This window comes from Chenopodium album, chromosome 7, assembly GCF_948465745.1.
Source record: "Chenopodium album chromosome 7, dcCheAlbu1.1, whole genome shotgun sequence".
Taxonomy (NCBI): Eukaryota; Viridiplantae; Streptophyta; class Magnoliopsida; order Caryophyllales; family Amaranthaceae; genus Chenopodium; species Chenopodium album.
In genome coordinates, this window is record NC_137840.1 from 50,517,895 (window position 1) to 50,575,710 (window position 57,816).

General features: G+C 36.1%; 3 protein-coding genes across 6 annotated transcripts; 2 read left to right on the top strand and 1 right to left on the bottom strand.

The window, feature by feature from the left end:
* Nucleotides 1-15,215: 15,215 nt before the first annotated feature.
* On the top strand, nt 15,216-33,442 carry LOC145639042 (ARF guanine-nucleotide exchange factor GNOM-like). Its single transcript, XM_081690146.1, has 3 exons — nt 15,216-15,434; nt 16,335-17,122; nt 29,373-33,442. The coding sequence occupies exons 2-3, from the start codon at nt 16,391-16,393 to the stop codon at nt 32,970-32,972; spliced, it is 4,332 nt and encodes a 1,443-aa protein (XP_081546272.1). The 5' UTR covers nt 15,216-15,434; nt 16,335-16,390; the 3' UTR covers nt 32,973-33,442.
* A 2,500-nt stretch (nt 33,443-35,942) lies between these two features.
* LOC145639043 (uncharacterized) lies at nt 35,943-50,767 on the top strand. 4 transcript variants are annotated; one of them, XM_081690147.1, is made up of 17 exons: nt 35,943-36,337; nt 36,629-36,792; nt 38,081-38,453; nt 38,546-38,771; nt 38,841-39,074; nt 39,155-39,270; nt 40,253-40,351; nt 40,465-40,552; nt 43,871-44,097; nt 45,185-45,369; nt 45,533-45,732; nt 46,594-46,926; nt 47,012-47,113; nt 48,243-48,540; nt 48,777-48,925; nt 49,028-49,312; nt 49,944-50,767. In XM_081690147.1, exons 3-17 carry the CDS (start codon nt 38,155-38,157, stop codon nt 50,157-50,159), a joined length of 3,057 nt encoding a protein of 1,018 aa, XP_081546273.1. In that variant the 5' UTR covers nt 35,943-36,337; nt 36,629-36,792; nt 38,081-38,154; the 3' UTR covers nt 50,160-50,767. The 4 variants fall into 4 exon arrangements, with proteins under 4 accessions (XP_081546273.1, XP_081546275.1, XP_081546274.1 ...); XM_081690149.1 differs by having other exon boundaries at nt 38,081-38,168; XM_081690148.1 differs by lacking the exons at nt 35,943-36,337; nt 36,629-36,792 and having other exon boundaries at nt 37,973-38,453.
* Nucleotides 50,600-52,089, bottom strand: LOC145640282 (uncharacterized). The gene is made up of 4 exons (XM_081691582.1): nt 51,773-52,089; nt 51,419-51,598; nt 50,870-51,025; nt 50,600-50,773 (listed from the first exon to the last, which is right to left on the bottom strand). Exons 1-4 carry the CDS (start codon nt 51,983-51,985, stop codon nt 50,600-50,602), a joined length of 723 nt encoding a protein of 240 aa, XP_081547708.1. The 5' UTR covers nt 51,986-52,089.
* Nucleotides 52,090-57,816: the final 5,727 nt, after the last annotated feature.

Below are 57,816 nucleotides of genomic sequence, written 5' to 3' on the forward strand. Positions count from 1 at the left end.
GAGACAATACCTACTGGTATTTGGACAGTGGCTGCTCAAGACACATGTCAGGGGATAGGAAACAGTTTCTCTCACTTACAGCTCATGAAGGGGGAAAGGTGACTTTTGGTGATAACAGCAAAGGTACCATTCTTGGAATTGGTAAGGTTGGTAAGTCACTTTCCCATGCTATTAGTGATGTATATTATGTTGATGGTTTACAACATAATCTCTTGAGTATTTCACAATTATGTGATAAAGGTAATAAAGTTGAGTTCAAAGACAACCTTTGTCACATAGTGAATTTGCAAACAAATGAACTTGTCTGCCAGGGATTCAGACATGAAAACGTTTACATTACTTATTTAAACCAAATCCCTGAGAACAAGTCCATCTGTTTGAGTGCTGTTTCTGATAGGGACCAGTGGCTTTGGCATAAAAGGATGGGACATGTCAGCTTTAGACTTCTTAACAAACTCAGGTCTCAAGAATTGGTGATAGGCCTGCCTGACATCAAGTTTGAAGCAGATAGAGTTTGTGAAGAATGTGCTAAAGGGAAACAGGTCAAATCCTTTTTTAAGCCAAAGAAAACTATCAGTACCAGCAGACCTCTAGAACTTATTCATATTGATTTATGTGGACCCATGAGAGTCCAAAGTAGAAATGGTTCTAGATATGTGTGTGTCATTGTTGATGATTATTCCAGATACACATGGGCTCTATTTCTGTCTTCTAAAGATGAAACTTTTGATGAGTTCATTGTGTTAGTAAAGCAGGTTCAGAACAAGATCAATCATCAACTGGCTGCCATAAGATCTGATCATGGATCAGAGTTTGATAACTCTAGCTTCATAGAGTTCTGCAGGGAACATGGAGTTTCTCACAATTTCTCTGCCCCAAGAACTCCTCAACAAAATGGAGTAGTTGAGAGGAAGAACAGGACTTTGGAAGAAATGGCAAGAACAATGCTCATTGAGAGTTGTCTCCCCAAGTCCTTTTGGGCAGAAGCTGTAAATACAGCTTGTCACATGTTAAATAGGTTGATGTTAAGGCCTCAAATGAAGAAGACTCCATATGAACTACTTAGAGGAAGGAAACCAAACATAGCATACTTCAGAACCTTTGGTTGTAAGTGTTATGTGCATAATAATGGTAAGAACAGCTTGGATAAATTTGATCCAAGAAGTGATGAAGCTGTTTTCCTTGGTTATTCTTCTCACAGTAAGGCATATAAAGTATTCAATAAGAAAACTTTGTGTGTTGAAGAAAGTGTTCATGTAGTCTTTGATGAATTTAATATGTGTTGTGAGAATGTGCAGGTTGATGACTTAGATGAGATAGGACTTTTGTATTTTACAGGAGAATCAACTGCTGTTTCCTTCGAAGAACCAGGTTCACCTACTGGTTCACCAGATGCTGCTGGTGAAGGACTTGGTCACAATGAAGGAGATCCTCAACAAGTAGATACTCATGAGGATGGAGATGAAGGCCCCCAAGTAAATGGAGAAAGCAACACCTCAGGGGGAACAGAAAACTTTCAGGACAAGTTTTTCACCCAGGTAAGGGAGGTAGGGGGAACATCTCAGCATACTGGTCCATCTGTGCAAAACCAATTCGATGGCACAAATGAACCAGGGATGCATGATGGTTCTGATGGATTAAATGAGAATGCACCTAGATCTAGCATTTTTAAATATAAATCTTCTCATCCTACTGAACAAATTCTGAGTGATATCAGTAGAGGCATTCAGACTAGGAGAGCTGTTTATGAAAACTTTTGTGCATTTTTCTCATTTTTATCTAATATAGAACCAACTGACTACAAGATGGCTTTAAAAGATCCTGATTGGGTTTTGGCTATGCAAGATGAATTAAATCAATTTGAAAGAAATAAAGTGTGGCATCTTGAGCCAAGACCTGAGAACAGGTCAGTCATAGGTACCAGGTGGGTCTTCAGAAACAAATTGGATGATCTGGGTACTATAGTCAGAAACAAAGCTAGACTGGTCGTGCAAGGTTATAATCAGCAAGAAGGCATTGATTATGATGAAACCTTTGCCCCAGTAGCTAGACTTGAGGCAATAAGGATCTTGATTGCCTTTGCTGCTCATAAGAACATTAAGCTCTTTCAAATGGATGTTAAGACAGCATTTCTTAATGGTTATTTGAAAGAAGAAGTATATGTTGAGCAGCCCCCTGGCTTTGCTGATAGTCAATTCCCAAATCATGTATATAAGCTGGACAAGGCACTCTATGGTCTTAAACAAGCTCCTAGAGCTTGGTATGAAAGGTTGTCCAACTTTCTGATGGAACATGACTATAGAAGGGGAACGGTTGATAAGACCCTCTTTATCAAAACCAGGAATTTTGATTTGATTGTAGTACAGATATATGTAGATGATATAATATTTGGTTCTACTAATCAAATTTTGTGTAGTGAGTTTGCAGATCTGATGCAAAGTGAATTTGAGATGAGCATGATGGGAGAACTAGGATTCTTCCTAGGATTGCAGATCAAGCAAACAGTTGATGGGATCATGATACATCAACAGAAGTATCTAAAGGAACTAATCAAGAAGTATGGATTGCAAGACAGTAAATCATATGCAACTCCAATACCTACAAATGCAAAGCTAGACAGTGATGATAAAGGAGAGAGTGTGGAAGCTACACTGTTTAGAGGTATGATTGGTTCTCTTCTCTACTTGACAGCTAGTAGGCCAGATATAGTGTTTTCTGTGGGATTGTGTGCACGTTTTCAAAGCAATCCCAAAGAATCTCACCTAAAGGCTGTCAAGAGAATACTTAGATACTTAGTAGGAACAGATGATCTGTACTTGTGGTACCCCAAAGGTGGTTCAATTGAACTATTAGGATACACAGATGCAGATTATGCTGGATTCCTAGTAGACAGAAAGAGCACATCTGGTATGGCACATTTCTTAGGTCCCTGCTTGATTTCATGGGGATCAAAGAAACAAAATTCTGTTGCTTTATCCACAGCAGAATCTGAATACATAGCTGCTGCAGCTTGCTGCTCCCAGCTGTTGTGGATAAGGAACCAGTTGAAAGATTTTGGTATTTTCTATGAAAATGTACCTATTTTATGTGATAATACAAGTGCTATTAACATTTCTAAGAATCCTGTGCAGCATTCCAGGACAAAGCATATTGAGATAAGACATCATTTCCTAAGAGATAATGTTGAGAAAGGTCTTGTAGAGCTGAGTTTTTGCAACAGTGAAGAACAAATTGCAGATATCTTCACTAAGCCATTGGGTAAAGAGTCTTTCTGCAAGTTTAGAGTCATGTTAGGTCTGACTAGGTCAAACTAAGAGACCTCTCTCAGCTGTTTTCCCCAATGATTGGCTAATTAAGTATTCTTTAAATGTGTGCGTGCATCATACCTTTGCAATCTGTCTATTATCTCAATGTTAATTGCTTATCTCTATGTGAGCAATATTGTAGCTAATCACTTTCAGGATTGAAGGTCATATTGAACAGATAAGCAACTGTTTCAGTAACCCTACCAGTAGAGGAAACAGCAGCAAATACGAACGGATTAATTTTGAAATTAATTAAACCGTGAGAAAATATTTTTTATATTCTTATTTGATTTTAAAATCTTCCAAATATGGCAGTTATTTTCCTCTGACGGCAATTTGATCTGACAGTTGCAATTATGGGCAGTTGTTCATTTATGGAAGTTATTTCTAAATTAAAATAACTTCCAAATATCTTCTGATCCTCTGATTTTATTTCTGATTGTCTCTATAATTTCTCTTGCTATATATTTGCTTCCCCTTCCTTGCTCCGTGATTATTCATCATTCATCAAAAATTCTCAACTTCTCTCTCTACACAAGATCAATTCTTCGAAGCTTAGACTAGCAACAATGGTGAGAAAGGCTGGAACTGGAAGGAAAGGAGGAAGGAAAGGAGGTTCCAAAGGAAGTTTGGCTAGTTCCCCCTCTTCAAAATCTCAAGAAACAATCAAGGATGTTCTTATGAACGTCTCTGAGCAGACTCCTTCACAAGCAACACCAGAAATCAACCCCTCTGAAACTGAACCCATCAAGGCCGTTCCCTTGAGACAAACTCCTTCAAAAGAGAATGTCTTGAAGGAAAAACCTGTTTCACCATCAAAGACTAAAACTTTAACCCCATCTCCACAAAAATCCAAATCCAAAAAGGCCCCAAAAGAAAAATCCATCGAAACCCTCACTCAAATAACTGAAACCGTTTCTTCAAACCCCAAATCACCATCTGAGGGGGAACCTGTTAAAAAGATTGCCAAGAAACTTGAAAAACAATTAGAGAAAGTGGCTGATGAAGGATTGGATGAGGAGAAGGAGGACAAGAAGATGGAGGAGGATCTAGATGTAGTGGTGACCAAGGTGGTTGCTGGTACCACTACTGGTTCTGTAAGGAAAAGGCAGACTAGGGCTGCTTCAAAGGTCATTAAGGGCACAGAAGAGAAGGAGACTACACCATCTGAGCCTAAGAGAGGAGAGAAAAGGAAAGCAACATCATCTGTTTCCCGTATCTCCAAGGCTGCTAAAGGTAAACAACCTGTTAACCCCAGTACTGGTGCAACTTCTTTAAGTTCTAGGACTGTGTTATCTGGTTGTGGTGTTGAGAATGAATATTTTGATATTCCTGCTTTGAGTCAAGTTAAGGAACTTCTTGAGTTCCAAGGATGGATGTCTCTGTTTAATGATTTAAATGATGCTTTTGTTGGTCCTGTTCGTAAGTTCTTTGTTAATCTGAAGCAAAACATTGATATGTCTGTGGTATCAACTGTTTCTGGTAGTGTTGTACATGTTTCTGAGTCTGTTTTATCTGAGTTGCTGGGTATACCTAGAGATGGTTTTGGTAGATATAGCAGTGATGGGTGGCCCCTAATGGGAGGAGTAACACCTGAGGTGATTACTCAGTTTTTGTTTGGAAAGAAGGAAGAAGCTGGTTCCCCTAGTGACTTTAGGGAGGCAATTATGTTGGTTCTGCACTCCATGTGTTTGAAGGTCTTTTTGCCCAAGGGTCAAGGCAGAGGTACTGTTAGGATCATGGACATGGTCCTGATCTATCTGATCATGAAAAAGGTTAAGGTTAATCTGCCAGCTCTAATGATGGAGCACATGCTGTACTGCCATGCTTCATCCCACAACTCCCTGCCCTACGGTTCCTTTATCTGCAAAATCATCAAGGAGCAGAATCCCAAGTTTTCTTTTTCTGGTGAGGTGGTGAGTCTTCAGTTGTTCTCCAAGAAAATACTCACTCAGAAGAAGATTGACTACTCTGGAAAGAGGGACTTTTGTAGGTCAAGAAAGTAGCCCAAGGGATGAAGGGAACCAGGAGGAAATCACTCCTGAGGATGTGGCAATGCTTCTTGCCAAGTTGGAAAGGCAGGATGAGAGGATAATAAAGTTGGCTGCCAGTCTAGTGCAGGCTGAAGAAGAAAGGAGGCTTGATAAGCTTATGAACAACAGGAAATTCCTCACTATTTGCAGGGTGATTGATCACCTGTTGCCCCCAGAGTCTGGGATGAAGTTTGACCCCGCACACTGTAGGATCATTGAGACGGATGATGAGGAATCCTCCAGTGAGAAGGGTCCTGATGCTGAAGAAGGAGAAGGCTCTGAGGAAGAAGAAAATGAATCTGATGAGGAAGAAGAAGAAGAGAAAGAGGAAACAGAAGAAAAGGAGAAGAAGGAAGAAGAAAAGACAGATGAGGAAGGGTCTGACTTCGAGGAGGAGATCAACCCAGAGGGTGAAGAAGAGGATGAAGATGATGATGAATGATCACTTCAGTCTCCCCCTCCTCTTCCATTAACTGCCATAATATTTGCTGTTCCCCCACACTGCTAGACTGTTTTTAATGCAGTGTGGTTTCTATTATGTTTCTAACCTTCTGGTGTGTAATCCTGGACAGTTTTAAGCTTTTTCAGTTTTATGTGATTGAATAACCTGTTTGTGCTAACCTGCAGCATTGAGATTGATCAGTGGTTGAAACTACTGATTTTTGGCTTACTTGCGATATTTTGGTGTGCAATTCTATTTTTTGAATGCTTTTTAATGATGCCAAAAGGGGGAAAAGCAGGTTGAAGTTTCTGAAAAGGCCTTGTTAGACAATTAGATTGAGTCTTTTATTTCCTTGAGTCAGATAATCACAAAAACAAGTTAAAATAGAGGGAACAATTAGATTAACTAACTGTTTCAGTGTCTTTTTTTACAAAAATCCAAAAACAAGTTGTTTCTTTTAAATAAAGATGGCTATCCTGGTCAGTCATCAGTGTCATAAGTCTTTTACACAAGATATCCCTTGTGTAGAAAGTCTAGTAGAAAGTCTTGTCTTCTTAAGTGTAGATTAGAACTTTCTTTACTTTGCTGTTTCTCACTAACGTGCAGGTGCAGGAAACTTCAAAGTGTTTGTCATCATCAAAAAGGGGGAATTTGTTGAGTCACTTAAGGTTTTGAGTGATGACAAACAGCTGACTAGCTGGTTCTTGTTGGTTTTATATTATATCAACTGACATTTTGAACAGGAACAACTATCCCAAGTACTTGAGGCAATATGAAGTCCTTTTGAATCAAAGCATTCAAGAAATCTGTATCAGAATGTTCTATCAAGGAAGGCCGTCAAGACTTGAAGATTATGAAGTCTCTTAGATTAGGATAGTTGATCTTTGTAGTCTTTATAATGTTAAGTGTGCATGGATGTTTGTACGTGAGCTATTTGTATCCCTTACTTAGAGTATTTAGTGTTGTAGAGATCAGGAAAAGTTGACCTGATCCCTAGGACATTAACAGGTCAGGAAACAGCTGCTTCGTAGCTTGTTTCATGAACCTGGACATTAGTTCAGTAAATATTTTCTGGAATATATATTTCCTATCCTTAGAGAATATTTACTAAACTAATTGATTCAGTTTATGCAAAGTTGGAGATGAATTATTTCGCATATAACTTAGAATATATTATTCTACCCATTTATGGAAAGTAGAATAATATCTTAGAATATCTCTTATTTACAAAATAAAAGATATTCTATTTACCTAAGTTATGATCTGAAAAGATCACGAAAGATTTCATCTCCCAACCTTATAAAAGCATAAACTCGATCAGAATTTCGAGTGAGCTTTTCTGAAAAAAATTCTCTATCTTTGAAAGCTCGAAATACACTCTAAGGGAAATAGTTAGTTCATCTCTTACAAACTATTTATGCACACAGTAAGAATTGTTTTGTAATTATCTCTTGTAAGCTTTGAGTGGAAGCATTTAGAGGGAAACAAAGGGTTTGTATTGAATCACTAAGAGGTTAGTGATTGGGTAGCATTTACGAGTGTGAGTGCAAGTGCTTGTGAGTTCAAGTGCTAAGTGACACCTAGAGTTAGGTGTGAGGATCACGAGTGTGATCATTTGTAATTGCTTTTGTTTTTCAGAGTTGATTAATAAAAGTAATTAGGGTAGTGGAGGACGTAGGCTCAGAGTTGAGCTGAACCTCGTTAAATCTTTGTGTTGATTATTTATTGTATTTTCTGTTTCCGCTGCAGGACCAGTTCATCACCTGGTCCCCCTACATAAATAGAAGAAAATCCAATAATTCCTAACACTGCCCTGTACTCAATTCAAACCCCCCCTTCTTGAGTACCAGCTGCACTTTCAAAGGGGGTGGAGGAGGCTTAGGGAGGGCCTAATAGGGTTCTCTGGCAAGGGAGAGGGGGCTAGGGTCGCCGGTGGGTGGGGAGGAGGGATTTTTTAGAGGGTTGGAGGGATTGTTGGGGGGGTTTAGAGGTGGTGCAATGGGTGGTTTAGAGGTGGGGTGGATGCCGAGGTGGGGGTAGGCTGCCGGAGATGGTGGGGATGGGGTAAGGGGGCTGCCGGAGGTGTGTGGTGTTAGGGTTTATTTAATTAATCATGCCTTACAAAATAACTAATTACAAATTAGCCGGATAATGATATCATTAATAGAATAAATCACCTAATTAGGGGCCGATTAGGGAAAAGGGTAGGAATCTATAGAATTCATCAGTTTTAAGGTAGTAATTAACAAATTTTTTTTTTAGGGTAGTAATTCACAAAGACCCTTTTTTTGAGGTAGTAATTAACAATTTTTCCTTACTTTTTTTACTGTTCATCCATAGCCTTTAGAATTCAGTCAAAGTAAAACACAATTTTTATGTCCATAATATACCCAAAAATGACCGTGTGCAACTCAAAGAAACCCTTGTAAACCAAATATCAAATCAAATTTTATATAAACTCTAAGATCCTAAAGGTTGCACAGTTAACAATTTAGCAAAATTAACAACAACCATACTTTGCAACAATATAAACACTATGATCGATGTCTCAAATAATACAAACAAAGAGTCCATGATGTAAGTCCAATTTAGTACAATTTGTCTGCTATCCATACATAACATCTATTTAAAAGTTTAATGTCAAGTATAGTATATCAACATTGAATACAATGATGTGTTAATACAATGGAGATCTATTATGGACAAAATACTGCAAATATTTTCAATCTAAACCAGAAATTCATTAAAAAAAAATGCCTCAAATGGAAGGCTTCTTACCTATTACTATTTCACTCTTCCTTTTTTTTTTTCTCTACTGCATTTGTTTTGATAATGGAACACCAAACCAGCCCTGCCTTTTATACACATAACCATCACAGCCAAATCAGAAAGTATATGGTTTAGTGGCATGCGCATGCACCTGAAAAACCTTTGAATAATAACATACCCTGCAAGATTCACCTTAATATCCAAGTAGCAAGCCTTTATCCATCAGACAATCAGCTGCATATCAATTGCATATCAATTGGAACTCCCAATGATAGACTATTATTTAGTAAAGCAAATGGAACATCATATTTGACACAAAGTAACTTTACTTAAGTGATCAAGCTCCCCTACATATGTAATTTCCAACCCAAATACAATATCAAAACCAGCCAAATATAAGACAAAATAAACTTGAAATGATTTAAATTAAAAGATTAGCAACAAACAAATCAATAATTTAGCAATATAATCATAAATAAAATAGAATCCCTATCAATTATAACAAAAAGAAACCACAATGTGTAATACAATCTCTAAATTACAAGCATAACAACCTACAAATCATTCTGTAATTACAACAAATTACATAAGCTACATAATTTTGATCATGTCAGCACAATAAATTTGTTGGAAGCCATGGAAAAAATTAATTTGAATGCTAGAGATTACAAGCATAGCAGCCTACAAATCATTCCATGACTAAAATACAATTACATAGCTGCATAATTTTAATTATGTTCAGCACGATAATTCTATTGGAAGCCATGAACATAGATTAATTTTGAAGCTAAAAATGATTCTATTGGAAGCCATGAACATAGATTAATTTTGAAGGTAGAAATGATATGTTGAGGTGTCCATCAATGGGCATGCTTAAGCTTCACTCCCCAAGCTGAGGTGTCCATGTGCAAAACCTGCCAGCAGAGCAGTAAGGATGTAAACAAAATTTTTCTTTTTCTTTTTCTTTTTTTTTTTAAAAGAAAAGCAAAAAGACAGAAAAGGGCAAAGTATGAGCAAAACTAAGGGGAAAAATTGGGGTCACACTATACATAAGGAAATAGCAAAAAGTAGAAATTTTCATACCCAATTTCACTTTTAAGGGTTATAGATAACATAAATTTGTGTGCAAGAATGTAACATAAGTGAGAATTATCTAGATGGTTAAACAATGACTTTTTTTCTTGGAGCTGGTTGAGTGTCGAACCTCTTCATCCACATAATTTTTTTTTTAATAATTAAGTTGGTGTATTATATAGTGTTATTATTGGTTACATGGGTGACGCGGCATATTGAAGGAGAATTGAGTTGATTACATGGCATATTAAGAAATTGAGTATATGACGTGGTGCAACGAGGAGTCTAAGTGACACATAGACGTTTTTAGAAATGCCTTTTAATATATTAGTATAGATTTTTGTTTTTATCCACATGGCGACATTGTAATTTTGACTGATTCTCTACCATAACATTTTGTTAAATAAAATATTAGTTTAGGGCATTCATAAGGTTTTTATTTATTTATTTATTTATAAATTCCGACTTCAAGTTTGATCTTTAAGTTTGTAATCACCCCCAAAACTTTAAACGATTTTTTTTTAAACAAACGGAGCAATAAGATTAATTAATGGTCAAAAAGTTCGACAGTACATACAGATTAATCTCACAAGGACAGTGATTAACCCAAACTTGCTCCACACCAAGAGAAATTAATTTAGCTAGGTGATGTGCAACATAGTTGTCGTCCTTTTTTTTTTTACATGAGTCCACTTAACATGATCAAAACAGGAGGTAAGAGAAAAGATATCTTCCAAGATGGAGTCAAGCTCTATCAAATAGATAGAGGCCTTCGACAGCTTTGTTATAATGGTGAGATTATCCGATTCAAAAATCACGTTTTTGTAGCTTAACCTTCGAACCAGCCTAGCAACCATGAGCAAAGCTTTCCCTTCTGCCACAATTGGATTCCAATAACTACGGACCCTCCTAGCAGCTGAAAAGAGTACCGCACCATTGGAACCTCTAGCCACAACCCCATAAGAAGCCCTGTAGGACTTTATAGGTATTATAAGCGGAATTTCATGAATCATATTTCATAAGCACCTAAACCAAGAACACATGCATAACACACAAGAATCACATAATTATACCTTTGAAGCGTGATCTCCACATTGCTATTCGATCGACAAATTAGGGAGAGAATAGAGCCCCAAGCGTCACTCCTCTACTTAGTCCACGAGATTTGAACGAGCGGTCCACCAATACTAGATTGGTTGAGTGAAGGAGGAAAACCCCAATCACCACCTTTGAGGACAACCGGACATCACCACGAGCACACCACTGGGTCGTGAAGGAGGAGAGAGAGCCATGAGTGAAAGAAAGAGTTTGAGAGGCTTGGTTTCGTGTTTGCTAATTAGGGTTTCAACTTAATAGTAAAATTGTTCTGTAGAAAAACCTAGGCACCTAGTCTACTTATAATCATATTATAATTAGACTAGGTTACAAAGCCCAAAACCCTCCAAACCTACTCTTATGGTTGGCCACCTAGAGTGACAATCTAGGCCTTTTGTGTGACCTTATAGGATCCGTCCAATTGAGGTTTGGCCTATTTTACTAGCCCAAAGATCGTTAATACCTCTAGCTATGATATAACGACGAGCCAAATGGACGAACTTAATTATCTCCATAATTTAATCCTTTTATATATCTAGTTATTGCACTGACGAAGACATCAATCCTTCAAACCCAGCCTTCAACACTTAGAGAAGAGTCCCAAACTAATTTTTTACGCAACATATATCGAAATATGCAAATCCAGCCTTTTTTTTGCATGAAAATCGAGGGATTTAAGTTTTTTTTTTTTTTGTTGATTTTGACTTCAAATTGATCCTTAAGGGCTTCAACATCCCTTAAAATTTTAATCGAGCAATTTTAATAGCAGTAATAGCACCCAGATCAAAGAAATCAAAACAAAATTTATGACGATAGAGATTAACTTACAAGTATAATGGTATCATCAATATACATAATACCTAAACAGACGTACACCAGGAATGACACGTGTCATTTTCTGGTGCTATTTTTTCCCTCCAAAATCCTCTCCCATGTTTTTCATTTTTTAGCCAATGACATTAATTACCTACTATAAGTTAAATACAAAATATTCACCAAATCATATAATATATTTGTGATTATATTGATTCATATACTTTCCGATTCTGTAATTTATATTTTTCATTCCATGTAATTTTAGACTACATATTTAATGTAATACAATATTAAATAAATATAGTACAGTGTCCAAATTTTTACTATACAAACCTAACGTAAAATTAAATTAATTTAGATAAAAAAAATATACATCTAAATGTTAAAAAAAATATTTTCCAAGGAAAATTTATGCTAAATTAATAATAATAATAACAATAATAATAATAATAATAATAATAATAATAATAATAATAATAATAATAATAATAATAATAATTAAAGATTTTTGTGAATACGATAGGTAAAACATGTACTTTGTATTAGATTGTAGCTAGTGAAGTGGAAGATATGACAAGAAATTTTAGTTTTTTCTCTAAGAGAGAAAGATGAATAAGTCAACTTCTCTTACTTAGTTATGTGGAGCAATATTCATTTAATTTTCAATTAAAAAAATGAATTAATACAAAATATACAAATAACTTAAAATACTATTCAAATTACGTTCCTTTATTTTTATATCGACCATTAGTAAATTAGCCCTTTAATACTAATTGAATTATATTTGTTTTTTTTTTGTTCCTTACGAATTAGTAATTTAATTTATAAATCGTGCATTACACGGACACTATGCTAATGAAAAATAAAAAATAACTAGGGTGCCAAATGAAAAACCCAAAGCAATACCAAAGAAAAAAAAAATCCAATTTGAAAATTTATAGTACTAGTATCTAATAAAAAAAAAAGGGAAATTCTCTGTGGTAATCACTAACTTTTATTTTTTCTCAATGGTAAACTCTGAAATTTTTTATTATCAATGGTAATCACAAATTAATATTACAAAACAAATGATAACATTAATGATATTAAAACATCATTAAACGATTAATTAGGGTTAACCTTGGTTAAGTAATAATAGATTTACATTAGTACCCTTTAAATTATTTTTAAAAAAAATACAAAAACAAAAAAATCCAAACCCCTCCCCACCACCAGCCACCTACCAACCCCCTCCTCGAGCCGCCCAGCTTGATCCCTCACTTACCACCACACCCACACCACCAGCTTCGTCAATTGACCCAAACAACGGCGTCGGACCACCGCAACTAACCACCTCCAAATCCACTCCACCAAATCACCTCGCCACCTCCGCAACCAACCACCTCCAAATCCACTCCACCAAATCACCTCCAAATTCACTCCACTAAATCACCTCGCCACCATGATTACAACCACCATTCAGCAGCACCTCTGCCCTCGCATCTCCCTCGCTCCATCTACTATGCTCAGCTCCTACCATGGTTAGCAGCAAACAGCAGCTAACCGCTGCAATCACCTCGTCACCATGATTACAACCACCTTCATCCGCCAAATTAATCACCAGCGCCTCCAATTCGTCCCACAACAGCCTCCGTCGCACTCAGTTTGCAGCCGCAAGCTTCAATTTCAAAGCAAAATCAAATGTCTTAATCGAACGACTGTGTAATGTTGATGATGATGCTCGTTTGTGATCGATGCTGGGTTTTGATGATGCTCATTTGTTTGTGATGATGGGTTTTGATGATGAGGAGCAGTAAGGAAAATTTAGGGAAGAGACGAGGGTCTGATTTATTTTTGGGGGATTTTTGGGGTCGATTTTCGTTAATTTTGAGTATGGATTTAAGTTGTTTTCTAGGGAGATGGGTGACAGGGTAAAGTCGTATTCCCTAATCAAAAATAATTCCTAAATCCTCTAACTAAAGTAGATAGGGAAGTAGGGTCGATCTCCACAGGGAAACAAGTCTTTTTAATTCTAATTGATTAATATAATCTAAATTATCTAAGTAACCAATATTTTAAATATGATTTCTATACTACGAAGGGTGAATTTAGAGAGAAAAGAATCAATAATAAAGAAACCTAGGGTCACAGGTTCACCAATAATTAATATTCCGGGATAGAATGAAGTAATTAATAATTAACAATGCATAGATAATATGATTAACAGGCTCTCGCAATTTATTAACCAACATACATCTAACAGGCTCTCGCAATTTATTAGATCTAAGTTCCTATTAAAAATAGCCTTTAATATTAAATCAACATCTGCTCGATTCATCAATTCAATATTGCTAAACATTCACAATCAAATTCCATCTGCTCGATTCATAATCTAATTGCAAAGAATTAAAACAATTCAATAGGAAATTATCATGCAATATCAACAATCAATAATAACAAACTATCCCTTCATATTAATCATGGATCCCCATAAACCCTAGAATTAAACTACTCACTAATCATCATAACTAATCCAATTAAATAAACAATTAAAAACATAAACAAGAAAACAATTAAAATAGCTGAAATTAGAAAGGGAAGAAATTGTACCAAAACAAATCTGGAATTAATGAAGGAATTAAGTACAAGAGTTTAGAGAGAATTCTAGAGAGAGAGAAATACTAAGTAGAGAGAGAAAGTCTAAGAGAAAGAAGTGATTAATTATCCGTACAAAACGAATATAAATATCTCTCCTAAAACACGAATTAAACAAAGCTTAATCAGGTCCTAACAAAACACGCGCCCGATCGGGCGAAGGGGGCGCCCGATCGGGCCCGCCTTTTTTCCTATGCCTATCCTTCAGTGCTGCGCCCGATCGAGCCTACGCTCACCCGATCGGGCCCGCATCTCCTTGGCAGCTGGCATGCGCGCAGCTCGCCCGATCGGGCGTAAGCTGGCCCGATCGGGCCCGGCTTCATCTTGGAGGTTTGGACTTTGATTTGGGCTAGATTTCTCGGCCCAATCCATATTTCCTCTCGGGTCTCGAATACATGGTCCAATTGCCTCGGGCTCCAAAAATGGTCGTGCTCCTCCAATGCTCGTAGTCGCCTCATAAAAATCCCAGGAAAATGCTCCAAAGGTGAAATTCCCTGCAAAACTTAACCAAAACTACGAAAACACTAGAAAACACATATTAGTAATAAAAGTGGCCCCAAAGGGCCAAAAACACTACTAATTATGACCAAGGGACGGGGGTAAAATACTGTATAAAATGGACACATCAATGGGGTAACGGATACAGGGAAGGGTGGTGAGGCAACACCGGGGAAGGGAGGTGAGGCAGCGGCGGTCGGCGGGGGTGTTTGGCAGCAGCGTAAGTGGTTGGAAAGGGAGTACGTAGCAGCGGGGAGAAAGGAAGAAGAAGGGGGGTTGAGGGTAATTAAATGGGGGTAGTTGTGTCTTTTTGCACTTTAATTGCTAAACTATGGTTAAAGAATTAACAAATTATTTAACAAAGTTACCATTAGTTTAATTATATTACTTTGTGATTACCATTGATAATAAAAAATTTCAAAGTTTACCATTGAGAAAAAAATAAAAGTTAGTGATTACTAGAGAGAATTTCCCAAAAAAAATAAAAAAATCTAAAATGTCTTTCTAATTTCACACTTATTAAATCACTCATTTCAAAACTCCGTATGAATCAAAGCTCTGCAAATATTCTCTTTCTTTGATCTTACTCACAACTCACTCCTACAAACTCCACAATTCCCACCTCGACCCCTGTGCAGCTCCTCTGAATCTGACTGCCATTCTCTTCTACGCCCGTCGCAACTTACTAACCAACGGATCCAAGGTTGCTCTTAGCCGTCATTCATTTCGGAGTTTTCAACACTAGCACCCGTGTTCGTGATGTATAATGTATGTCAATTTTTTAAACCTAAATACTTTATTTCTCTCAATTTTAATTCTTCTACTTGTTTTGTTATTATTTGGAATTTTGGAGTAGTATAAAGGGTAAGGAAGGATAAAATGTTTTTGATTTTTTATTGAATTCAATAAATTATTACTTCCTGAATAATCGGCTACATTTTTTTTATATTAATTGTTATAAAATTATAGCCTGTTTTCTAAAAATAGTTTAGGATACTTGTTGATACTAGAGTAAATTCGTGCATATTATACTGTTGATCAAATGTGAAAGTTATGGAAAGTGGGTTTTTATTTTATGTTAAATCTTGTAAAAGAAAGTTATGAAGGATTGTGGTTTGGAGTTGAGAACTTATTTCTTAAATATGTTCTTCGTTTCAAACTAGTTGACACGTTTCTTTCATCCCGTTTGTCAATCAACCGTATATATTCTGATTAGCAATACATGTAAATAAGAGTTATAAAAAGTTGATATTTTGAAAATACACATTTAAATAGATCTTGTTTTTACTTGCATCGCTTTCTTCTACTAAATTTGATGATTTATTGGAATGTATAAATATGTGGGATTATGTTAGCTTTGTCTAAGTGGTACTTTCATTGATTCAACTTTTTAGAATAATTGTTGATAATTTTAGATATTAATGATTGAAATAATGGACTGTCAATCATAAAAACAGAAATGATACAAGTAAATAAAAACAGGGAAATGACTTCAACTACTTATAATGAAAATATACATTATGACAAATCCAAAAATAATTTGCATGATATAATTTATTTTTAAATGTTTTATTATAAATATATGGTTAGCTCGAAATTTTCTACTATAACAATCAAGCCCTTAGCTGCTAGTGATATGACTTGGCTGACGTGTGGTGCTAATTTCAGATATTAGTTGTTAATTGCTGAGACTCTGGGCTTGCAAAAGTAGTTTCGTAATAAATATGGGTCGTCTTAAGCTGCAATCTTTTGTGAAGACAATTGAAGAAGAACCTGAAGAGCCTGAAGTTACATCATCAAACAAAGCTGCTATATCATGTATGATCAACTCAGAGATTGGTGCTGTATTGGCAATCATGAGAAGAAATGTGAGATGGGGTGGTCGATATATGTCGGGGGATGACCAATTAGAACATTCTCTTATCCAGTCTATGAAAGCGTTACGAAAGCAAGTCTTTATGTGGCAGCAGCAGTGGCATAACATTAGTCCTATTTTGTACCTCCAGCCATTTTTAGATGTTATTCGGTCTGATGAAACTGGTGCCTCCATTACTAGTGTTGCCTTGTCATCTGTTTATAAGATTTTAGTACTTGATGTGCTTGATATAAACACTGAAAATATTGAAGATGCGATGCATTCTGTCGTTGATGCTGTCACCAGCTGCCGGTTTGAGGTGACTGATCCTGCATCAGAAGAGGTGGTACTGACAAAGATTCTTCAGGTTCTACTGGCTTGTATGGAAAGTAAAGCATCTGTTGTATTGAGTAATCAACATGTCTGCACTATAGTTAATACTTGTTTCCGGATTGTTCATCAAGCCACAACAAAAGGTGAATTGCTGTATAGAATGGCAGTGCACACAATGCGTGAACTTGTCAGGTGTATCTTCTCACATCTTCCTGAAGTTGAGGGCTTGGAGGATTTTGTGGCCAACAGAGTCTCAGTAAAATCAGAGGTATAGCCGTATAGCCCAACTTTTATTCACTATCTTGCTAACCTAATTGCTTTTTATAGGAAAGGGTTCTTTTTATTTAAACTCAAAAATATTACGAGTATTATTTTGTTGAACATAATGTGCATGTATTCATTTTCTATAAAATTGAATTTATTATCAACTCAGAAATCAAATATCCACATTCAAGTGAAAAATATGCCTATTCTTAAAAAGTTGCGCAACAATCCTTTTCTTTAAGAAACATAGGCCCTAAGATCTTTGTAATTGGACAATCTTGGTGCTACCCCATGTCATTAATGACATTTTTGTATTTTTGTGATTTTCACTTGTTTCTAATCTTTTTGTTTCAATGCTATGGTTCAAAATGTACAACAATGGTTTTTGAAAGCTTATGGATTAGTTTGTACAAAATTTTAGGAAAGGTCTAGTGGTCTACTAAATTTTACTGGAACAGAATTTAATCTGAACACTATTCTATAAGATAAAGATACGGATAGGTCTCACTAGAAGCTAGTAAAATGGGGTACACCATGCTCCACAAAATGACACAGGAAGCATTTTTCATTACTAATATACATTAAAAAAATGAAAAGTAAACCCAAAAGTACAATCATCTATTATAGGGAGCTGTTAAGTCTGTTAGACTAAAATTAGTAATTATGTTAGAAATTCTATAAATACAGAATTTGGCAGGAAAAAGCTGTAAGCTGTTAGTTCTATTCAGTTTTGTTGTAGTTCACAGTTAGCAATCTTTAATTCACATTTAAAAGGGTATCAATAGAAGTACAAAACTATTATCCCTTCCTCCGTCTATCTCCTTCCCTCCGTTAGTTGAGTTGCTCGAGATTATCAAATCTGATTTCAGTAGCTTAGATTGAAGCTTAGTCTACAAAGATATATATATGTGACAAGAGGAAAATGTAGGTCGTTATCTACTTCTCCCTAGAGCCAAACCTAATTTGTAAACACTCGACCAACCTAATACGAGTATAAGTCAAGGGTCGAACCCAAAGGAATGAGTAGGTGCAAGCTAATTCGAAGAATATAAATGGTTGTGGTTGGTAACTAAGGTATCAAGAAACTAGATAAATCGAGAAATTCAATATGATAAACACTAGGGATATAGGTTCCACATGCAAGCTCAATGATTATGCTAATTGATAGATCACTGAACCAATTCAAACATTACAAGGGACAAACAATAGTTGCAATCAAAAGAATCCAAAAGCTATCTCCTATAAGCCAAGCTAGGGTTCACTATGAATGGCTAACAAGGAAAATCACAATCAAATTCAATCAATTAAAGCAATTCTCAAATCAAGGGTTAATGTCATTGAAATTTGCAATACAATCTAGATTAATCTTATAGGTTGATCACTCCTAGTCTAATTAATCACATGCACAACTATGTCAACCAATTTAATTGCAACAATTCAATCAATCAATGATCATCAACTAGCAAAAATCATCAATCAAGTATGCTTCCCCTTCTCCCTAGCAACTAATCTACTCACTAATCATGGTGAAATTGAAAGACAAAACAAATTCAATCACAAAAATATTCATTTCAACTTTAATCAAGAAGGAATTCAATCATTTAACAATTTCTCAAACCTAAACCAAAATTCAAATCAAACATTCAAACATTAAAGGAAATTGCAATAAAAGTAAATTCAAAGGAAATTAATCTCACAAACTTTCATTGATATGAAGAAGAAATCCAAACTTGATTGAAGCAATGTTGTAATACAAATCAAAATCCAAGAATTTCTATCTCTACTTTCTCTCTAACTTCTCTCTAGTTTCTCTCTCTAAAAACTAAGCAAATGAAAAATTATCTAAAAGTTAGTTTTGAAAAGGAATTACAAGAGTATTTATAGACAAAGAAGAAAATCTGATAGGCCGCGCCCTCTCCAAGAATATCCCGCGGGCGCGGAAAAATGGGTACGGAACCCATAACTAACTTCGCGGGCAATCTGGGCAATACCCGCGCCCGCGAAGAAGACCCCCACGCCCGCGGAGAAGACCCCCGCGCTCGCGGATACTGTAGCCCGCGCCCGCGGAGAAGACCCCCGCGCCCGCGGCTAAAGGCGCGGTAAAAGCTCTGCTCCCTAGTGAAATCAGGGGCCCGCGGTCTCTCCAATAGGAGCGGTCTCTCCAAAACCTCCGCGCCCAAAGCTAGACTGCGAAGAGTTCCTGTAAAAAAAACTCCATTTTCTTGCACTTTTTCCGCGCTCGCGGCCTTTGGCAAAGGCTTCGTGCCCTCTCCAAGAAGCTTGCTTCTTCTTTGCTTAGCCCTTCTTGGCTCTTCTTGATCCCTTTGCAAAGCCAACTCCTTAAGCACCTACAAAAGTAAGCAAAGAGAGAAAATAGATGAGAAAAAGAGCCAAATAAAAGGGAAACACGAAGAAAGAAAGAAATAGAGAAACTAAAGGAGAAAAGACCAAAATAATAAAAGAACGCTATGAAAATAGGGTGAAAACATTCTAAAAGACTACCCCATGAGTGCCATAAATGACACTCATCAAATTCCCCCAAGCTAGACTTTTGTTCGTCCCGAGCAAAACAAAAGCTAAAAAGGAATAAGAAGGGCTTATTTAGAAAAGAAAAGGAAAAAGAGAGAAAAAGAATATACACTAAGACTCACTAACGTAGGAATCACGGTTGTTTTTAGCTACAACAAGCCCTTTAAACCCCAAAGTCACCTATGAGGACGAGTGAGGTCTCGTAAAGGTTTCCTAAGAGCTTAACCCATAACTCTTTGAAATAAAACGAGGTAAAATCATTTAAAAGAAAAGATGGTAAATAAAAAATTCAAACAAATAGCTCTTGATAAGGACCTTCACAAACGGTCAAGTGCAAGTGAATGAACACTTTTCTATATGATAGGGGTTTGCATGATTCAAGATATCCACGGTTGATTGAAACATAAGGTATGGTAAGCGTAGAGAACTAATGAGGCGCAATCCACTTTCATCCCAACCAATCTAACCGCGTTCTCCCAATGGCTTCAAATCTTCCCTTAGTAAGCGTCTCTATGGTTTCTCGAAGGAAAAGGAAAAGAATAAAAATTTGAGGGTTCTCGACATCTTGACCTTGCATCCCTTTTCCTTAGGCTTTAACTCATAATGCCTTCCCTCGGTATATGACTCAACCACTAGGTCGAAAGGACTTTCCCAAAGGTTGTAACGTAAGGGCAAAAGGTTAGGGGTAGGCCTAAAATTTAGAATTTTGTGGTACACCTAGGTTATGAAGCAAAGATTGGCCAAACCTCGACACCAAAACCAAGAAGTCACCAAACAAAAACAAACTAATACCCCCAAGCTTATTCAAAGCTATATCCACAAGCATATATACAAAAAGCGTAAACGCTTCTCCCCAAGCTAAAGGAAGCATTGTCCTCAATGCTTGAAAAGGGAAAAGAATCACATCAAAATATTTTTGAATTTTCTCATTTTCACTCTTTTTTTTTTTTTTTTTTTTTTTTTTTTTTTTTTTTTGTAATTTTCATTTTTTTCAAAGCAATTGTCCTCGCCTCTTTTAACTTTGAACGACTTTTTCAATTTTGCAATTATTATGTCCTTGCCTTTTTTTTTTTTAACTTTGGACGGCTTTTTCATTTATTCACTTGCCATTATTCACAATATATACAAAAGACAAGCTTGCTTACAAATAAAACCAATATCCAATCTTTTAGACCACAAACTCCAAAAACATGACCATTTGCTTCAAACATAAGGCTCAAAGTCCTAAAGATGTGGCTTGAAAAGAAGGGGAAAGGCTCAAATGGTTAGCAAGAAAGCAAATGTAAACCCAATGAACTAAAAAGAAAGAAGAAAATCCTAGAAATGAAAAATTACCACCCCGAAAAGGTGCCTTTGTCCTTCCTAGTTGGTTCGGTCTCGTGTTTGAGAATTATGAGTCAAGATTCAAGATTAGGTATGCCAAGGTCAAGGATCCATGCCGCATAATCAAAATATGATGAAGGCTTGAAAAAGAATATTCCTCACACGGTTGTAGCAAAAACTTACTAAAGATGTCAAACCCACCAAAGGAAGCAACTCCGTCTTACCACAAACCAAAAGAATTCGGCTTCAAGGCCCCAAAAGGTCTAAACCGCTACCTTAGCATACCCTATCCTAGAGTCAACCGTGAATACTCTCAAAGCATGCACACCGATAAAACATAGGAAAGCATACATTCAAAGGCAAAATTCCGAATTGTAGAATGTCCAAAGATAAGAGCTAAACAAGCAAAAAAAAAAGTATAGCCTCAAAAGTGCAAATTTTTTTTTATTTTTTTATTTTATTATTATTTTTTTTAATCAAAGAAAGAAAAGGAAACTTAGAGAGAAAAGCACAAGAATGAGAACAATCACAAGTAAAACCCAATCGTCAAACAAGCGGTCATTCGGCAACAACGCCAATGACCCCAAACACGCTGTGTTACAAGGCAAACATCCTCGAATGATCAAATCATCCTAAAACTAATCCTAATCTAAGCATCCAAGAAAAGTAAAGTAAAGAAGTAAAGGTAAAAAGATAAAATAAGAAGGGTCTCACCGAGCGTCCAAGCTATGCTATAATAACCAAGGTGAAAGAATAACCACCTTCATGATGCTCCAAAAACTATAGCACGAGCAAAACAAGGTGAGAAAGAGAGAAAGACTATATACAAAAATGAAATTGTTAGTAACTTCCAAACAAAAGCAAACAAGAGAAAACTTACTGGAAAACTATGTACAAAAACCTAGAAAAACCATCATCATTATCATTGTTAAAAATCCCAAAACATCATCATCAAAATCAAGACAACATAACAAACAACATACCAACTAGACTACCAAAAGCGAAGCAAGAAAACCCACCAAAACCTTTTCAAACATATCCCCATAAGTCCAAGGTGCCTCCCCTTAAACCTACCCTAAAACACCCTTTTCGACTCCCCCCCTCACAAAATAAGTGCATCTACAGCGATGCATACAAGCAAGGGAAGCTATAGGGGAGGTATAAAAAGGGGAAATAAACAACCCAAGGGGGACTAATGGCCACTAGGGCCGGCACCACCATCACCCGCATCCCCATCATAAGAGAAGCCCGATGAGGGGCCATAGGGATCCCAACCACTGGTATAACCGGGTTGCCACCCATAATGACCTTTGAAAAGGTCAAGTTGGGATGCGGTCAACTAGTCATATGGCTCGGGTTGAACGCAAAGCTCAGGGTGAGTGGGATGAACATAGGGGTAGTTGGGATCACCCCTATAGTCACTCCCTCCCGAAACCCGGTAGTCATATTGACCGGACTCGTCAGAGAAATCGCGCCTAAGCTCATCGGGGTTTGAGACCCCTTGCCAATAAGGGTACGTAGGGAGGTTGTCACCACCCCAAGATGGCACGGGCCCTAATTGGGCCGACACATACGGGTAGTTAACCGGAGGAGTGACCTCCCCCCTACGTGCACTAGCATCGTACAAGGCGCTACTTTGAAAAGCTAAGTTTTGGTTTCTGGCATACATACCTTGCATGCTTAATTGCATGCGCTCCATTTGCTCTCGCATGGCCGTCATCTCCCGAAGATAGGGATCTTGTTGGTAATCATGTTGTTGTCGTTGTTGTCTTCTTCCTCGTCATTGTTGATTGAATTGTTGTTGTTCTTGTTGTTCTTCTCCACCATCATTATCAGCATCACCATCTTCCTCATTCACATCCTCATCCTCCTCCATATCAACTATCACTTGCCCCCTATCCTTAGGGATAATCCAAACATTCCTAGCCTCTTGACTAATAGAAGTTGCGGCCGGGTTTAGAAGCAAGCAATAGTGCTCATTTCGCACTAACCAAGAATATACATTGGCGTTCCTCGTACTAGTGATGAAGCGTAATGTGTTGAGTTGCTTCAAATCTAGTAACACGTCTTCACTCCCTCCAACCGGAGTGCAAGACCTCGAGAACCCCTCATGTTTGAAATGAGTAACCAACCTCGTAACCAATCCTCCACAATGAATCTCTCCGGTTTTGGAGCCACTAATTATCGCCCTGCAACACTCCATAAAAATGTACCCAAAATTCACCCCAGGCCCAAAATCCGACTTGGTAGCCATCCAAAGAACCATAATCTCTTCCCTTGAAAGTTTCCCAAGGTCTTACTTGTTAAAAACGGCATAACCAAGAACCCTATGAAGAATCCTAAGGGCCGGGTGAATAATTTCACTAGCAAGTGAACTCTTGGAGTCAAACATTCTCTTATTAGCAATGGTTCTTCACCAAGCAACCTCATTATAAGTAGCCGGGTTGGAAAGGATTGGCTCAAAAATATTGGCATGAGGATTGAAACCAAGGGCTTCATTGAATTCGTGGAGGGTTAATGTACGCTTGATATTGAACAATCGGAAAGAGATGAGAAAATCAGTATCCCCCACCCTATTGTATTCAAATGTAGAGAAAAACTCAATGGTTGGTTCCAAATATGTTCTAGGAGAAGATTTAACAAACCCGTCCAAATGGAGGTTGTGGAGAAGGATGTCAAGATCGGAATTGATTCCTAACTTGACCGTGTCGGCATGGATTTGTTGAGTAGTTTTTGGTGTGAATTCCTTTGAGTTATTGGTGTTATTTGATTTGGTGATTATGGATTTGTTAAGAAAGAGAAAGAGTGGCAAGAAGCTTTCTCACCAATCTCCCGGTCAATCTTCTCAAGGCCAATACTCCCATGGCCAATCTTCCCATAGCCAACCTCCTCCCAACCCCACTCCTCAAGATAATACCCCACCTCCACCTCTACCCCCTCTCAAATTTTATAACCGGTCTAAACAAGCTCCAATATACAACAAAATAAAAACCCGAAAGTTTAGGCCAACCCGAAATTATCATCATTCCGACATGGTCAAGTTTGGAATCGATTCCGATCTTGACATCCTTCTCCGCAACCTCCATTTGGACGGGTTTGTTAAATCTTCTCCTAGAACATAGTTGGAACCAACCATTGAGTTTTTCTCTACATTTGAATACAATAGGGTGGGGGATACTAATTTTCTCATCTCTTTCCAATTGTTCAATGTCAAGCGTACATTAACCCTCCACGAATTCAATGAAGCCCTTGTTTTCAATCCTCATGCCGATATTTTTGAGCCAATCCTTTCCGACCCGGCTGCTTATAATGAGGTTGCTTGGTGGAGAACCATTGCTAATAAGAGTACGTTTGACTCCAAGAGTTCGCTTGCTAGTGAAATTATTCACCCGGCCCTTAGGATTCTTCATAGGGTTCTTGGTTATGCCGTTTTTAACAAGCAAGACCTTGGGAAACTTTCAAGGGAAGAGATTATGGTTCTTTGGATGGCTACCAAGTCAGATTTTGGGCCTAGGGTGAATTTTGGGTACATTTTTATGGAGTGTTGCAGGGCGATAATTAGTTGGTCCAAAACCGGAGAGATTCATTGTGGAGGATTGGTTACTCATTTCAAACAAGAGGGGTTCTTGAGGTCTTGCACTCCGGTTGGAGGGAGTGAAGACGTGTTACTAGATTTGAAGCAACTCAACACATTACGCTTCATCACTAGTACGAGGAACGCCAATGTATATTCTTGGTTAGTGCGAAATGAGCACTATTTCTTGCTTCCAAACCCGGCCGCAACTTCTATTAGTCGGGAGGCTAGGAATGTTTGGATTATCCCTAAGGATAGGGGGCAAGTGATAGTTGATATGGAGGAGGATGAGGATGGTGATGCTGATAATGGTGGTGGAGAAGAACAACAACAATTCAATCAACAATGACGAGGAAGAAGACAACAACATGATTACCAACAAGATCCCTATCTTCGGGAGATGACGGCCATGCGAGAGCAAATGGAGCGCATGTAATTAAGCATGCAAGATATGTATGCCGGAAACCAAAACTTACCTTTTCAAACTAGCGCCTTGTACGATGCTAGTGTACGTAGGGGGGAGGTCACTCCTCCGGTGTGTGTCGGTCCAATTAGGGCCCGTGCCATATTGGGGTGGTGACAACCTCCCTATGTACCCTTATTGGCAAGGGGTCTCAAACCCCGATGAGCTTAGGCGCGATTTCCCCGACGAGTCCGGTCATTATGACTACCGGGTTTCAGGAGGGAGTGACTATAGGGGTGTCCCAACTACCCCTATGTTCATCCCACTCACCCCGAGCTTTGCGTTCAACCCGAGCCATATGACCAGTTGACCGTATCCCAACTTGACCTTTTCAAAGGTCATTATGGGTGGCCACCCGGTATAACCGGTGGTTGGGATCCCTATGGCCCCCCATCGGGTTTCTCTTATGATGGGGATGCGGGTGATGGTGGTGTCGGCCCTAGTGGCCATTAGTCCCCCTTGGGTTGTTTATTTCCCCTTTTTGATACCTCCCCTATAGTTTCCCTTGCTTGTATGCATCGCGGTAGATGCACTTATTTTGTGAGGGGGGGAGTCGAAAAGGGTGTTTTAAGGGAAGGCACCTTGGACTTATGGGGATATGTTTGAAAAGGTTTTGGTGGGTTTTCTTGCTTTGCTTTTGGTAGTCTAGTTGGTATGTTGTTTGTTATGTTGTTTTGATTTAGATGATGATACTTTAGTAGTTGTTGGCTAGGAATTGGGTGAAACTTGTATGATTGATTAATTGTGATTAATTTGGGAATTGTATTGATTGATTGTTGAGATTAAAGTGATTAATGAAGGTTTGCATGTGTGTAATTCGATTAGGCCTTGGAGAATTATGCTAGATTGCATTGTAATTGTTAATGACACGAACAATTAATTTAGGAATTGCAATTATCGATTAGTTTTGATTGTGATTTTCTTACTTTGTTATTCATAGTGAACCCTAGCTTAACAATTAGGAGATAACTCTTTGATTCCAATTGATTGCTCTTATCATTAGTCTTCACAACCTTTTATTGGCATGATCTTCCCAAGTGTTGCAATTGACACTATTACTTGTTGATCCCTGTTCCTAGTGTTTTATTTCCTTGGTTATTTGTTTTGTTAGTTGTTAGTATTCTCTCTTACCTCCGTCTTCGACCTAACTGACCCTCCCAAATCGAAAGCATTTGAACATTACCGTTCCATTGGGTTCGACCCTTGACTTGCCTCTATACTCGTATTTAGGTTTGTTAAGTGTTTATAAATTTAGTTTGACCGAGGGAATATTAGATAATGACCTAGTTTTCCCCGGCAACGGCGCCATTTTGACAAGAGGAAAATGTAGGTCGTTATCTACTTCTCCCTAGAGCTAAACCTAATTTGTAAACACTCGACCAACCTAATAAGAGTATATGGTAAGTCAAGGGTCGAACCCAAAGGAATGAGTGGGTGCAAGTTATAGCCTACGTCAAGCTAATTCAAATAATATAAATGGTTGTCGTTAGTAACTAAGGTATCAAGAAACTAGATAAATCTAGAAATTCTATATGGTAAACACTAGGGATATAAGTTCCACATGCAAAGCTCAATAATTATGCTAATTGATAGATCACTCAACCGATTCAAACATTATTAGGGACAAACAATAGTTGCAATCAAAGGAATCCAAAAGCTATCTCCTATAAGCCAAGATAGGGTTCACTATGAATGACTAAGAAGGAAAATAACAATCAAATTCAACCAATTAAAGCAATTCTCAAATCAAGGGTTCATGTCATTGAAATTTGCAATGCAATCTAGATTAATCTTATAGGTTGATCACTCCTAGTCTAATTAATCACATGCACAACTATGTCAACAAATTTAATTGCAACAATTTAATCAATCAATGATCATCAACTAGCAAAAATCATCAATCAAGCATGCTTCCCCTTCTCACTAGCAACTAATCTACTCACTAATCATGGTGAAATTGAAAGACAAAACAAATTCAATCACAAATATATTCATTTCAACTTTAATCAAGAAGGAATTCAATCATTTAACAATTTCTCAAACCTAAACCAAAATTTAAATCAAACATTCAAGCATTAAAGGAAATTGCAATAAAAGTAAATTCAAAGGAAAGATATCTCACAAACTTTGATATGAAGAAGAAATCCAAACTTGATTGAAGCAATGTTGTAATACAAATCAAAATCCAAGAATTTCTATCTTTACTTTCTCTCTAACTTCTCTCTAGTTTCTCTCTCTAAAAACTAAGCAAATGAAAAATTATCTAAAAGTTAGTTTTGAAAAGGAATTACAAGAGTATTTATAGACAAAGAAGAAAATCTGATTGGCTGCGCCTTCTCCAAGAATATCCCGCTGGCGTAGAAAAATGGGTACGGAACCCATAACTAACTACGCGGGCAATCTGGGCAACACCCGCGCCCGCGGCTAAAGGCGCGGCAAAAGCTCTGCTCCCAAGTGAAATTAGGGGCCCGCGGTCTCTCCAAAACCTCCGCGCCCGCGGCCAGGGCGCGGAGAGTTCCTGCCAAAAATCTCCATTTTCTTGCACTTTTTCCGCGCCCGCGGCCTTTGGCAAAGGTTGTGTGCCCTCTCCAAAGAAGCTTGCTTCTTCTTTGCTTTGCCCTTTTTTGGCTCTTCTTGATCCCTTTGCAAAGCCAACTCCTTAAGCACCTACAAAAGTAAACAAAGAGAGATAATAGAAGAGAAAAAGAGCCAAATAAAAGGGAAACACGAAGAAAACCACATAAAGAAAAGTAAAACACGAAGAAAGAAAGAAATAGAGAAACTAAAGGAGAAAAGACCAAAATAATAAAAGAAAGCTATGAAAATAGGGTGAAAACATCCTAGAAGACTACCCTATGAGTGCCATAAATGACACTCATCAATATGTATATATGTATGTGTATATATATATATATATATATATATATATATATATATATATATATATACTTATGCTGGAAGGCAAGAGTTTAATTAATTGCTTTAGAAAATGAGTTACAAGAGTTTCTAGAGATGGGACATAATAGTACACTAGTACCTAAGTTATACTGTATATCCTTTTGAATTCATACATCTATGAGGCTCAACTAAATATAAACTAGCACAAACAAAAGTTAGGGCTATGGAAAAGAATGTGTATGATGTCAGATTCCTTTTCTTCTCTTCTTGGCAAAGTATCTGTTGCCATATTTGAACTCCTACCCTCAAATTGCAGTTGAATCTCTGTGAAGAGAGCTTTGTGTTCCCTGCTGTCCATGATCATATTAATAAGATCAGTCCCAGTTGAAAATCTTCATAAAATAATTCCACTTCTTTACAATAAGATATCATCCAAGCAACACTTGCTGTGCCTGCAATTCAAGATTTCTTATAATATGAGGCATCAGGGAATGGAGGGGGAGGGGGGACAATAGGCATCATTGCTGGCTCTTAGATTTACATTGGAGCAAAGCTGATTAGACCCCTTCCCAGGCTGCAAAGTTTGACTTTTTCAAATAAGTCCCCGGATTACTCTCTGCAGCAATGTTTCCCCTGCTAAAGACCCGGACATTTGTCCTTTCCCATTAATGCCATACCTCAAAAGAAATAAGGTTATACCAGGGCAAAGAATGCTCAGGTTCTGTGTTGTTAAGAATAAAGATTGAAAAAAAGCCAGGCTTTAAGGATACTCATTAAACCATTAGCATGAACAGCATGAAGTTGGCTTCACACTTTTTGTTCTCTAACACAATTTACCTATTTAATTAATTTTTGCACAATTAAGTTGGGATCCAAGATGTCAATTGGGGTGGTTAAAGATTTTCATTAAGTGTTGAGAGTTGGTCCTATTTAGGCTATGTGCTGTTCACCTTAGTTCCACTTATTTCAGAAAATAAGTTCATGAAAAATAAGTTTAAACTTATGATAATGGTTAATCTGGGCTACCCAAGTATAATATACAACTAAAATAAGCTCTAATATGATCACATAAGTTTAGTAATCAATGCATGTGTAATATACTCTTGACCCTTTGAAGTTGCTGTAAGGTTCTTTAGTTCTGTTAGAGAGGCATGGTGGGTAATGTACTCTCTTTAACACCTGCTCTGCTCAGGTGTCAATTAACTTTTTGATTGGAATTTTTCATGTTACATATATCGTTTTGGAATTTGGATGAAATTTTAATCTAGATGAAATTTCAATCATATGACTTATTGCTTTTAAAATTTTTAATACAAAAAGGGTGCTGCAATTTATTTATGTTCCAAATGATTATTTAAGGTGGATAGCACACGATATCACTTTTCATAAATTGAATCTACCCATATTGTAACTATTTCCAATTTTTGCTAGTAAGTCATTGCAAATTGAACTTCTTTCCTGATGCAGATCGGTAGCCTTGATAATGAATTCAATTTCTCTGTGAAGCAGCTCAATAATGGAAACAGTAATTCTGAATATGATGGTCAGTTGCCTTCTGGTAATTTTGGCACGACTGCTCCTACGGGTATGAATGCTGATGTGGTGGATGAAAATGGTGGGAGTGGGAAGGAGTCAAGGCCATATGATTTGCATGTGATGACAGAGCCATATGGAGTACCCTCCATGTTTGAGATATTTCATTTCCTGTGTTCATTGCTGGTTGTCGACCACATTGGAATCAGTCCTAGATCTAATGGCATGGCAATTGATGAGGATGCACCTCTCTTTGCCTTGGGTCTTATAAATTCAGCTATTGAGTTAGGTGGGGCTTCTTTTCTTAGGCATCCCAGCTTACTAAATTTGATACAGGATGAGCTCTTCCGCAATTTAATGCTTTTTGGTCTGTCACCAAGTCCTCTGATTCTCTCTATGGTATGTAGTATAGCTCTGAATCTATATCATCATTTACGAATGGAGCTAAAACTACAACTTGAGGCTTTCTTTTCTTGCGTGATATTAAGACTTGCACAGAGCAGATATGGTGCTTCTTATCAGCAGCAAGAGGCTGCAATGGAGGCCCTTGTTGATTTCTGCCGACAAAAAACATTTATGGTAGAGATGTATGCTAACCTAGATTGTGACATAACATGCAGCAATGTTTTTGAAGATCTTGCTAACTTATTGTCAAAGAGTGCTTTTCCTGTTAACTCTCCATTGTCTTCTATGCACATTCTTGCTCTTGATGGGCTGATAGCTGTTATCCAGGGGATGGCTGAAAGGATTGGCAACGGATCTCATGGTTTAGAACAGGCCCCTGTCAGTCTTGAGGAGTATGCTCCATTCTGGATGGTCAAATGTGACAATTATGGTGATCCTAATCATTGGGTTCCATATGTTCGTCGTAGGAAATATATTAAGAGAAGATTGATGATTGGTGCTGATCATTTCAATCGGGATCCAAAAAAAGGGTTAGAATTTCTTCAAGGGACACACTTGTTGCCTGATAAACTTGATCCACAAAGTGTGGCTTGCTTCTTCAGATATACTGCTGGGTTAGATAAGAATCTTGTGGGTGACTTTCTAGGGAATCATGATGAATTTTGTGTTCAAGTTCTTCATGAGTTTGCTCAGACTTTTGATTTCCAAGACATGAATCTAGACATAGCTCTGAGGCTTTTTTTGGAAACTTTCAGACTTCCCGGAGAATCACAAAAGATACAAAGGGTACTCGAGGCTTTCGCAGAGAGATACTACGAGCAATCTTCTCTTATTCTAGCCAACAAGGATGTTGCCTTTATACTATCATATTCCCTTATAATGCTGAACACAGATTTGCACAATGTACAAGTTAAGAAAAAGATGACTGAAGATGACTTTATTCGCAATAATAGGCGCATTAATGGAGGCGAGGATCTCCCACGTGAATATCTGTTGGAATTATACCATTCTATCTGCAAAAATGAGATTCGCACGACACCTGAACAGGGTGCTGGTTTTGCGGAGATGAATCCCAGCCGGTGGATTGATCTAATGCACAAATGCAAGAAGACTGCCCCTTATATCGTGACGGATTCTAGGGCTTACCTTGATCATGATATGTTTGCCATAATGTCTGGTCCAACGATTGCTGCCATTTCTGTGGTATTTGATCATGCAGAACAGGAAGACGTCTACCGAACTTGCATTGATGGTTTCTTAGCTGTCGCAAAAATATCAGCCTGCCACCATCTTGAAGATGTTCTTGATGATCTGGTTGTTTCTCTTTGCAAGTTCACTACTCTTTTGAATCCATCTTCTATTGAAGAACCTGTTTTGGCTTTCGGTGATGACATGAAAGCGAGGATGGCCACTGTTACGGTTTTCACCATTGCAAATCGATATGGTAACTATATTCGCGCAGGATGGAGAAATATCTTGGACTGTATCTTAAGGCTGCACAAGCTTGGTCTTCTTCCTGCTCGTGTGGCCAGTGACGCTGCAGATGACTCAGAATTAACTTCTGATCCTGGGCAAGGGAAGCCCCTTACAAATTCATTATCTGCATCTCATTTACCATCCATGGGGACTCCTAGAAGGTCTTCTGGACTGATGGGACGGTTCAGCCAACTCTTATCTCTAGAGACAGAGGAGCCAAGGTCACAGCCCACTGAGCAACAACTTGCTGCTCATCAGCGTACACTACAGACAATTCAAAAGTGTCACATTGACACTATCTTTACAGAGAGCAAGTTTCTTCAAGCTGAATCTTTATTGCAGCTTGCTCGAGCACTTATATGGGCTGCTGGTAGGCCTCAGAAAGGGGCTGGATCGCCAGAGGATGAAGACACTGCAGTTTTCTGCCTTGAATTATTAATTGCAATTACATTAAACAATCGGGATAGGATTGTTCTTCTTTGGCAGGGTGTCTATGAGCATATTGCAAATATTGTACAGTCCACTGTGATGCCTTGTGCCTTGGTGGAGAAGGCTGTCTTTGGACTTCTTCGAATTTGCCAGCGGCTGCTTCCGTATAAAGAGAACTTAGCTGATGAGCTTCTTAAATCTTTGCAGTTGGTGCTAAAGCTTGATGCTCGAGTTGCTGATGCTTACTGTGAGCAAGTCACCCAAGAAGTGACTCGTTTGGTCAAAGCAAATTCCACTCACATCCGATCACAAATGGGTTGGCGCACCATTACTTCTCTTCTTTCTGTCACAGCCCGACACCCAGAAGCTTCTGAACCAGGATTTGATGCTCTGGTTTTTATAATGTCTGAAGGGGCCCATATGCAGCCTTCTAATTTCATTCTCTGTATAGATGCTGCTAGACAATTTGCTGAGTCTCGAGTTGGACAATCGGACCGATCCATACGTGCTTTGGATCTTATGGCTGGTTCTGTGGGTTGTCTGGTGAAGTGGGTTCATCAGACTAAGGAAGCTGGGGAGGATGCTGTAAAGACGTCTCAAGATATTGGGGAGATGTGGCTGAGACTTGTGCAGGCCCTAAGAAAGGTTTGTTTGGACCAGAGGGAAGAGGTCAGAAACCATGCTGTTACGTCTTTGCAAAAGTGCTTGACCGAAGTAGATGAAGTCCATCATACACACACACTCTGGTTGCAGTGTTTTGACATGGTCATATTTACAATGCTTGATGATTTGCTTGAAATTGCCCAGGGGCATTCTCAGAAGGACTATCGTAATATGGAAGGGACACTTACATTTGCCGTGAAGCTTCTACCCAAGGTATTTTTGCAATTACTCCCTGAACTTTCTCAATTGACAACATTCTGCAAACTGTGGTTGGGTGTTCTTAGTCGGATGGAAAAGTACATGAAGGTCAAAATTCGAGGGAAGAGAAGTGAGAAGCTCCAGAATCTAGTGTTAGAACTCTTGAAGAAAACACTAGTAGAAATGAAGAACAGGGGAGTTCTTGTTCAAAGGAGTGCTTTAGGTGGAGATAGCTTATGGGAATTGACATGGCTTCATGTGAAAAATATCTCTCCATCGTTGCAGTCTGAAGTATACCCAAGTGCAGAAGTTGATGGGAATATTAATGCAACCCCTTCCGAACCTGTGGTCTCCGAAGGTTGATATCATGATATATGCTCTCAAGCGTATCTTCATGCATTGAATGAGTAGCTGAAGTAGTGAAGTACTATCTAACTACTGAAGTGTATGGTAATTGCTGGTTTAGATATGGGAGGATGGTTGATGTGTTGGGGAGAGTGAGAAAACACGGTACGTAGTTTTGTCGTGTATTAAAGATGGGATTTTCTTTTATTTCTGCAGTTTTTCTAGGCATATCAGACTATCAGCAAGTCTATATACAACATACAAGTGTATTTATGGTATCTGTATTAGACTATTAGCCGAGTCCTCAGTGAGACTTGGAGCTTTATATCAGTGTTACTGATGTGCATATAGATAATCACCTTACAGTATCTAACCCTTAAAGGTCAAATTACCATCTTGCATTGGTAAAATGGTTTCATAAATTAGCTACTATGTTAACAAGGTAACTCTGGATTTTTTGTGTATTATTGTATTAGCTGAGTTATTTACCTGAAGCTTACAGTATAATCTGTAGCAATTTTACTGTAAAGCTTGATTTTAAGTTATTGATAAAATTTCTGTTTATAGGAGTCAGATTAGTGTTAAAAATTGCTGTAATATCTGACTAATATAGCACCTATGCAATTCATGTTGGCCCGTTGGTATGGAGATATCATATACTCCGTAATACGTATGAGTTTATGCTGGAGGAACAGGGATTTTGGAAGATGTTGAAGAACTGCAAGAGTTGACCATGACTAACCCGCGGCTACAAAGGCAAGCTGCAGCCTGGCCATGGAGTACGCTGTCCCATGGTAGCTGCAAAATTCTTTACTCCATATTGATTTGCTTGGTAAATATTGCATTACATGCAAAGTATTTTTTTTTTTTCTTAATGTGTAAGATACAAAAGATTTGAAATTATTTTTTAATTTAATATATATTGAAGAAACATACCGGTAAAGTAGGAAGATATAATAATGGATTAAGGGCTTGTTCTCATACGATTATTTTGAGTTTAGTTTAGCTTAGCTCAAATAAGTTTAGTTCAGCTCAGCTCAGCTCTTAATTTCCTTCTCTTATAAAATATTCATTTCAGTTCGGTTTAGTTCAATTCAGCTCTACTAAGTTCAGTTTAGTTCAATTAATGAGAATAGATCCTAAATATTTGATAAGAAAATTTGTTCAATAAAGTAAATTTTTGGTTGGAAAATTTTTAATATTATAATGGTGATAAATTTGCAAACATAATAATTTAGATATATGTTATATGCATCGAGTGCATTAACCATTTTAAACTCTATGTAATTGCTCAAGACAGTAAGACAGTAATATACAGTTTAAATTACACAATAATTATATACATATACGAGAACATGTTTGTTTATTTGTTAAATACTACTCACTCCGTTATATACTATTTTGGGTGTCCCAAAATGTTCCTCCTATTACTAAAAATATCACCTAATCATTAGTTACTTTTTAGCTTTTCCATACAAATTACACATACGCCTAAAAAATCATTACTTACTTTTTCTCTTTTTCATACAAAGTACACACATACTCAAACAATCATTCTTCACTTTTTATCTTTTTCATACGATATTCCTCTGCTTTTTCCATCCTCCTTTAAAACCGTGCTTTTTAGAGTTATTTGCATGTAATTATGGGACGGAGGAATAATTTTCTAGATTCAATACTAGTTAAACAATAATTGTACATGTTAATAGTAATATTTACACCAATCTATATCTATCTATATCTATATCTATACTTAGTATTTAAAAACTATAACCAAGAAACTAATAAAGACACATGTCCCTATTCATTCTATTACATTTCTCTAACTGTAGTACCACATGTCATCTTACACTATTAATTTTTTATTACACCATTTTTTTTTAATTCTTTCATTAAATTTATACTTCATCTTTCATACACACTTCATCTCTCCCCTTTAATTCAACATTTTCCTATTCCCTCTTTAATTTTAGCCCTTCCACCTTCTATTTAAGCCTCTTTTTCGATTAAAGTTCCAAAATTTTAATTTCTTTAATCATGTTTCCGATTACATATTATACCCTATAATGACTTGTTAATATTTCCTCACTTATCTCTCAATACAATTTTATATGAATAACCTGTGCATTGCACGGGCCAGAAAGCTAGTTACTATTTTATAAAGTAAAACGAATAAAAACCAACATTCATTAATCTTATCCTTTTGTTTCTCTAAGGGCATGTTCACCTTTACAGATTTGAACTGAATAGAAATGATTGGAGCTGAACTGAACTGAATTGAATAGAGTTGAAATGAATATTTTATGAGAGATGGAAATTAGGAGCTATACTGAACTGAATTGAACTGATTGGAGCTGAAGTGAAATGAATTGAAATTAAGTTGAAGTGAACAGATCCTACTCATATGCCAATTCAAAGCAAATGCATGCTCAAAGTTTGTTTTTGATACTTGTTTTCTCCTTGTAGTAGGGGCGCCCATAATTAGAATTAAAACTAAAAATCCAATTAAACCTAAACCATCTAAATATCTTAACAAACGTACTAACTTATAATGATTTGAGGCAGTATCCGGACCAATAATTAGTTTGTTTCAAATAAAAAAGTCTCCAACTTAGATTTTATGGTATAAAATAAAACAATAGCATAAGTATTTCGCATAAATAGATTGAACCCCAAAGAATTTTTTTATGAACCCTTACAATACCCATGTCTTTAACAACTACAAGAATACCATTTTCAACTCATCACAATACAAGTCCCACAAGAAAATCATTTCTTCTTCATTAAGTGATCTTTTCTAGAGCAATTCAATGCTAAAATATGTTGTAGATCATAATTCAAGCCTTCAAAAATGCTGACTAGTTACATTTAAAAAAATAAATAAATTAGAAGATATCATTCAAAAATAAAAATAAAATTATAAAATTCAACTATTGCTAGTTTAGAAATTGTCCAGAAATTAAAAAAAAAAAAGTATTATAAAGGAAATCAACTTAGGCAAGACATCCAATATTCCAATTCATAAAATACTGTGTGTAAAATTTGCTATAATATGCTAAAATATGTAAAATATGCTAAAATTTACCTAAAAATCTCACATGCAAATCTAATTAAACTACTTCTTCCTTTGTCCTCCTTTCTTCTTCTACTCTCTTTTCACATGGAAAAAAAAAAGCATTTTTGATTTGGGATTTTGAGTAAAAACAGAATATGCTCTTTTCTTGTTTTTTGCAGACATTCTCAAATACCAAGTTGGTTTCTTTTCTTTGATTTATTCAAAAACATTTTAAAAAAAAATCAAGAACACCCACCGCCATTTTTTTTCTTTTCTGTTTTATATACTTTTTCTTCATCCAATTCCAAGTGTTTCTCTCTGCATTGAGGTAATCATCTCTCCTGTAATCTTGTTGTTTTTATATTGGGTTAAGAATTTGATCATTTCATATGATAATTGCGTTATTTGTTATTCATTTTTGAAGTATCTTTGTTATGTGATTTTGGGTTTTTGCTGTTTTATTGGTGTGTATGAAAAATTTGGTGGGTACCCTTTTGTTTAATTTTGATTTGGGAGTATGATCATGAATCTGGGTATTTTAATTTTGATTTGGTTTGCGTTTTGTAACCCTAATTTGTGTTGAAATTGGGATTGAACTTTGGTATCTCAATTGGAATAGGTCATCAGATAGTGTTTGTTACACAACAAAGAAGCTGAATCTATTGCTTTAGAGGTTTTTCACTTGTGCGCTACGTTCCCCTCCCTCCTCCATTGAAGCGTACTCCGAATTCGCCATTGAAGCGGCCTGTGAGCTTTCTCTTTACCACTGAAGCAGCTTCTAAGGTAAGATGTTTTTTATTTTTTAAATCGTCTGTTATCAATTTGTTAATTTAATTATTTGTATAGTCAATTTACGGAATTTCTTAGGTGAATTACTGAACTATTGATTATGATAATTAAAAGATTATAATGAGAAATTTTGTTGAACTATTAGTAATTTAATGTGATTTTTTGAGCCTATTCTGGTAATTGAGTGAAATTTTGTTGCTAATGTGTTGTAGTCTTTTGTTTACATAAACCTTTGATTGTTAGAACAGAATTATGAAAATGAAATTTTTCTCCCTGGGCCTAGAATGACCGTCCCTTCTGCTCTCTGGCTTGACAGGTATTAGAAGTGGAATATGCATTCACTTTGTTGCTGAGCTTAAAAACAAATAGATTCCTTTGATAAGCTTTACTTTTATGGATTTGTTTGCTGCATTTGGGTGTTATGTACCCCCCTCCGTTCCAATTTAAGTTAATTTTTAATAATTGCACTATTTGCACGGTATTTTTAAAGAGTGAAGAAGTAGAGTGGAAAAATTGGCAGGTGGGTGTAGACCAACTTACAGGAAAATTTGCATAAAAATAGATTTAAACTTTTTTGTATTATTTTAAAATGGAATAATTTACTTCAATCTTGGGACAAAAGTATTTTATAGGGTCAAGCATTGTTTCTAGATGCAGCGTTTAACTGTCATATGTGCCAGTAGTGATGCCTTCACCTGAGTTGTCCTATTTTAGTAATAATGGAAATCCATTATCAAGACTCTCTCTGATGGCCAAAGCTTAAATCCTCTCATTCTCTCGCTTTAATAGACCGTAATTTAATATTGTGATAAAAGTTTGTTTACTGAAGATTACTTTGTATCACTATGTCTCTGTAAAAACTGAAACATTGATCTCACATGATTTACTTTTATCTATAATAAGTAGCAATATACATATTGCAATTTTTTGTAACTTAACATTAGCTAGTCTTGATATTTGAAGATAGTTGTGGACTTGTGGTTTATCACTTTTAAATGATGATAGTGTGTATTGGTAACAACTTGTGGACGGCCATGGCATGACAATATGACACCTGGAATCGAAATATAAAAATCGGCAATTTAATATTTTAATGGTTGTTTTCTTTTCATTTACAGTGTAGTTTTCTTTTAATGGCTTAAACATCCATTATTATTATTTTTTTTTTCTTCTCAGCTGTGTTCAAGCATTTGTGGACATACTTCTTATGATTAACTCATTACTCGGCTCATTATCTTTTTTATTTATGAAATCTTTGATTTTGATACCTCAATTTGAATAGGTCATTTGAGAAAGTTGGTTTCACGAGAAAGAAGCTGAAGCTATTGTACAAACAAGTGCTGGTTTCTATTGCAGATGGGCTCTAACAGGTCGGCTGCTGGATTACTGGATACAATTAGAATGGAAAACTTCAGGACTATACTGCCTCATAGTTATCCTTATCCACATGAACATTCCCGTCATGCCATCATTGCAGTTGTCCTGGGATGCCTTTTTTTCATATCATTTGACAATATGAATACTTTCATACAAGGGTTTGATAACAACATTAAGTGGTGGTCTATGTATCTTTGTTTGTTTGGATTTTTCTATTTTTTCTCATCACCGTTTATTGGGAAGACAATTAAACCAAGTTATTCAAATTTTAGTAAATGGTATGTAGTGTGTACATTCTGCAGTTATCTTTTTGAGGTGTTTGTTTTTTTGTGTCCATAACTAATATTTAGTTCATTGTATGACTATACAGGTATATTGCCTGGATTTTTGTGGCAGCTGTATATCATCTCCCAAGTTTTCAATCAATGGGAGTTGATTTGAGGATGAACCTTTCTTTATTCATCACAATATATATATCCTCAATTTTGTTTCTTCTTGTTTTCCATCTTATTTTCTATGTGCTTTGGTACCTTGGTCTTGTTGCCCGTGTGGCTGGAAAGAGGCCGGAGTTCTGGACCATCCTTCAAAATTGTGCTGTAAGTTTGACACACTCCTTGAGTACATTGTGTCCCTTTGGTTCTTTTTATAATTCTGATGATTTGCAGGTAATTAGTGTTGCTTGCTGTGTATTCTATAGTCACTGTGGAAATCAAGCTATCGTGAAAGAGAGAAAGAACTTCAGCTGGTTTCCCTTTTGGAAGAAGGAGGAAAGGAATACGTGGCTTGCAAAGTTTTTGCAAATGAATGAATTCAAAGACCAAGTGTGCTCTTCTTGGTTTGCTCCTGTAGGCTCTGCAAGTGACTATCCTTTATTGTCAAAGTGGGTGATTTATGGTGAGGTATGTGATCAATGTTTTTAACTTGGTGAATTTATCTGTAAAATACAATAATTTTTGGCCTAATCTTTTGTTTGTGGCAGCTAGCCTGCAGTGGCACATGCGCAGAGTCACCTGATGAAATTTCCCCTATATATTCCTTATGGGCAACATTTATAGGTCTATACATAGCTAATTATGTAGTTGAAAGGTCAACAGGGTGAGTTACTACTCTCTCATTCCCGTTTTTGTTGCTAAGACTTCGTTTTGCCTGTCCCATTTGTATTATTGTTAATTGTGAATTTCCTCACATAATGTCTGAATATATTTTTTTTTTTTTTCAAATATATATGTGAAACTTGGATTTAGTGCTGCGTGCTCTTAATTTGGAGAAACATTTATCTTTAATTAGAAGCATTGTTTAGTGTCATATGCTATACCAGTATTAAGAATCTAACAAGGGTTTCATTCAAAGCTTTAAATTCCCTTTGTAATATGTGATACCTCTAATGAATTGGCTGTAGCCATTTGTGTGTGTCTGTGTTTTTTTATTATTATTATTATTATTATTATTATTATTATTATTATTATTATTATTATTTTTTAAAGAGAAAACCAGAAGGGGAACTTTGCCAATTTTTTGCCTTTGGGAAAAACCATTTTTGCCACTTATTACCTTTTTAGGATATTAAAATAAAAATTACAACCTTTTCTTATTATTTACATTGATAATGCTACTCTTATTGGCTTTTGTCTGGTTAGATCTGTGAAATCATTAAATTTCCAGGTTCCTGAATTTGAAATGTTTGTGATGAAAATAACCATGAAAAGTTGGCCAAAGGTAGATTCGCTGACTTAAGACTTAAGAGGTTATCTGCAAAAAAGACTACAAGTCACAAAGTAATTAATAAATTTTCCAAACTAAAAAGGCATATGAAAAATACCCCTATCTGGAATAGTGATTGGTATCCAATGATCTAACAGTTTGCATCAATCTTCTTACTTTGTGGTGCTTTCATTGAAAGTTTATATCCACTGAAAATATCAGATATTATATACGAATACATTATAGTATGAGAAATGCATCACAGTAGCCAAAAATGGATGCTGATACATATATTTCTTTGCTAATGTTTGGTATTTGAGGATCTCTGATTAATTCATTCTTCAATATTTCTTCCTATTCTATTGACTACAAACAGATGGGCTCTTACTCACCCTTTGTCATTGAAAGAATACGAGAAATTGAAGAAGAAGCAGATGAAGCCTGAGTTCCTGGATATGGTTCCTTGGTATTCTGGGTATTAGTCCTTGCCTCATTTTATGTGTCACAGTTTGTTGAACTCTCTCTCTCTCTCTCTCTTGGGGATTTTGTGAATTTTATTTGACAGAAATTATAATTTCAATATTTCAGGACATCAGCTGATTTATTTAAAACTGTATTTGACCTTCTGGTTTCTGTAACGGTGTTTCTTGGGCGATTTGACATGCGTATGATGCAGGTATATATTACATCCAAAACATGATTCCTTAAATTTATGTTATAACTTAATTTATAATTGTGCAAAGTCATTTGGGAAATTTATACTTTCCTTTTTCTTGATAATACTACCTTTTTTTTTTTTTTACCCTGCTCACTTTCCGTTTATGGTTGGATTTTTTGTTTTTTTTTGTTCTACTCACTTGACTTTATTTCATTTTTGGCATGCCTTTATATTCATTTGTGTGCGCGCGTGTGTGTGAAACAATTATATTCTGTTTTGGCAAGAAAAACTAGGTAATGGCCATGCCCCAGATCATTACAATTTTGAATTTTGATCAAAATGAAATTGAAACAGATTAATGTTCAACAATTGTTACTATAATTTTTTTTTTTTTCCCAACAATAGGCTGAATCATATCAATATTAATTTAATAATTATGCTACTAAATAATACTCTATAACTATAGTTATATTACGTGTGATTAAATGTACAAATAAAATTGTTACTATAGTTATATTACGTGTGATTAAATGTACAAATAAAATTGACTTAAATTTTTGGTAAAAGATAATGAGTGAATATTACTCCCTCCGTTTTTTTTTTATATATTTTTTATTTTATTTATTTGCATCACTTGAGGATGTGCGGAGTTTTAGGAGAGTGAATTTGCTATAATATAATAATATGTGAGTGGATGAATAATTTATTATAGTAGAACTAATGTGGGGATCATGAAAGTGAAAGTATGTGAGAGAATAGTGGGGACCATGAGAGAGAAATGATAAATTTATTTGAGTGAGGTTTAAAGTAAGAAAGAGAAATGATAAATTTATTTGAGTGAGGTTTATAGTAAGAAAGAGAAATGATAAATTTATTTGAGTGAGGTTTAAAGTAAGAAAGAGAAATGATAAAATATAGATAAAGGTACTATATATAGAAGTGATGCTATTAAAACAATAACCATATAAGGCAAGTAAAAAAAAAAAAAATCTACAAAGGGAGTATGTAGTATGTTATAATGAAAATTTAGTTAAATGTGCAATGTACCACCTAAGAAATATTACCTTCATTGTAAGAGCCGAGAATAATAAAAACTTACTATCTTTATAGTATATAAAATTATAAAAGTATAATGAGAATTTTACATTATGAAACCAAATAATAAATGATGAAATATTGCTCTGTAGTTATTGAATCTTGAATATTAATATTTATTGAATCTTGAATATTAATATTTAATGAATCACCACTAGCATGATTAATTTCTTACTAAATAGATTTTATTTTATTGTGCAATTACCAAGGAGTTAAAAAAAATTGGAGGTTATATAAATATGAAGAGTTTTCTATTGGACTAAACATAATTATAGAGAGGTTACACATATGAAAAGTTTTCTATTAGACTAAACATTATTGTAGAGAGGTTACACATATGAAAAGTTTTCAAGTAGGTTAAATATTACTAGCCTCCATGTCATGCCGATATAAGGATGCCACATGTCATTGTAGCTTGTAGTGCCTTGGGTTTTAATAATTTTATAGATAGATTTTAGATAAATTATAGATAGAAGATAGATTTGTATCTAACCTTGTAATTCTTGTGAAATTTAACATACCTAAATAAATTCAATTATAGATACTTTTGTTATTAAGACTGAAGCAATCAAAAGTCTTTAGAATGAAATTCAAGAATCGTAGGAAATTACTTCGACTTACATTATGATGAACATTAACCACAGAACAATTTCTTTTCAAGATGCATGAACTTCTCCCTTTCTCCTTATCAATAACTTTTATTCTTCCTTTCTCTCACCAATGTGATACTTCTCTCAAGTGGATTGGTCTTCACTTTTTCTCAGCTCTGTTAAAAACGTTAAAAAAAAAAAAAAAACCACTACGTTTCTGATTCACCTTTAATTAATCAAATTAATCATATTTTTGCTCTCCTAAAATCGTATGAAAGTGGCTAAATAGACTTTTAATTTAAGGACAAAAGGAGTATTAAAATTCAAGAGGGGGGGGGGGGGACGGGGGGAGAAAGGAGAGATTAGGGATCTAAAAGGATATTTTAGGGATGATCCTACAGAAAAAAATCTGTGCAAGTCATGAAAGAATGTTGGTTTGAGCAATTTAAACAATCGTGACATAGTTTGACCAAGGATAGTTTTGCTGCTCATCTTTGACCTTTGCATGCTTGAAGAATAGTCGATTTCTAATAGTTGTCTTTCTAAAATATCTCAGATTTTCTTGGTGGAGCTGTTATGCACTTTTCTTTTCTTTTCTTTTTTTTTTTAAAAACTATTTTTTTTTATTTTTTTATTTTTTCAAATAGATAGGAATTATAAGATGTATTTAGTTGAGGAATGAATCCAACCTTATATCTTTTAGCTCTTTGCCAATCACTTATAAAAATCCCAGTCTGTATCCCTTCTTGTAACCCTTTTCCTTATTCCCACCTTCATTAAAAAATTCAAAGTATTAATTATAAGATGTATTTAGTTGAGGAATGAATCCAACCTTATATCTTTTAGCTCTTTTCCAATCACTTATAAAAATCCCAGCTTGTATCCCTTCTTGTAACCCTTTTCCTTATTCCCTCCATTTAAAAATTCAAATTTTTAAGAAGTCAAAAGCTTTGCTTGGACAATTAAATTAGTTTGGTTTTGCACTAATGAAGAGTTGCACCATGATAAGATTTTTTTTTTTTTTTTCATTTTTTTTTATTTACAAGTGCTTATGTTTGCATCAAAGTTCTAACTTGTGTGATGAGAGGCTTGCATTTGAGCTGACCTTTTGTTGTTGGAGCAAAATATTTTTTTGTTTCTTTTTTAGGGAATTTTGGAGAATGGATTTATTACATTGTGTGATTATATATAAGTTTGTGGAAGATAAAGAAATGTAAGTTATGGAGGTTGGCGTGCATGTTGTACTTTGCTATATGGCCTTTTTTTTTTCAAAAGAAAAAAATGGGTATTTATAATGGCCACAACTTGCAGTCTGCCACATTTTTGTTATCTGGGAGGAGATAGGGAAGCCCAAAATCAAGGATCACTCACCTTTCAAACTAGAACACATTCCCACAAAGTAACCACCACATATCCATACCTACAAAGTTGGGATGATAAGAATCATACTCCTACAGTCCTACCTCACGGTTGGGAGGTGGGAGCTCTACTATTGAGCTCCCACTTAATTCTCTTTTGGTTGTGGACAATAGAAAAGTGTTGCCTTTTATAATCTAAAGTTCTAAATATGCTAATTATTTATTTATTATACTTGTATATGACAAAGTTATTATAATTATTTTTGTTGCTGATCTTTAGTTTCAATGATCAGGCTGCAATGAACACTGCTCAAGAGACAGAGCAAGGGGATCCTTTTTATGATCATTTCAAAGAAAAGGATGACTTTTGGTTCGATTTCATGGCAGATACTGGTGATGGGGGGAACTCTTCATATTCTGTTGCTCGATTACTTGCTCAACCTAATTTATATCTGAAAGATGGCGACTCTGTACGACCTCTTCCACGTGGAAATCTACTCCTCATTGGAGGAGATCTCGCGTAAGATCATGTCTCTGCATGTGTTGTTTGATGTCTGTCCATGTAGTAAGCTATACAAAATTGGCTCTTGTACTTCCCTCATATGTTATTGGTATATGTGACTACAAGCTATATAAACATATATGGTGGTAAAGGCCTAAAGGGTGTTTTTGTCATTGTTTCATTTAATATAAGAAATATATTGTGTGAGAACATTTTAAATGAGAGTACAAAATGTGGTGAGATGAGAAAATTCATATGAGTGAACTTGGAGATAATTACTTCTAACTTGATCTTCTTCTCATTTAGCAGTAATCCAAAGCAGTAATGACCTGGCTCAAGTGTTTAATTCTTTTTTCATTATCCTTAGTTTTTGAGTGAAAGTAGCCTAACTTATCTGATTAGTGAATACAGCAAGTAGAGTGTATTGTATTCTGTGTAGTTGACTCTTGCCATTGGCCCAACCCTAGCTTTTCTTAACTAATACCTACAAAAACCAACATGATAATGACTTGAAATGTAGCTTGCCTGACTTGAACTTGACTAGATGAGTTGTTCTTGTTCTCATATAGTCATACAGCAATGACCCATAGCAGAGAGCCAGAGATGATCTTATTCTGCTCATTTTGGCTTGATCTGCGATGTTTCTGAGAAAAACTAGCACATCTTATCAGATTAGAGCGTATTATCTGGAATGTAGCTGACTTATTCATTCAATGCCTGCTACTAAATCCTTTTAGTCTGCATTATTGGTGCAAATTGAATTTTTATTGTGATTGGACTACATACACACATCTGCTCATTTGCAGAAAGTTCATGCATAGTTTGTTATTATCATTTTTGATCTGATGGCCTTTTTCTTTTTTTACATTCTTTGCTTATGAACTGATTTACTGCAGTGGTAGTCATTCCATATTTGGCAAGATGCTGAGCACTTTCTACATTCATTCTCTCTTCCTGCTTTTCACTCAAACCTCTTTATCACCATGAGTATACCTTTTCTAGACAGATCCACATCTAATTATTCTTTTTATGTGTAATTTGGTGCAATTTGAAATAACTAACGGATGTTAACTATAATTCTAAGTTTCTAACTTGTTTGTTGTAGGTACCCCAACCCATCTGAATTCACATATGAGAGCCGCTTCTTTCGCCCCTTTGAATACGCGCTCCAGCCTCCTTCCTGGTATAAAGAAGAGCATATAGCTGTAAAGAAGCCAGAACTACCCTGTGGTGTGTCTGATTTGAAACATTACGATGGACCTCAATGTTTCATTATCCCTGGAAATCATGGTTTGTGCTGACTTCTCTTAGAAACTACGTATTATATATTTATATATATCTAGATTCCTTGTAGTTTTTATGGTGCAATATCATTCCAAGTCTTCTTCACATTCTGATATTAATCAATGGCTATGGCAAGTAGGATGATTTTGTTCTTTTTTATCACTCACAGATTGGTTTGATGGCCTCAACACCTTTATGAGATACATATGCCATAAGAGTTGGTTTGGTGGTTGGCTTATGCCTCAGAAGAAGAGTTACTTTGCTTTGCAGCTTCCTAAAGGATGGTGGGTATTTGGTCTTGATTTAGCACTCCATGGTGATATTGATGTTTATCAGTTTAAGTTCTTTTCAGAACTAATAAAGGAAAAGGTACCTATCTCCTATTTTATGTGTATCTTATCTGGGACCTTTTAGTTTGCAACTCTGATGCTTTGAATTACTTTTCATGTACATGATGGAATTCATGGAATTATTTATGTGACTTCTTTAATATGCATGTTTTCGTTGATGACTTCAAATGGCTGAGATTCTTGAGATAGTGCGCATTACATGCATGATTAATGCAAATTAAAGAGCATTTGATTCACGTTTATCGCTGCCATCCTCATTTATATGTGGTTCCTAAATGAGTTTGTTGTAAATAAGAAAGGGTTGAGTAGTGAGTTGCTTTCTAGATAGCTATATAAGGCTGTTTGCCTGTGTGTCACGAGATGAGCACATATTCCACGTGTGATGCTTAACTCTTTGAGGCTTGGTCTAGGCTAGCACATGACAAACTTCTTCATTAAAGCAAAAAACACTCTTGTTATGGCGCTTAAGGCCTCTTGTGAGCGCAACTAGTGGATGACACATTACTTGAGCTGCTTTCGTACAACATAAGTGACATGTCTTTAACACGCTCACATAAGCCTTATACTGATTTATTTCAACTTGGCCCCCCTTCCAGTTTAGCTCTAGGCAGTTGAACTCCCGGCCCAGTGCAGGGCCTGCTTGTATTCTTACATGATATCTTTACTGGTGCTTTTTTCTGCAAGCTATAGAGATTGAGCTTTAAGTTGAGTGCATAACTAATTATAGGAAGCCAATTAGTTTTTGGCACTATAATTGCCCATAATTATTATTAATATTTTTCATTCTTTGATTTTGATAGAAAGTATCTAGTACTACCCTTCTTGAGTCTCTTTACCTAATTGCTGACTAAATTTTCTCTCCTTGCTGCATTTGGTTTAGGTCGAAGAAAATGATAATGTAATTATCATGACACATGAACCAAATTGGCTTCTGGATTGGTATTGGAATCATTCTTCTGGAAAGAATGTGGCACACCTAATCCGTGACCATCTAAAAGGAAGGTGCAAGCTCCGTATGGCTGGTGATTTGCATCATTATATGCGTCATTCCTATGTCCCATCTGATAAACCAGTTTATGTGCATCACCTCCTAGTAAATGGCTGTGGTGGGGCTTTTTTGCATCCCACCCACACCTTCAGTAATTTTAGAAAATTTTATGGTACCCTGTATGAAATGAAAGCTGCATATCCTTCATATGAAGATTCAAGCAAGGTAAGACTAAACTTCCAGAGTCCGTTTATTCCTTGTTAATTGACTTATAACTACTCTAAGCTGTCTACTTGGTACAAATTGGCAGATAGCTTTAGGAAATATATTGAAGTTCAGAAAGAAGAATTGGCAATTTGACTTCATTGGTGGAATCATCTATTTTGTTCTAGCCTTTTCTATGTTCCCACAGGTAACTATCACCTTCTATTACTTACACACGACATGATGCTGTATTGAATAATCCTACCTCTATATTTCAAGTTTTTTTGGGTTGAATTCTCCTACAAGGGGCCGTTTGGTTCGCACGAGGGAATCGGAATGGAATGAACAAAGGGAAAGGAGAAGAATGGAATGAAAATACCCTATTTTTGCTTTGTTGTTTGCTTTTAAAACAAAGGAATCATTCCCACCACCACCACACATTTCATCTTTCTCAGCCGCGTGAGCCTGGACCACCCCTCACCCCTCACCCCCACCCCCACCGGTTCCCCCCCCCCCCCCTTGTCAGCACCGGCCACCCCCACCCAGCTTTCCCCACACTCAGTCCCACCCCGACTCCTACACTCAACCCCACCTCGACTCCTCAAACAACCCCCCAAAACCAGCCCCCTCCTCGGAATTACCCCTTCCCCCGTTTTCCGGCACCCCTAGCCCTAATTTCGCACCCAAAAACCCGTAAAACCCAAAAAATCTGAAACCCTAAAAAACGGGTTTTTTGGGTTAACGGGTTTTTGGGTGGGGGATTAAAATTGGGGGGCCGGAAAAAAGGGGAGGGGGCAATTTCCGAGCAGGGGGGTCGATTTTTTGGGGGTGGTTTGGGGTGGGGATGATGGTTTCGGGGGAGAGGGAGATCGGGGCTAGGGGTGGTTTTTGCGGGGGCGGTGGGTGCAGCGGTGGTCGGGGAGGTGCAGCGGTGGTCGGGGAGGCTCGGCGGTGGTCAGGGTAGGGGCGGCGCTGGTCTGGGCTGGTTTTCCGGTGGTGTTTGTAGGTGTGAAGGTGGTGATGTGGTGGTGTGAAGGTGGGTAGGGAAAGGGAATGGGAAAGTCTGGGGGGGGGTGGGGAATGGAGTTGGAAGGATTTGGGGTAATGAGGAGGGTAAAGGGAATGATTAAAAGTGCTAAACAAACATCAACAAAGGGAATCGAGCCAGTTGATTCCCATTCCCTTTCCTGATTACCCCCAACCAAACGGCCCCTAGACTTTCCCATTGTATAAATTTGTATAACTAGGCTGTCTGCTTTCCATATTGTATAAATTTGTCTAGCCAACTTCTAGAATCTTGGTTCTGAATCTTCTGATACTGTATTATTCTTATATAGTGTCAGCTTAATCATATCTTGCGAGAAGATTCCTATTCTGGTCATCTGAGAAGTTTCTTTTCCACTGTGCTGGATTTATTATCGTATGTGCTGGAACACTCGTACGTGTCTTTCATAGGGACTATGCTGCTGTTAATAACAGCAATATCTTTTGTCCCAACTAAATTCTCACGTAAGAGGCGGGTAGTCATAGGAATCCTCCATGTATCAGCACATGTGTTTTCTGCTCTGATTTTAATGTTGCTGCTGGAGCTGGGTGTTGAGATGTGTATTCGGCATCAGCTGCTGGCAACCTCTGGTAGGTTTATTCTTATTGGTTCCTATGATAAATTTGTAATTGTAATGTAAAGTAAAATGTTCCTAGTTAATTTTTTTTCTAAGCTACTTTTTTGAAATGCACAATAATATAAGATGTTCAGTAGGGGGACCTTTTTTTGCTCAGCTGTGGTGTGGTTAATATGCCACAATTGGCACTCCTGTGCTGATTTTCAAAAGCCTGGTTATGTTTTATGCATTAAACTGCATTCCTTACAGGCTATCACACTTTATACGAGTGGTATAGACAAATGGAGAGAGAGCACTTTCCTGACCCAACTGGCCTTCGAGCACGTATTGAACAGTGGACTTTTGGGCTTTATCCTGCATGCATCAAGTATTTAATGTTTGCCTTTGATGTCCCTGAGGTACATAGTTTTGAATAATTAAATACAAATGTTACTCTCTTTCTTTTATTTTATTCTTTTTTATTTTATATATCTAGTCTAAAACTGTGGGAAAAAAAATAGGTCATGGCTGTCACAAGGAGCAACATCTGCAAGATTGGGATGCAGTCACTGTCTAGAGGCTATGCTGTAATATATTATGCCTCTGTTTTCCTCTATTACTGGGTATTCTCAACCCCAATTGTGTCTTTGGTATTTGGAAGTTACTTGTATGTTTGCATCAATTGGCTTCACATCCATTTTGATGAAGCCTTCTCCTCCTTGCGTATTGCAAACTACAAGTCATTCACTCGCTTCCACATCGACCGTAATGGTGACTTGGAAGTCTTTACCCTAGCTGTTGATAAGGTATGCAGCGTAATGTTTCATCCTATTTTCAACTTATATTTTTGCCTGTAATTTTACTGCTTTGTGGCTTGTGACAGATTACTTTTAGATGCCTAATTATAAGCTACTGTATACAAACAGGTCATATAGGCATATAGAAAACGTAGCATTAGTAAATATTGTTTCTGCTGAATTGATAAGCAGAAAATTGGTGGTTAGTATGATATGTTGCTAAGCCGGTTGTCATAGAGAGGTGTATAAAAGGTCATCGTAAAATTTACATGTATTTGTAATTTTGTTGAAACTTCTGTCAGGTAAATCCTTGCTTCAACTCTAGACAACCCCACCTTTCAACTTATAAAACCTGATTTTCTCCTCCTGCAAGTGCAATCTAAATTTTCTATGTTACACTTCACAATAGAAAATTATCTAGCCAAATATCTTTTTTTTTTTTTTTCCTTGAAATTTATCTGGCCAAATATCTTAATGTACGTAGAATCTTCTAATCTTGTCCAGAATGTAGTTTGTCACATAAGGTCTTAAAGTTGTCATTGGAGGCATGCTTTTTACTTCCATTCAATTATATACTTTCAGTCTTTTGCTAACCTAGACAGTTTAGACCTAAGAATTGTTCTTTGCTTTCATTATACAGGTTCCAAAGACATGGAAGCTGGATCCGAAATGGGATGGGGAGCCAAAACAACCCCAGCAGCTAAACCACTATAGAAAGCATCCCAGCAAATGGACTGCCACTATTAAACACCAGGATCCATTATCCACGGTTAGGATTGTAGACCAATTTGTTATCCGCAAGACTGAAAACAGTGACATGCTCAGTAATGGACCAGTACAGATCCAAGACCTGTAGGACAATTAGTAACATATGTAGATTTTATGCTTAGATAGTTGCTTAGCAAGTTAGCATAATTTCCAGGTAAATAGTTAGGAGGCGGGGGAGGGTGTCAGAAATAGATGATTCTCCCCCCACCCTTTTTGTATATATATGTTTTCTGGTTAATTTGAAAGCTCGAAAATATCAACTACTGTATTTACACGATTATCAGATGTAGTTTTGCTAGAAATGAAATCATTGTCTTGTTTGAACTGCTTGTTACTCTGTCATTTCAAAGTAAAACTGCAAAATTTGTAGCAGAATGTAATAAGGATGCTATATATAATGTATCAGGTACCTAATTACAATTGCTCTCCCTTCAGAGATTGTAAAAAACTTGCACCTATTTCCTTTTGTGGACAAAATATGGCAAAAGGGTGAATATACATTATCAGCAAATACATTTTAACTTATCTTTATCTATAATCAGCATGAAGGAACCTCTCATATGATGTCTTCTTAAGTATGCTTTCTAACTCATCCCAGTTCTCGACTTGGTTTGCCAATGGCCCTCCGTGTATTTTCACTTGTCGGCTTGTCAGGTTTCTGTAAGGTACGCTGAGGAACTCTTGGACTTCCTGCAATTTCTGCTGTAATTTATGTTTGGATTGAGAAATCAATTAATACATTTGATCTGAAATATATATCTCTGGATGAAATTCTCATGGTTTTGAAGAGAAACTCACTATACGGTTGGATATTAGATCTTCATAGTAGAGCACGATGTGTCGTGTGCTGTTGAAGGACTCCAAAGCCTGAGCTATGATTGCTTCTTCCTGTTTTAGTTTAAGTTCAATTTCTGTGGCATTTATTTTCGGCTTGTAACTTGCCAATACTTGAGCCTGTGATATCATTGAACCAAAGAGGAGAAAAGAAAATATGAGTCAGTAATTTGGGTAATGTAAACCCTTTTTAAAGATGATTTTTAGGATTTTACAAAATATTTAAACTTGCTTAAAAAGAGCCCTTAATCCCTTATTGATTTAACACAGTTGTGGTATACTGGTATGCTACTTTCCCTGTTTTATTGCAACATACACATACTATTTGCTTTAGTGATCAAGGGTATGTTTTAATTTTATTTATTTAAACTTAATATAGACAAAATGCATTCAGACAATCTAAAATAAGGTAAAATAATATAATTTCAGACAAAATAAGTTAAAACAAATAGTCTCAAGCACCAAAATCTTTCTTTTTGCAACAAAATGAAAATAGAGTAATGAAATAAGGACCTCAACAGACGAATGAACATGAGATTTATGAGTTCCATTCAGCAGCTTAGTACTTTTGTCATAAGAATTTGCCAATACTGATATCATTCTTCTCAGTAAATTTCTTCTGAACAAAAATATTGCAGAAACACCTTTCTGGTTGAAATACTTCACTATTTCTTCTTGGTTCTCCATCAAACCCTGAAACCAAAGCCAAATGATTTTGTAAATAAAAACAACCATGAAACATATACCAACTCCCAAGCCGAAAAATTGCTACCACAGTCGGGTTTTAGTTGTCATGCTGCAAAGTTTAAACTACACTATCAACGCGACTTCGAGTATTAATTTTCATATCATTTTTCTCAATATTACCTGATTGAGCATCCACTTAAGTCCAACAGCAGCTGAGCACTCATTCTTTGAAGCACTATTGAACCAATCCAAATTGTAGACTTGATCTAAAGTTTTCAGTATCATTGACACATTGTTTCTTCTCTCTTTTACTGAAAATATTTCACCATTCGAGCTTACGTTTATGTGGCTGTTCAACATTGTCTCAAACCATCCGCTACCTGATCTCTGCATTGATAAGATTGCGAATGGCCGGACTGGATTGCATTCACATTCTTCCCTGTTGTATCACATTTGAATAACTATCATAAAGACATTGCAGAGCATAATTATGTAGCTTAAATCCCAAAAAAATGAATAGCTTTCTTGGTTTAACCATAAAAAAGATATGCACATATAATTAAAGTCATATTAAGGCTTACATCAAAGTACTGACTTGTTCAAACCTTTTTACTTAATTGACAAATCTAGTTGAATGTACTTAATTTGAAGTATTTAGTTTGAAGCACGTTAGAGATTATTCGAATTGTTATTACCAATTGTTCCTTACCATTCTTGCTCATTAGAAGCTAGCAGTAATAAATTATCTTGAACCAATTCAACCAAAAGTTTAATTTGATGGTTGAGGTCCCAGAATTATATTTATCCTCTATCACATCAAGCTATTTATAATCTAAATACGACATTATGAGAAACTTTCAAAGAAAATAATATGAGTACGTTCTAAAATCATATTGGAGGTTAAGGAACCAATAAACTAACTTAAAAAAAATCACAAAAAAAGGGGTAAAATAAAAATATTTTTAAAAAAAGAATATAAACTTTATTGGTGTAAGAAGAGAAATTGTGAAATCACCTGCAAAAAGTAAGAGGCTTAGGGTAATGTATGTAGTGAAATTCTGATGAATTACTTTGACATTGTAGAAAGTTGACTTGAAAATTGTTACTTTTGATGAATTTGGAGGTTGTGGTTATTATGGTAGGAGTTTTTACTACATTAAAACAACCTGTTAAACAAATGTATACCCCACAAACCATAATAATCACTAACACTCCCATTCTCATTAGTAATGGTGATCTTTTCCCTCCTTTTATCACCCATTTTTCCTGTCATATACATCACATACATCAGAACAAAACACATAACTATCCTAATTCAAAAGTCGTGCATGTTGGTTGTGTAAATTTATACCGTCAATGTGACAATTAAATCTAGATAGACAGAAAGTAGCTAGTTCATTACATGATAGCGAAAAATGTAACATTAACAAGTTCAAAAATTTAATTACCTTGTCAAAGATGCCATTCTCTTGAGCCCTCTTCATTTGAATGAAGATATTAAGACTAATGTAATTATGTGATCAAAAAATGAATTAAAAGAAGAATGAAAGCTATTATATAAGCTTTTTATTTTGGATAAAAGTGTTTAAAAAAAGCGCCGGCAATTGCACGCTTTCTTTTATAATTGTTGTCAGCTTTTCTGTTTTTTGCCATATTTTTTTTTTAGTATTTTTGCATTAAATTAATTAACTAAGCATCTGTGATCCCTACATCTGCCTACTTTGCTTAGACATGGTCAACTCTGACTCAAACAAACTGAAGTTATTGGGTATTAAATCAATTAGGATTGTGCTAAATAAAAACTCAATTAGGATTAATCAGTTTCTTAAAGATAATGATTAACCACCAAGTTTATGACTTTCATCGATCTAATCTTATATTGGATTATGCTACATTTTCCCATTGGATAATCTTTTGTTAAAGATAGAGGTTGAAAAATAAGAATCATTACAAATTGTTGAGTTAGCTTTCAATTTATCTTTAAGGTTGTCTCTATGTAGACAATTTCCAATTTATATATCTTACAATAGATACGATTATCTTATTAGCGATGAAAGATTAGGTTTAAACTACTAGCCTCAAACCAAATGTATCATTACCTTTATAATCATGGGGAAAATGTCCAACAATTTCCTTAATTAGTGAATTTTGTCAATTAACATTTTTGTAATTAATTTGAAAAAATATAAAAACTACTTATTTTGTGTTTGGGAATTTGAATAGTCCTATAAAAAAAAAAAAAAATTTATACTCCGTAATTTTCAAACATTAAATAGATGAAATCACATATTTTTAACATAAAAAATGAACAACTTGTAAAACGAATCTTTTAAGGATTATAGAAAATGACATAGGCTCGTACTTCTTTTAAGGTTAAATTGCGTCAGTGATGAATCATATTAAGAATAAGACAAACTAAAATATGTACTAATTACGAATTAAAAGATGTTGTAATGTACTAAATTTGTTACTGACAAGAAGCTTTGATACATGAAACCACATGACTTTCCTTTGAACATTGTTTCCGGAATTCAAGTTATCCAACCAAGGCCTAAGCTACAACAAGACCCTAAATTGTCTCGTCTTTCGACCAAACCAAGCAACGTATTGAGCACTTCGAAAACAAGCAAATGAGGAAATTTATGAGGGCCCCGGTTAATATTTATGATAACCAAAATCGTTATTTAGGGACATTTCTTTAAATAATTAAATAAATCAACAAAATAGCTCGTAATAATGACATTTTTATAAATAAATCAACCTCTGTGCAACCCGCATTTAATAAAAATTGATGACTTATTTACAAAAAAAAAAAAAAAAAAAAAAAAATTGTTTATCAAGAAGATCAACTTATATTTTTTCTAAGTTTATTTCCTTTACTTTTGTAATATATAGAAATTATCGCTACATGTCATAACGCAAAACTTTAGTTATTACACTATTCATCTCGTAATAAAGCAAAAAGGTTGTATATAGGTGTGGTTTGTGTGGAGCCTATATACACCTGCACTTTTAGCAATAGGATTGGTTTGCATAGCGGGTCATATGGAATCGCATTATAAAAAAGTAAAAAGAAATTTGAAATTCAAATTCAAATTATAAATTGGCCCTTTTAGATTGCATAAGTATCAAAATGGAAATGGTGCAATATATACAACAATATGCTTGTTTTTCATTTAGAAAAATTGTTGTTAATAATACTAAATTTGGGCAATTGTTTTTAAACAAGACAATCTTTTGTTTATTCTTGAATTTTACAACCTTAAGGGTCTCAATTTTAAGCAAGATATTAAAAAAAAAAAAAAAAAAAAAAAAAAAAAAAAAAAAAAAAAAAAAGAAAAGGTAACTGACTACTTACACAAATGTAAAGTTTTGGCTGAGACCGACTCACGTAAGTCCACCATCTTCATTCTCCTTTCCCTTTCTCTCTCCTCCCGCCCATCAATGGCGGCCATATCCTCCACCACTCTCTGCCTCCTCTCCCGCACCTCTTAACTAGCTGTGATGAAGATGATTTGAAGGATGACCAGATCTTCCACTCCACTTCTTTCTCTCTCCTCTTTTTTATTGCCCCCAAATCTGCCATGAAACTAGAGAATACTAGAGAATTTCGTAACCGTCACCGTCTTTGTCCATCTCTTCCATCATCATCTTCACTTCTTGTGGTGATGTTTCCGATCTTAAGGCGATTGCGAGAATTCTTTGTTGGAAATTGTATCTTCATGATAGTTGCTTGATGTAGAGAGAGAATCAGAATCAATCAATCCTCCAAGGGTATATGTGGAAGAATGGTTGCTGCTGCTCAAGAACTTGATGTGGGCGTATGATTTGAGATAATTTTTATCAGGAATAAGACTATTTTAGTCAGGAATAAGATAATTTAATAAGACTATTTTAGTCATAAATAAGATAATTTTTATCAGGAATAAGATAATATTATCGATTTTCATGTGAATGGGGATGAATGTGTGCATTATAAATCGGACTCACGTGAGTCTATTCTACGCAAACCTTCTCACCAACAAGTTGACTATGATACGTGTCATTGTATGATTGGCCAAAATTAATAATTTTTTTTAAATAAATAATAGTAGCCATTACCAACCCCCTCCCCCAGCGCGCAACACCCCCCCTTCGAACAACACACACCCAACCCCTTCCCCTGGTGAACACCACGACAGCAACATGAAAGAAAAGGGGTCTTGTTTGGGTCTGGGGTAAGGATTGGGTACGGCGACAATTTTTTGAGCTAGAGAAGGGAAGGGGGTTGTTAACGGGGGCTAGAGACAATTATTAGGGGCTGGGGGAGGGCAGGATGGTTTTTCAAGGGGCTAGGGGAGGGGTGCTTATCGCGGTTGCTTTGGAAGGGGCCAGGACGGGGCAATTAGCGGGAAGGGGGGAAGGGGGAAGGTGAGGAGATGAGTTTTCGGTGGTGGGGCTTGGGTAAGGGACTGTTGGAAGTGAAGCTATGGTGGTGTGGAGAGTGTTTGATCTGTGCTCCGGATGCACCATGCGCATGGTGCACCTGGTGAAACTAAAAAAAGCGGAAAGAATATTCAAGTGTTTGAAAAAAAATACTAGTGTTTGAAAAAAGAACATACATGTGTTAGTTTGACAAAAGAATATGTTTTTGTTTGACAAAGAAAATAATACTTCGTATTACAAAGAACATGATAATATATTAAAGAACATATTCTTTTTCAATTCATGGGTACTCATGTGGTTGAATTTAATGTTTTTTTATTTATTTATTATTTTTTTTAATGTTTTTATGTACATACATTTAAGAACATATTGTATAATGTAAAGAACAAACAATTCAAACTCAAAGAACATAATGATCAAACATAAATAACATATTATGTTTGTGTTCTTTATAAATAGTTTTTTTCGCCCATGTTCTTTAAAATATGCATAATGTTCTTTCCAAGTGCACGCGGATGTACCATTAAAATTTCATGGTGTGGAGGCAAAGCAATGGTGGTGTTGGATGGGAGGATAGAGAAAAGAAAAAAAAAAAAAAAACAATTAAACCAATGAGCAATACGTGTCATGGATAACTTGCTCAATAGGCTATATTAGGTCTTGTCTTATTTAAAATTAAAACCCCACAAAAGGTTGTAATTGTAATATGTAGGAATAACAAAAAAAGTTATCTGGTTTAAAAACAACTTCCCATTTTTTCCTTTTCACTTTGCTTGGAAATTAATGAAAAATGAAATTCTTTTTTGCATATAATGATAAGTACATTTTGTGCTACTACTTTTTCATTAAAAAAAAGATGCATCACTTTTCTTTGTATGGAGATGCAAACTCTAACTTGTTAAAGCTTTCTTGAAAGAGAAACATATATCCGATGGTGCTAGATGTTTTTGGTGTAGCCACACAATTTTTAAATGCTCCAGAGGCTCAGAGTACAAGCATTATTGGACGAGATAGGCTATGCCACTTTGATCCAACTTGCCAGAACAATGATTGAAAGATGGGCGAGGTCGAATTTGGGTTTGAAACAATGTGTTGCAAATTAGATTGGTGTATACTGGGGTACCGGAACCACTGAATCTGAGAACAAGAGCAGTAGAGCACACTTGACTGCAGGTTAGCAAAACTGGGTAATGAACTAATAGCAGGGCAAATACTGCAGGCACGTCTACGAGCAGGCACAACAGAAGCAGCAGCTGTGTCAAAGGAGATGGACAACTCTGCCTCAAAATGTCAATGAATCAAATGCAGATGCCTCCCTTGAGTAGAAAGGATAGATGGATATAACATTGCTCCAGATTATGAAGTAAAAGACTCTTTGAAGCAACAAGTATGGTTGAGAGTCTTGAGAAGTAGTGGCCTGCTACAATTGCAGACTTGCAGAAGGCAAAGCAATAGCAATGGTTATTCGACTGGGAAGCAGCATGGATATGGCCTTATGGGGACATCAAATGATAATCAATCACTTGTTAAGGGCGCAATGTACGTCACAGACATGACACTTTGCTGGAGGATATCTTAACTGTGTACTCATTTTCAATTTAGATGTCTCATGTGAAAAGGGAAGGCATTTTTTAAGCTCAATCATTTATCTATAGAGCTGTCAGTTTCTGACCCGAACCGTTAAACCCGACTGTTTCGAATCGATCCGAAAAGGAACTGAACTGTTTAAAACCCCTTTTTTGGAAACCGAAAACTGACCCGACCCAATTTTTTCCAAACCGAAACTGAACTAAACCGAA

Excerpts from the sequence above, each read along its gene's own strand:
- LOC145639042 (XM_081690146.1), top strand. The coding sequence starts at position 16,391 with ATGGGTCGTCTTAAGCTGCAATCTTTTGTGAAGACAATTGAAGAAGAA. Across the intron at positions 17,123-29,372 it reads GAGTCTCAGTAAAATCAGAG|ATCGGTAGCCTTGATAATGA; the intron begins GTATAGCCGTAT and ends TTCCTGATGCAG.
- LOC145640282 (XM_081691582.1), bottom strand. The coding sequence starts at position 51,985 with ATGCAGAGATCAGGTAGCGGATGGTTTGAGACAATGTTGAACAGCCAC. Across the intron at positions 51,026-51,418 it reads ATGTTCATTCGTCTGTTGAG|GCTCAAGTATTGGCAAGTTA; the intron begins GTCCTTATTTCA and ends ATGATATCACAG. Across the intron at positions 50,774-50,869 it reads ATCTAATATCCAACCGTATA|CAGAAATTGCAGGAAGTCCA; the intron begins GTGAGTTTCTCT and ends CATAAATTACAG.
- LOC145639043 (XM_081690147.1), top strand. The coding sequence starts at position 38,155 with ATGGGCTCTAACAGGTCGGCTGCTGGATTACTGGATACAATTAGAATG. Across the intron at positions 47,114-48,242 it reads CCTTTTCTATGTTCCCACAG|TGTCAGCTTAATCATATCTT; the intron begins GTAACTATCACC and ends ATTCTTATATAG. Across the intron at positions 49,313-49,943 it reads TTACCCTAGCTGTTGATAAG|GTTCCAAAGACATGGAAGCT; the intron begins GTATGCAGCGTA and ends TTCATTATACAG.